Genomic DNA, 72089 nt, shown 5'->3' with positions numbered 1-72089 from the left:
GGTATGCGGATCTTGTCCGGATGGCTACTTGCCAACCGTGGACTCTTACGTTAAGACCAGACCTTCTTTCGCAAGGTCCTCTTTTCCATCAGGATCTCAAATCCTTAAATTTGAAGGTATGGAGATTGAACGCTTGATTCTCAGTTGTAGAGGTTTCTCTGACTCCATAATTAATACTATGTTACAGGCTCGTAAATCTGTATCTAGGAAGATATATTATCAAGTCTGGAAGACTTATATTTCTTGGTGTTCTTCTCATCATTTTTCTTGGCATTCTTTTAGAATTCCTAGAATTTTACAGTTTCTTCAGGATGGTTTGGATAAAGGTTTGTCTGCAAGTTCCTTGAAGGGACAAATCTCTGCTCTTTCTGTTCTTTTTCACAGAAAGATTGCTAGTCTTCCTGATATTCATTGTTTTGTACAGGCTTTGGTTTGTATAAAACCTGTTATTCAGTCAATTTCTCCTCCTTGGAGTTTGAATTTGGTTCTGGGGGCTCCTTTGTTTGAACCTATGCATTCGCTGGATATTAAATTACTTTCTTGGAAAGTTTTGTTTCTTTTGGCCATCTCTTCTGCTAGAAGAGTTTCTGAATTATCTGCTCTTTCTTGTGAGTCTCCTTTTCTGATTTTTCATCAGGATAAGGCGGTGTTGCGAACTTCATTTAAATTTTTACCTAAGGTTGTGAATTCTAACAACATTAGTAGAGAAATTGTGGTTCCTTCATTGTGTCCTAATCCTAAGAATTCTAAGGAAAGATCGTTGCATTCTTTGGATGTAGTTAGAGCTTTGAAATATTATGTTGAAGCTACTAAAGATTTCCGAAAGACTTCTAGTCTATTTGTTATCTTTTCTGGTTCTAGGAAAGGTCAGAAGGCTTCTGCCATTTCTTTGGCATCTTGGTTAAAGTCTTTGATTCATCATGCTTATGTTGAGTGGGGTAGAACTCCGCCTCAAAGGATTACAGCTCATTCGACTAGGTCAGTCTCTACTTCCTGGGCATTTAAGAATGAAGCTTCGGTTGATCAGATTTGCAAAGCAGCAACTTGGTCTTCTTTGCATACTTTTACTAAATTCTACCATTTTGATGTGTTTTTTTCTTCTGAAGCAGTTTTTGGTAGAAAAGTACTTCAGGCAGCTGTTTCAGTTTGATTCTTCTGTTTATAATTTCAGTTTTTTTCATTAAAAGATTTAAACTTTGTTTTGGGTGTGGATTATTTTTCAGCGGAATTGGCTGTCTTTATTTTATCCCTCCCTCTCTAGTGACTCTTGCGTGGAAGATCCACATCTTGGGTATTCATTATCCCATACGTCACTAGCTCATGGACTCTTGCTAATTACATGAAAGAAAACATAATTTATGTAAGAACTTACCTGATAAATTCATTTCTTTCATATTAGCAAGAGTCCATGAGGCCCACCCTTTTTGTGGTGGTTATGATTTTTTGTATTTAGCACAATTATTCCAATTCCTTATTTTTTATGCTTTCGCACTTTTTTCTTATCACCCCACTTCTTGGCTATTCATTAAACTGATTTGTGGGTGTGGTGAGGGGTGTATTTGTAGGCATTTTGAGGTTTGGGAAACTTTGCCCCTCCTGGTAGGAATGTATATCCCATACGTCACTAGCTCATGGACTCTTGCTAATATGAAAGAAATGAATTTATCAGGTAAGTTTTTACATAAATTATGTTTTTGCTGGGTATTATATTAAATGTCCTTGTGGATTGGGGTATGTGGGTGAGACCACCCGTACAGTACGGGAAAGGATGACCCAACACAAGAGCAGTATTAGAACAGAAAAATTAGATGCCACAGTGGTCAATCATTTCTTATCTGTAGGTCACAATTTGACTCAATTAAGGTTCCAGATATTAGAACAAGTAGGACACCTGAGGTGGGGTGGCAATAGAGCCAAGAGACTTAAAATTAGGGAGGCCTATTGGATCAATAGATTAGATACCATGTACCCAAAAGGTATGAATAGAGAACTAGATTGGTCTCTATGTCTCTAGAGTACATGATATTTATATATTATCTTAATTTTTTAACATGTTTAATATGTTTGAAATGTATTTTTGCATTTTCGATTTATTAGGAGTAATATGTGTTTAACCTGACTTTTTATATTCTGTTAGAGTAATTTTTTATATGACCACTAGAGGGTGCTGACATTCAGTATGTCATAGGTGTTTAGAGGAATGGGTGTGGTTTACAGGTGTATTTAAGCTGCATGATCTCCAGGTGTAACTATGCATGATTAAGGACTAAGTCCGAAATGTTGCTGTTTGTTGGTCTGGCTGTTCACACTGTGCATACTGCACGAATAAATCTGTTGGAAACTACTGGTTGGTGCTGCTTCTTCCTTGTGACTTTATATTGTGTGGAGTACAGTGCAGTATTCCTGAAGCTTGCACACCTTGTTACTTTCAGGTGCTGGGTATTTGGTTTGTTATGAGCTAAGGATAGCACAGGGTGCGTAGGTTCAGAGGTACAAAGAGGATATCAGAGGCCACGGGGGCTCCAGGAGCGTTACTAGACTGGGCACATTGCAATCTTTGCAGAAGGGTGGTATTTAGTTAAACAACCACACAGGAGGGAGGTATGATGTGTTCAATAGGAGCTTCAGAGGAGTCACTTGAGTGAGGGAACTGAAGGGAAAGGGTATCCACCTTCTTGTTCTTGATCCCAGGAAGATAAGAGACCACAAAGTTAAAACGGGAAAAGAACAAGGCCCACCTGGCCTGTTGAGGATTGAGTCAATGAGCAGTCTCTAGGTAAGTCAGATTCTTGTGGTCGGTGAGAATCTTAATGGCCCTCTAACCAATGACGCCATTCAGTCAAAGTCATCTTAATGGCTAAGAGTTCACAATTACCCACATCGTAACTCCTCTCAGCAGGAGTAAAGTGTTTAGAGAAAAATGCTACAGGGTGTGACTTAGAAGTCAAAGGATCCCTTTGGGTAAGAACTGCTCCAGACCCTATCTCAGAGGCATCAACCTCTAAAGTAAACTGTAGGTCAGGATCAGGATGGCGGAGCACATGAGCAGAACACAAATACTTTTTTAGACAAGATAAGGTATTTATGGCTTCAGGAGGCTAATGTTTACAGTCTTTGTTCAATTTTGTCAATTCAGTGAGAGGAGCGTCTGTTTGTGAAAAGTTCTTTATAAACTTGCGGTAATTGTAGAACCCCAAGAATCTCTGTCATTTCTTTAAAGAAGTAGGTTGAGGACATTTTAGAACTGCGGTGAGTTTAGCAGGATCCATGGCAAAACCCTCCTTCAAGATGACATAACCAAGGAATTGGCTCTGAACTTGATCAAACTCACATTTGTCTTGCTTGGCTACCAAAGAATTGTCTCTGAGACGTAGAACTTGTCTCACGTGTTTATGATGCTCCTATAAAGTAGAAGAGAAAACTAGGATGTCATCCAGATAGATGGTGACAGTGTGGTTGAGGAGGTCATGGAAGACATCGTTGACAAATGCCTGGAAGACTGCAAGGGCATTACACAGCCCAAAGGGCAATACAAGGTATTCGTAAATGCCAAGATCTTGTGTTGAAGGCGGTCTTCCATTCGTGGCCTGGAAAGATATGAATCAGATTGTATGCCCAACGTAAGTCCAATTTGGTGAAAAAGAGAGCATCCTGGAGCGTCCAATTTGGTGAAAAAGAGAGCATCCTGGAGCGAGTCATATAGTTCAGTGATCAATGGAATGGGATAGTGATTCTTGATTGTTTTACAATTAAACACATACGGCTAGATTACGAGTTGTGCCTTAGGGTAAAAAAGCAGCGTTAAGAGGTCCTAACGCTGATTTTATGCCCACTGCTATTACAAGTCTTGCAGGTTTAGGGGCACCGCACACTTCGTAAAGTCTTTTTTTCTATGGGACTTCCATAGCGCCGGTATTACGAGTCTGTCCTGGGATGCCAAAAAGTGAGCGGTAAACCCTACCCTATCAAGAGTCCTAACGCATTTAAAAGTCAGTAGTTATGAGTTTTATGGTAAAACGCTGTAACATAAAACTCATAACTAAAGTGCTAAAAAGTAAACTAACACCCATAAACTACCTATTAACCCCTAAACCAAGGCCCTCCCGCATCGCAAACACTATAATAAAAATTTTAACCCCTAATCTGTTGCTCCGGACACCGCCGCCTCCTACATTATATTTATTAACCCCTAATCTGCCGCCCCCAATGTCGCCGCCACTATAATAAACATATTAACCCCTAAACCGTCGCACTCCCGCCTCGCAAACATTAGTTAAATATTATTAACCCCTAATCTGCCGGCCCTAACATCTCCGCCACCTACCTACATTTATTAACCTCTAATCTGCCGCCCCCAATGTCTCCGCCACTATATTAAAGTTACTAACCCCTAAATCTAAGTCTAACCCTAAACCTAACACCCAATAACTAAAATTTAAATAAATCTAAATAAATATTCCTATCATTATCTAAATTATTCCTATTTAACACTAAATACTTACCTATAAAATAAACCTTAAGCTAGCTACAATATAAATAATAGTTACATTGTAGCTATCTTAGGATTTATTTTTATTTCACAGGCAAGTTTGTATTTATTTTAACTAGGTAGAATAGTTATTAAATATTTATTAACTATTTAATAACTACCTAGTTAAAATAAAGACAAATTTACCTGTAAAATAAAACCTAACCTAAGTTACACTAACACCTAACACTACAATATAATTAAATAAATTAACTAAATTAAATACAATTACCTAAATTAAATTAGCTAAATTACAAAAAAAAAAAACACAAAATTACAGAAAATAATAAACAAATTACAGGTTGAACTTCAATCAGCCAATAGTATTTTTTCTACCTTAATTCCGATTGACTGATAGAATTCTATCAGCCAATCGGAATCTAAGGGACGCCATCTTGGATGACGTCACTTAAAGGTACCTTCGTTCTGTTTTAGTTGTCGGATGAAGAGGATGCTCCGCGACGGATGTCTTGAAGATGGACCTGCTCCGCGCCGGATGGATTAAGATAGAAGATGCCATCTCTGGATGAAGACTTCTGCCCGTCTGGAGGACCACTCTTGGATGAAGACTTCTCCCGGGAAGTCGATCTTCAGGGGGTTAGTGTTAGGTTTTTTTAAGGGTGTATTGGATGGGTTTTATTTTTAGGTTAGGGTTTGGGCGGCAAAAGAGCTAACTGCCCTTTTAATTGCAATGCCCATCCAAATGCCCTTTTCAGGGCAATGGGGAGCTTAGGTTTTTTAGATAGTATATTATTTGGGGGTTGTTTGTGTGGCTGGTGGGTTTTACTGTTGGGGGGGTTGTTTGTATTTTTTTTTACAGGTATAAGAGCTGATTACTTTGGGGCAATGCCCCGCAAAAGGCCCTTTTAAGGGCTATTGGTAGTTTAGTTTAGGCTAGGGTTTTTTATTTGGGGGGGGGGCTTTTTTATTTTAATAGGGCTATTAGATTAGGTGTAATTAGTTTAAATATCTATAATTTGTTTATTATTTTCTGTAATTTAGTGTTTTGTTTTTTTTGTACTTTAGCTAATTTAATTTAGGTAATTGTATTTAATTTAGTTAATTTTTTTATTTATATTGTAGTGTTAGGTGTTAGTGTAACTTAGGTTAGGTTTTATTTTACAGGTAAATGTGTCTTTATTTTAACTAAGCAGTTATTAAATAGTTAATAACTATTCTACCTAGTTAAAATAAATACACACTTGCCTGTAAAATAAAAATAAATCCTAAGATAGATACAATATAACTATAAGTTATATTGTAGCTAGCTTAGGGTTTATTTTATAGGTAAGTATTTAGTTTTAAAGAGGAATAATTTAGTTAATGATATGAATATTTATTTAGATTTATTTAAATTATATTTAAGTTAGTGGGTGTTTAGGGGTTTAGGGTTAGACTTAGGTTTAGGGGTTAATAACTTTAATATAGTGGCGGCGACGTTGGGAGCGGCAGATTAGGGGTTAATAAATGTAGGTAGGTTGCGGCGATGTTAGGGCCGGCAGATTAGGGGTTAATACTATTTAACTAATGCTTGCGAGGCAGGAGTGTGGCTGTTTAGGGGTTAATAACTTTAATATAGTGGCAGCGACATTGGGGGTGGCAGATTAGGGGTTAAAAAGAGTAGGTAAGTTGCAGCGACATTGGGGGTGGCAGATTAGGGGTTAAAAAGAGTAGGTAGGTTGCAGCGACATTGCGGGTGGCAGATTAGGGGTTAATAAATATAATGTAGGTGTCGGCGTGGTTGGGGGCAGCAGAATAGGGGTTCATAAGTATAATGTAGGTGGCGGCGGTGTCCGGAGCTGTAGATAAGGGGTTAATAATATAATGTAGTTGTCTGCAATGTCGGGGGCAGCAGATTAGGGGTTAATAAGTATAAGGTTAGGGGTGTTTAGACTTGGGGTTCATGTTAGGGTGTTAAGTGTAGATATAAAATGTATTTCCCCATAGGAATCAATGGGGCTGCGTTACTGAGTTTTACGCTGCTTTTTGGCAGGTGTTAGACTTTTTCTCAGCCGGCTCTCCCCGTTGATTCCTATGGGGAAATCGTACATGAGCACGTACGACCAGCTCACCGCTGACTTAAGCAGCGCTGGTATTGGAGTGCGGTAATAAGCAAAAATACCAGCGCTGTAGGTAAGTGAGCGGTGAGACAAAACTGCTTGTTAGCACCGCATAGCCTCTAACGCAAAACTCGTAATCTAGGTGTTATTTTGCACATTTCAACTTAGTGTCATTATATTATCAGCCCCTGCACTCTCACAATAATATCAGCATTGTTCCCTTAAACCTTTAACCCTTGGGAGTGAATGATCTGCAGCCTATTCCGGGATCACTATAACTACACAGACAGATCCTGGGAGAAACTCGGGTCACTGGAGGACCCCTGAGGGCTGACACTATGGAGACACCATCTATAAACACTGAGCTGTATAAATACCTCATTGTGGATGAGGTGGAAACAAATGAGTTCGGATATTTCCTTTTATTTTAGAAGTGCATCATTTTAAGACATACTACACCAGGAGTGCCTCTTGTGCGCTTATCTACCCTTACATTTATATATATATACATACATTTAAACACATAAAAACATATACAGAAGTGCATTGGAGTTAGGTCGTTTAAAACGTGAAAAAAACATTTATGGATTATTCATATTTAATAAAGTGTTATACTGTAAATATGTCTCATTCCAATGTTCTGCACATAGCAGAATATGTTCTAAGTATTTGTACATAGATATTCCTATATATATATATATATATATATATATATATATATATATATATATATATATATATAGCGTGACGTTTCAGGACACACTCCCCTTCTTCAGAGTGTGTCCTCGAAACATCACGCTTTTTCAAATAAAGTACACTTGAAAAGACCAGAGAGTGCCTTCTTCTACTTGATAATCTAACCGTTGGCACCCTGGCAGTTGCCATAAAGGTGAGAGTGCTCTTTTCTGAACTGTATATACTGTATATATATATATATATATATATATATATATATATATATAACTGAACACAAAACTGGCACTCTCTAGTCTTTCCAAAAAATCTTTTACTGTGAAAGTAGTGACGTTTCGGGGACAAAGAATCCCCTTTCTCAGACCTAGATACTTTGTCCCCGAAACGTCATTACTTTCACAGTAAAAAATTTTTTTTTAAGACCAGAGAGTGCCAGTTTTGTGTTCAGATATATTTAATTACACTAGCACCCGACAGTTGATATACTGAGTGAGATTGCTCTCCCTTGTTACTAACTCTATATATTTATATTTATATATATTTATATTTATATATATATATATATATATATATATATATATATATATATATATATATATATATATATATATATACAGGTATACCCCGCTCATACAGCGGGTTAGGGACCGGAGCCCCGCTGTAATGTGAAAACCGCCTTAAAGTGAAACAAGGCAGTTTTAGCTTTCTTTTCACTTGCCAGTGTGTTTAAAAACTTGAAAACCTGTTTGAACTAACATATATTAGGGGTGCAATAGTGCTAGGTTTAGTTTAACACTAGCACAGCACAGTATTCAATAAATACTGTACCTGTAAAATATTGACTATTATTGTAGTAAAATTTGCCAGACTATAGCACTGAGACACAGATTGCACTGTAATGCTGTAAACAGAGTGAACTAATCATAACAAAATGGTGCCAGTCACTTTTCTCGCAATCTCACAATGATTACAGCACTGTTTCAAAACCCTTGGAGGTTGAACTTCAGCTCCACAAAGCGCTGTATTAGTGAAACACTGTAAAGTGAAGCGCTGTAAAGTGAGGTATACCTGTATATACGTTGATTGGAGTAGCTGTGCTAGTCCAGAGATTTAGATATCAAAATAACAAGAGTATTGCATTGAGCAATTCTACTTTTTTATTGGACTAACTATACATTTATAAGATGACAATGTTTTGGAAGAACATATATTGTACCAAGATACAATCAGATATATGTAGAAATATGTATTTATGAATAAATAGAACATATACTTCTTTGTTCAGAACATTGGAAATTGAAATATTCATAATTTAATGTCGGGTTAGCACCCATGAGAATATACGATCAGGTTTGCACATGAGTTGGGTGTAAGTTTTTTTTTTCCACTTTCAGCGTTTTGCGCTTGTTGGTTTAGCACGACAAAGAACAGTTTACTTTAAACTCATAATACAAGTGAAACCCGACGGGCGCAAAAAACATATATCTAGCTAAATTAACGTTCCACTTGTAATCTGGTCCAAAATATTTAATTGTTCAAAGTGAGAAAATGTTCAATATAATATCATGATGCATTTTTGCCTGCTTTTCCTGTAAAAATTGGAGTGCTTTCTGAAATATACTACACAATGATTGGTTGATATGTTCAGGATTATTTATAATATATATGTCTCTAATTGCCAACAGCATAGATAAGTTAAAAATAATCAAGAAAAACAAACACACACACATACACACACACATACATACACATACACACATACACACACACACACACACACATACACATAAACACATATATACATACATGAACACATGCATAAATACACATACATGCGCACACATACATACACACATACATAAACACATACATACACACATACACACACATAATTACATACATACATACACACATACACACGCACACATACACAAATTCATACATACATATACACACATACATGCACACAGACACATGCACATACATGCATACACTTATACACACATACATACACACACACACAAATGCATACATACATACAAATATACACATACATACATACATACACACACATATAGACACACACACATATATATATATATATATATATATATATATATATATATATATATATATATACACACATATATACATACACACACATACACACACAAATATTGTCAGGTTTTTTTTCCCTGCTTTGCTTGCCATGTGCTGCTGGCAGCCATTTTACTAATCTCTCTTGCTAACTCTGGTGCATACTGTGTGATGCTGCTCATTTCCTGCACTTCCTTTTATGACCAGACTGGTGTACATCATCAGTATGAGACAGGATGCAGTCTCAGAATTGTGATGTCATCACTTATTATTTAAAGGGCCTCTGTTCAGTATGCTTTGCCCTTGCGTTATCTCAGACCTGTTTGTGAGAGCTCCTGTGTATTACCGGGCTGTCTGACGTCCCTCCAGGTTCCTGATCCTTGGCTTGTTCCTGACTCTGCTGTTCTCCTTGTTCCTGATTCCGGCTCGTCTGACTTACTTGCTTTGGCTCATGACTCGGCTCGTCTAACTATTCGCTTTGGCTCCTGACTCGGCTCGTCTAACTACCAGCTCTGGTTTTGATTCCTGGCTTGTTTTTTAACTTGTGGACTTTTTTTTATTTTTGGCTATTAATAAAGGTGTGATTATTTTTGCACTTCTCGTCTCAGTCTGATTCCTGGCACCCTGACATTACGCAAGGGCCATGAATCCTGATGGTGCTAATAATCCACCTTTACCTGCCATAATTTCCAGGATGGATGAACAGGATCACCGCTTGGATCAATTTGCACTAGCCCTGCAAACCCTGCTGATTCGCACTGCACATTTGGACCAAAGTGTCCGCAAGTTATGGCTGCTCCTGTTTCTGCTGCTGCAACTAGTCCTACCAGGAGCATGTCCAGTTCTGCAACTCTACCTCAGCGATATGGAGGCGATCCTAATCAGTGCAGAGGGTTTTTGAACCAGGTGGGCATTTACTTTGAGATGTTACCTCAGGCGTTTCCCTCTGACAGAGCTAAGGTGGGATTTCTCATCTTGTTACTCTCTGACACAGCTCTTACCTGGGCTAATCCCTTGTGGGAGAATAATAAACCTGTGATTTAAAATTACCCTGAATTTGTGGCCTCCTTTCAAAGGGAATTTGATGTTCCGGCACGTTCCTCCTCTGCTGCTAAACGACTCATGTCAATTCAGCAAGGTACAAGATCTGTTGCTCAGTATGCCATTGAGTTCCGTATGCTTGGAGGTTGGAACAATGAAGCCCTTGTTGCCGCCTTCTTTCATGGGCTCTCTGATGTGATTAAAGACGAAGTTGCTGCCAGAGATTTACCAGAAGTTCTCGAGGCATTGGTGTCTTTTTTGATCCTAACTGACATCAGACTAAGTTAGAGGCCCTCTTTCAAGGAGCGCTTGCGGAAGCCTCCTGTTCCATTGTCTCTTTACATGTTCATTCTCACCCATGCCTCCCTCTCCTCCCATGCCTCCTGGTCCCGAGTCACCAGGTACTGCTGAGCCGATGCAGTTGGGATTCACGCGTCTCTCCACGGAGAGGGCCTTTAGGAGGAGGGAGGGGCTCTGCCTCTATTGTGGGTTACAGGGCCACCTTTTGAAGTCTTGTCCTACACGGCCAGGAAATGCTCACACCTAAGGTCCCATCGGGGGCAGACCTTGGGTGGTTTATCCTCGTCCCCGGAACTGCTAAAGGAGAAACCTTTGGTCACGATTGTCCTTTCCTGGGTGGACTCTTCCATAGTCACCAAGGCTCTTGTTGACTCCGGTGCTGCGGGCTATTTCATTGACAGTGCTTTTGTATCAAAGCACTCAATTCCTGTTTTGCCTCGGTCCATTCCGCTTGCTATTGAGGCCATTGATGACAAGCCCATTCAGCCTGCACTCGTTACTCACGAAATTGCTCCATTATCCATGGCTGTTGGGCTCTCTATTTTGAAACCCTCCAGTTCCAGGTGATAAACTCTCCGCATTATCCAGTTGTTCTGGGTTATCCCTGGCTCCAAAAGGACAATCCCAGTCTCGACTGGTGCAGGTCCGAAATTTTGTCGTGGTCTCCGCAATGTATTTCCACTTGTCTTCGGAAACAAGTTAAAGTCTTGTGCACTTCTTCGGTACCTCAATTGCCAAAGGAGTACCGAGAGTTCCTAGACGTTTTTGACAAGGTGCGTGCCGGTATGTGTCCTCCTCACCGGTCTTACGATTGTTCCATAGACCTGCAATCCGGAGCCATTCCTCCTTGGGGCCGGGTTTACCCTCTGTCTGTTGCAGAGAATTCGGCTATGGAGGAGTATACTGCCGATGCTCTGTCGTGGGAGATCATCTGCAAATTCTGCTCTCCTGCAGGGGCATGCTTCTTCTTTGTGAAGAAAAATGGTTGCGAGTTAAGACCATGCATCGATTATAGGGGTCTTAATTGTCTTACCATTAAGAATGCTTAACCTATTCCGCTTATTACGGAACTCTTTGAACACCTCAAGGGTGCTACGGTCTTTACTAAACTTGATTTGAGAGGAGTGTACAATCTCGTTAGGATCAAGGAGGGCCACGAATGGAAAACAGCATTTAACACCAGAAGCGGGCATTATAAGTATCTTGTAATGCCCTTTGGCCTATGTAATGCTTCTGCTGTTTTCCAGGAATTTATTAATGATGTCCTACGAGATATGTTGCAACAGTGTGTTGTGGTGTACTTAGACGACATCCTCATACACTCACCCACACTTGAGGCTCATCGTTCTGATGTTACATGGGTTCTTCAGAGACTATGTGAGAACGGCCTCGAGAAATGTTCCATCAGTCTCAAGTAACCTTCCTAGGTTATGTTATCTCCATTGCAGGGTTCTCCATGGATCCTGACAAGTTATCTGCAGTGGCCTCGCCCAGTTGGTCTTCGGTCTATTCAACGTTTTTTGGGGTTCACCAATTACTATAGAAAGTTTATTAAAAACTTTTCTTTCTTGGTCAAACCTATCACTGACATGACCCGTATAAAGAATGATCCACTCCATTGGTCACCTACTGCCATTAAGTCCTTTGATAGTCTTAACACTGCCTTTGCTGCCACTCCAGTTCTGGCTCATACTAACCCTATCCTGCCTTTCATTCTTGAGGTCGATGCTTCTTAGACTGGAGTAGGTGCCTCTTGTCTCAACATCCTACACCTGACGGTATCTTGCATTCATGTGGTTTCTTCTCTACGAAATTGTCTCCAGCAGAGTGCAATTATGAAATTGGCGACAGGGAATTACTGGCCATAATTTTGGCACTCAAGGAATGGAGGCATCTTCTTGAGAGTACTTGCGTGCCAGTGCTCATTCTTACTGACAACAAGAATTTAACTTATCTTTCTGAAGCAAAACGTTTGTCTCCCCAACAGGCCATATGGGCGCTATTTTTGTCTCGGTTTAATTATGTGGTCTCCTACCTACCTGGAAGTAAGAAAGTTAGGGCTGATGCCCTTTCTGAACAATTTTCACCTCTGTCCAAGGAGGAGTCTGTACCCACTCCAGTTATACCTCCTGACCATATTTTGGCTGCCATACATGTTAATTTGACTTCTCTGTTGGGGAGGAGATCCTAGCTGCACAAACCAATGCAACTCCTGAGAAACCTAGTGGTAAGTGTTTTGTTCCTGAGAATCTTTGAACTAAACTTTTGCACACTTAGGCAAGAACCAAATGATTTGGTTAGTCACTCAACAATTTTGGTGGCCAGGTTTTCATTCTGATGTTGCTGCGTATGTTGCCTCCTGCTCAGTTTGTGCACAGAATAAGACTCCTTGACGTCTTCCTGTGGGTCTTCTTCAACCTATTGCTAATGGTGAGCGTCCTTGGACACATCTTTCCATGGACTTCATTGTCGAGCTCCCTGTTTCCAATGGCAATACTGTTATCCTTATGTCACATTGCATTCCCTTGAAGAAGTTGCCTACCGCTCAGGAGTTTTCTTCAATTTTTGCCCGGGAAGTCTTCAGTTTACATGGGTTACCCAAGGAGATAGTGTCGGACCGGGGTAGCCAGTTTGTCTCCAGATTTTGCCGTTCCTTTTGTGCTCAAATGGGGATCCAGCTTTCCTTCTCCTCGGCATGTCATCCTCAATCCAATGGGGCTTCTGAACGGTCTAATCAAGCTCTGGAATAGTGCCTCCATTGCTATGTCTCAGATCACCACAATAATTGGTCTGAACTGTTACCTTGGGCAGAGTTTCCTCCAAATTATCCCTGTTCATGGTGAATTATGGGTTTCAAGCATCCTTGTTATTATTATTTGGACTTCCAACACTATTTGCACTCTTTAAACAGTCTTGTTATACACCTGGATTGGACAGGTTTACTATATGCACAGTTGCAGAAAACTTTGGTGTTTTTTTCAGAAATTAAAGCAGCAGGTTTTACCATACCATTTAATTTTTACACATATGAATTCACCTGATAAGCCTCTAATATAATCAATACCTGAACTAACAGAAGAAACCAAATTCTTTTCCCTAAAAGCTTTGCAAACGACATTGCAATATAAGAAAGCTAGGGATATTGTTCAATTTTCTCATATACATATATATATACATACACACACATAAATATATACATACAGACACATACATATTTATATATATATATATATATATATATATACATACACATTCATATTTATATATACATACACACACACACACATACATATTTATATATACATATTCACACACATACATATATACATACACACACATACATATATACATTTACTACATAGCCCGGATACAGGAACCTGAAAAAGACCTCTAGATGGCTTTTATGTGCTGCACAGGAACATTCTGTACACAAGCACAAAAACATTTTTTTTTTATCAGCCAATCGGAATGTAAGGGAAGCCATCTTAGATGATGTACCTTAAAGGGAAACTTCATTCTTCGTTTACCATCGGAAGAGGAGTATGCTCCGCACCGGATGTCTTGAAGATGGACCTGTTCCGCTCCGGATAGATGAAGATAGAAGATGCCGGATGGATGAAGATAGAAGATGCAGTCTGGATGAAGACTTCTGCCGCTTGGATGAAGACTTCTTCTGGCTTCGAGGAGGACTTCTACCTGCTTGGTTGAGGATGGATGTCCGGTCTTCGAAAACTGTAAGTGGATCGTCGGGGGTTAGTGTAAGGTTTTTTTAAGGGTTTATTGGGTGGGTTTTATTTTTAGATTAGGGTTTGGGCAGTAAAAGAGCTAAATGCCCTTTTAAGGGCAATACCCATCCAAATGCCCTTTTCAGGGCAATGGGGAACTTAGGTTTATTTAGGTTTTTATTTGGGGGTTTGGTTGTGTGGGTGGTGGGCTTTACTATGGGGGGGGGGGTTGTTTGTTTTTTACAGGTAAAAGAGCTGATTTCTCTGGGCAATGCCCCGCAAAAGGCCCTTTTAAGGGCCATTGGCAGTTTAGTTTAGGCTAGGGTTTTTTTATTTTGGGGGGGCTTTTTTATTTTGATAGGGCTATTAGATTAGGGTTAATTAGTTTTTATTTTTGATCATTTCTTTTTTTATTTTGTGTAATTTAGTGTTTATTTTTTTGTAATGTAGATAATTGTATTTTATTAATTTTAATTTATTTCATTTTATTGTAATGTTAGGCATTAGTATAACTCAGATTAGGTTTTATTTTACAGCTAAGTTTGTATTTATTTTAACTAGGTAGCTAGTAAATAGTTAATAACTAGTCTACCTAGTTAAAATAAATACAAACTTAGCTGTGAAATAAAAATAAAACCTAAGATAGCTACAATGTAACTATTAGTTAGATTGTAGCTAGCTTAGGTTTTATTTTACAGGTAAGTTTGTATTTAGTTTTAAATAGGAATATTTAGTTATTAATAATAAGTTTTATTTAGAATTATTTTAATTATGTTAAAGTTAGGGGGTGTTAGGGTTAGGGTTAGACTTAGGGTTAGGGTTACATTAGGGGTTATTATATTGATTCAGTGTTAGTGATGTGGGAAGCCAGAGGTTTAGGGGTTAATAACTTTAGTATAGTGGCGGCAGTGACATTGGGGGTGGCAGATTAGGGGTTAATAAGTGTAGGTAGGTGGCGGAGACATTGGAGGCGGCAGATTAGGGGTTAATAAGTGTAGGTAGGTGGCGGCGACATTGGGGTGACAGATTAGGGGTTAATAAGTGTAGGTAGGTGGCGGCGACATTGGGGCGATAGCTTAGGGGTTAATAAGTGTAGGTAGGTGGTGGGGACGTTGGGGCGGCAGATAAGGGGTTAATAAATTTATGTAGGTGGCGGCGACGACATTGGGGGCGGCAGATTAGGGGTGTTTAGACTCAAGGTTTAAGTCAGGGGCCACTATTTATCAAGCTGTCAACCGCAAATGCGCTGGAATTCCACAGCGTATTTGTGGTGAGCCTTATTTGCCTTAGTTATCAAACCCTGCAGACCAGCAAAAGTAGAATTTAGTGACGTAACATACGATCCACCGGACTCAGTCCGTCACAAATCGATGCTTACGTCATTACAGATGTTCCGAACGCAAGTTTGGCACAATCTGACTACTTTTGGAAGTTATCAAATTCCTACCAGGTACGCTCGGAACTTTTCCGGTCCAGCGTACCTGGTTTTTAATCCGCCGCCCTGGAGGCAGAGGATACTATAGAAATCAATGTGAGTCTGACAGCAGCGAAAGCCCGGAGTCTAAACACCCCTAATTTGCCCCCCCTACACCGCCGCTCCTACATTATACTTATTAACCCCTAATCTGCCCCCCCATACCGCTGCAACTCTAATAAATGTATTAACCCCTAAACCACCGCTCCCGGAGCCCACCGCAACTCTAATAAAGTGTTTAAACCCTAATCTGCCGCCCCCTACACCGCAGCCACCTACATTAAATTTATTAACCCCTAAATCTAAGTCTAAACCTAACACCCCCTAACAAAAATATAATTTAAATAAATGTAAATAAATATTCCTAGCATTGAATAAATTATTCATATTTAAAACTAAATACTTACCTCTAAAATAAACCCTAAGATAGTTACAATATAACTAATAGTTACATTGTAGCTAGTGTAGGGTTTATTTTTATTTTACAGGCAACTTTGTATTTATTTTAACTATGTACAATAGTTATTAAATAGCTATTAACTATTTAATAATTACCTAGTTAAAATACATACAAATATACCTGTAAAATAAATCCTAACCTAAGTTACAATTACACCTAACACTACACTATAATTAAATAAATTCCCTAAACTAAAAACAATTAAATACAATTAAAAACAATTATCTAAAGTACAAAAAACAAACACTAAATTACAGAAAATAATAAAATAATTACAATGTTTTTAAACTAATTACACCTAATCTAATCCCCCTAATAAAAAAAGCCCCCCAAAATAATAAAAAATAATAAAAAGCCCTACACTATACTAAATTACGAATAGCCTGTGTACGCACGCATACATACATATATATATATATATATATACATACAGTATATACATACACTTGCACACACCTACATATACTGTGAATATGTATGTATGTGTGTATATATATACACATACACTCACACACACATATACTGTGTGTATATATATTATATATATACACATACACACATATACACACTTTGACATTTCCAGATCTTTAAAAGAGACCTGCAAGCCCAATAGAAACTTTTGTTTTTATTATTATTCTAATCGGTTATTTGTAGAGCGAAGACAGATTCCGCAGCGCTATATTTTTGCTACAAATCGTTAAATCATTTTGTATCTAAATTCTGCTATTTATTAGCTATTTATTTAACAAGACAATCTGAATTCTCATTACATTAGTGACTCAGTTTGGACATCTGCAGTTGTCACATTCCCAGCCATTCTGCAATTAGTGACAATTTCTGGTAATCTATTGCTGGCTAAAGATAAGTGCTTGTTAATCTCACCTAGTATGTTTTTACTGTGTATCTCAGTGTTACAAGTGTAACCCATCAGTATTCATTTCAGCAGGAGTTCTGGCTCCCCAGGATGACAGCCGTGGGGGGCTTTGATGTCTGAAGGAAAAGCTTCTCAGCAGACAAACATAACAAGCTATAGCAGCCATCAATCAGCTTTTGTCTGGGATCTTAGCTCGGATGCTGCCGCTTCAGCAGGTTGGCCTTACTTACTGCTATACAAAGCTGATTTGTCTTTCTGTTAAATGATATCTGCTAGCATGAACCAATCTCCCAGGCCGCGTATCAATCAGCCCAATCCTGATTAAATATCTCTTGACAGATTTGCTGTTTGGACTCTATTGAAGTGACATTTTATAGGTACCTTTCAGCAAAAGATTAGTGTGACAGCCAGAGCTGATGGGCAAAAGCATTAAAAGACAAAAAGAACAAACTAAAAGTGCTGACGTATGAGCAGAGCTGCTATTTGAAGCCTTTTTTAAGATCTTAAGATAAATTGTTTATGTTTATTAATCTCACTCATCTTAAAGGTCATCCAGGAGAATACACACATGGGTCAACTTTACTCACTCAACCAAGTTAGGTGCTTTGAGGTTGGCTTTGGCTATCTCTTGTTTGGAGGAGAATTCCCTGATACTGAAGGACTGAATTGGTTGCGGCTGATTTAGATAAGTTCTGGTAATATATATTATACAATTCACTGAAGGCCTCATGATCAAAATCTTACCGCCATAAAGACAAATCACACAAAATATTGTCATTGTTTAAAACTTACATTGTAATGTTTGTGTGTTTCCTTCATATACAGAACCTACTTAGGGCTAGAATACGAGTAGCGTTCTGACAGTTGCGCGCACGCAATGATGTGTTTATCGCGGCTCTTTGCACGCGTTGGAAGTAGTGCAGTATTACAAGTTGAAAGTAAATGCTTTAGCTCGAGCGCAATTTAATTTAATTTGCATCGGAATAGCGCAACTTCAGAGCTCTGTGTGCACAAAGCACATCAAAAACTAAACTAAAGCTACACTCATAATAAGGTGACAGCACAGGATATGATGAGACTGATGTTTTTATCATTCTTAAAGACTTTAAATGTGAGTCTTCGTTTTATCCTGAGCAGAAAATGCTCTACTGTAAGTGAGGTCTTTCATTATCACAAGCAGGACAATTTTACTAAAGCAGATTTTACAGTGATCAAAGAATTAGAGGAATTGGTTTTATGCAACTCTGATAAGGGCGGAAATGTTGTGGTCCTTAACCGCAGGGACTATGTGAGTGAATCTTATAGACAGCGTCTTGATGGGGAGATGTATGAAAGATTGCAGTCATATTCCACTTGAAAGTATAAAAGAATTTTGCAGAATTTAGTTAAATGGGCTCTTAAATGTCATTACTGCTGCTAATGCAGATTATCTGGTTTGTGAACATCCAGTGACTGTGATCTTTCATTACCTCCCCAAAATACTCAAAAGTCTTGTCAATCCCCCTGGACATCCCATCATTGCAGGTATTGGATCACTAAATGAGCCATTGGCCTCTAGTTATCAACGTGTCTACTTACCTGCCTTCGCCGGCCCAATACGCCCGCCTAAGCTCGCCTACCATCGCCGCCGTGGACCTGAATACGCTCGCCAAAGTTATCAAAAAAGCTGTCAAAAAGCCACTCACCAAGTACAGGGCGATGAGCAGCAGACTGTGATAGTTATCACTCATCCGATCTTGCTGCTCTTCGGCTTTTTCCCAACTTTATAGATACCCCTGTCACTAAGTACTCATACTAAACTACACTGTTCTACCCCCCCTAAATAAAGTTATTAACCCCTAAACTGCCGCTCCTAGACCCCGCCGCAACTATAATAAATGTATTAACCCCTAAACCGCCGCTCCCTGAGCCCACCGCCACTCTAATAAACTAATTAACCCCTATCCTGCCCCCCTATACCGCCGCAACCTATAATAAAATTATTAACCCCTAAACCTAAGTCTAACCCTAACACCCCACTAACTTAAATATTAATTAAATAAATCTAAATAAATATCACTTTTATTAAATTAGTTATTCCTATTAAAAACTAAATACTTACCTATAAATTAAACCCTAATATAGCTACAATATTACTAATAATTATACTGTAGCTATTTTAGGATTTATTTTTATTTTACAGGGAAATTTGAATTTATTTTAACTAGGCACAATAGCTATTAAATAGTTATTAACTATTTAATAGCTGCCTAGATAAAATAAAGACAAATTTACCTGTAAAATAAAAACTAACCTAAGTTACAATTACACCTAACACTACACTATCATTAACTAAATTATTCCTATTTAAAAATAAATACTTACCTGTAAAATAAACCCTAAGATAACTACAATGTAATTAATAATTACATTGTAGCTATTTTAGGATTTATATTTATTTTACAGGTAACTTTGTATTTATTTTAACTAGGTAGAATAGTTATTAAATAGTTATTAACTACCTAGCTAAAAGAAAATCAAAATTACCTGTAAAATAAATCCTAACCTAAGTTACAATTAAACCTAACACTACACTATCATTAAATAAATTAAATTAATTATCTACAAATACCTACAATTAAATAAACTAACTAAAGTACAAAAAATAAAAAAGAGAGAGAGAGATAGAGAGAGAGATTTTAATTTAGTTAGTTTATTTAATTGTATTTATTTGTAGGTATTGTATTTAATTAATGTATTGATAGTGTAGTGTTAGGTTTAATTGTAACTTAGGTTAGGATTTATTTTACAGGTAATTTTGTAATTATTTTAACTAGGTAGCTATTAAATAGTTATTAACTATTTAATAGCTATTGTACCTGGTTAAAATAATTACAAAGTTGCCTGTAAAATAAATATTAATCCTAAAATAGCTACAATATAATTATAATTTATATTGTAGCTATATTAGGGTTTATTTTACAGGTTAGTATTTAGCTTTAAATAGGAATAATTTATTTAATAAGAGTTAATTTATTTTGTTAAATTTAAATTATATTTAACTTAGGGGGGGTGTTAGGGTTAGAATTAGCTTTAGGGGTTACAACATTTATTAGAGTAGCGGTGAGGTCTGGTCGGCAGATTAGGGGTTAATACTTGAAGTTAGGTGTCGCCGATGTTAGGGAGGGCAGATTAGGGGTTAATACTATTTATTATAGGGTTATTGAGGCGGGAGTGAGGTGGATTAGGGGTTAATACATTTATTATTGTGGCGGTGAGGTCCGGTCGGCAGATTAGGGGTTAATAATTGTAGGTAGGTGGAGGCGACGTTGGGGGCGGCAGATTAGGGGTTAATAAATATAATATAGTGGTCGGCGGTGTTAGGGGCAGCAGATTAGGGGTACATAGGGATAACGTAGCTGGCGGTCGGCAGATTAGGGGTTAAAAAAATTTAATAGAGTGGCAGCGATATGGGGGGACCTCGGTTTAGGGGTACATAGGTAGTTTATGGGTGTTAGTGTACTTTAGAGCACAGTAGTTAAGAGCTTTATAAACCGGCGTTAGCCCAGAAAGCTCTTAACTACTGACTTTTTTCTGCGGCTGGAGTTTTGTTGTTAGATTTCTAATGCTCACTTCAGCCAAGACTCTAAATACCGGTGTTAGAAAGATCCCATTGAAAAGATAGGATACGCAAATGGCGTAGGGGGATCTGCGGTATTGAAAAGTCTCGGCTGCAAAGTGAGCGTTAGACCCTTTCCTGACTGACTCTAAATACCAGCGGTAGCCCAAAACCAGCGTTAGGAGCCTCTAACGCTGGTTTTGACGGCTAACGCCAGACTCTAAATCTAACCGTGAGTTTGTATTTTGCGTGTCGGTCTTTAGGTTTACGTGCGTTGGGGTTGCGCACATCAAGTTAACGCTTTGTAACAGTTTGTACCTTTTTCTCCTTATAATGCCTTAGAGAGTGGTTATTCTGAAATATAAATTCCAGGCACCTGTCCTTAATATTATATAAGTAAAAATAGTCTCATATCTTATGAAAGATTATGGGGCATATTTATCAAAGCTTCAACTGAAAATACGCTTGAGTTCCGTGTCGTATTTGTCGCGAGATTGATCCGCAGTAATTATAAAAGCGTCAAGATCGTCAAATGTTGAAATTTGTTATGTAATAAACGCTTCCGCAATCTCAATCCGACGCAGATCGATGCTTGCGTCATTACAGATGTTTCAAAGTCACATTTGACTCTATTTGATCATATTCCCAATTTATCAAACATTTAACTAGGTACGCCGCGTACCTAGTTTTCAATCCGCCACCCTTGAGGCCGCGTATGTCATAGAAATCAATGGTCTGAAAACACAGAAAGCTTATGTCCGATGCTGCAAGAGAATTAAGTATATTACATAATAAAAGTAAATTAGAAACTTTATTAAATTTGTATACCCTTTCTAAATCAAACAATATTACACATTTGGTGCACTAGTAGATATAGGGATAAAAATGAAAAATACATTACTACAATATGGATTATGTTAAAAATGTGTCTCTCATTACAAGGGCACAATATTATTTCTCCAAATGTGTTGAAAAGTTTTGCCCCGAACTTGTTGCACTAATAGATATAGAGCTAAAAGTGAAATACACAACATAATATAGCTAACTTCATTTTTATTTTTTTTGTGAAAAATCTATGTGCACCACGTTTAAGCCATGTAATACAAGTCCCACTCTCCACTTTTCGCACCAATTATGACTCAAACTCCTAAACAACCCACACCCTAGTAAATGTTTCTATCAAATGATTTATGACATCAGCCAATCTGATTTAAATATACATCTTAAACTATCACTAACAAATCAAATTGCTCGATACTTGTGTCATTGATCACTCATCAGAACTTGCAAGTGCCATTTATTACATTGTGTATTATACTTTGAAAGTATGTATATGTGAAATTAGTATTAAAGATAAACATTGATGCTGACATTATGACACACAGTGTAATATTTTAGACAATCGGCTAGATTACGAGTTTTGCGGTATGAGTGAAAAAGCAGCGTTAAGGCTCATAACGCTTCTTTTTTACTGCCGTTGGTATTACGAGTCTTGCAGATTTAGGGGCACCACACACTTTTTTGGCCATACCGCAAATTAACTTACGCAATTTGCATAAAGTCTTTTTTCAATGGGACTTCCATAGTGCCGGTATTACAAGCTTTTTCTGGGAGGCCAAAAAGTGAGCGGTACAGCCTATCCCGCAAGATTCGTAACACAATCTAAAGTCAGTAGTTATAAGTTTTACGCTACAGAGCTGTAACATAAAACTCATAACTAAAGTGCTAAAAAGTACACCTATGAACCCTTAAACCGAGGTCCTCCCGCATCGCAAACACTAAAATAAAATTATTATCCCCTAATCTGCTGCTGTGGACATCGCCGCCACTATAAAAAACATATTAACCCCTAAACCGCCGCACTCCAACCTCGCAAACACTAGTTAAATATTATTAACCCCTAAACTGCAGCCCCTAACATCGCCACCACCTACCTACATTTATTAACCCCTAATCTGCCGCCCCCAACGTCGCCACCACATATTAAATTTATTAACCCCTAAAACTAAGTCTAACCCTAACCCTAACACCCCCTAAGTTTAATATAATTAAAATAAATCTAAATAAAAATTCCTATCATTACCTAAATAATTCATATTTAAAACTAAATACTTACCTATAAAATAAACCCTAAACTAGCTACAATATAACTAATAGTTACATTGTAGCTATCTTAGGGTTTATTTTTATTTTACAGGCAAGTTTGTATTTATTTTAACTAGGTAGAATAGTTACTAAATAGTTATTAACTATTTACTAACTACGTAGTTAAAATAAATACAAATTTACCTGTAAAATAAAACCTAACCTGTCTTACACTAACACCTAACATTACACTACAATTAAATACATTAAATTTATTACATACAATTACCTAAATTACAAAAAAAAAAACTAAATTACACAATATAAAAAAAAAAGATTATCAGATATTTAAACTAATTACACCTAATCTAATAGCCTTATCAAAATAAAAAAGCCACCCAAAATAAATAAAAACCCTAGCCTAAACTAAACTACCAATAGCCCTTAAAAGGGCCTTTTGCGGGGCATTGCCCCAAATAAATCAGCTCTTTTACCTGTAGAAATAATTACAAACAACCCCCCAACAGTAAAATCCACCACCCACACAACCAACCCCCCAAATAAAATCCTAACTAAAAAAACCTAAGCTCCCCATTGCCCTGAAAGGGACATTTAGCTCTTTTTCAGCCCAAAAGCTGTAATCTAAAATTAAAACCCACCCAAAAAACCCTTAAAAAAACCTAACACTAACCCCCGAAGATCCACTTACAGTTTTGAAGACCGGACATCCATCCTCAACGCAGCCGGGAGAAGTCTTCATCCAAGCAGGCAAGAAGTCCTCAATGAAGCCGGGAGAAGTCTTCATCCAAGCCGGCAAAAGTGGTCCTCCAGACGGGCAGAAGTCTTCATCCAGACGGCATCTTCTATCTTCATCCATCGAGCGAGCGGCTCCATCTTCAAGACATCCGACACGGAGCATCCTCTTCTTCTGACGACTAACGACGAATGAAGGTTCCTTTAAATGACATCATCCAAGATGGTGTCCCTTTAATTCCGATTGGCTGATAGAATTCTATCAGCCAATCGGAATTATAGGTGAAAAAAATCTATTGGCTGATGCAATCAGCCAATAGGATTGAGCTCACATTCTATTGGCTGATTTAAACAGCAAATAGAATGCAAGCTTAATCCTATTGGCTGATAAAATAAATACAAACTTGCCTGTAAAATAAAAATAAACCCTAAGCTAGCTACAATGTAACTATTAGTTATATTGTAGCTATCTTAGGTTTTATTTTATAGGTAAGTATTTAGTTTTAAATAGGAATTATTTAGTTAATGATAGGAATTTTTATTTAGATTTATTTTAATTATATTTAAGTTAGGGGTGCGGTAGATTAGGGGTTAATAAATGTAGGTAGGTGGTGGTGATGTTAGGGGCAGCAGATTAGGGGTTAATAATATTTATCTAGTCTTTGCGATGCGGGAGAATGGTGTTTTTGGGGTAAATATGTTTATTATGGTGGGGGTTAATAAAGAGTTAATAACATTATGTAGGTGTTGCCAATGTCGGGGCAGCAGATTAGGGGTTAATAAATATAATGTAGTTGTCGGCGATTTTGGGGGCAGCAGATTAGGGGTTCATAAGTATAATGTAGGTATCGGCGATGTCGGGAGCGGCAGATTAGGGGTTAATAAATATAATGTAGGTGTCGGCGATGTCGGGGGCAGCATATTAGGGGTTAATAAGTGTAAGATTAGGGGTGTTTAGACTCGTGGTTCATGTTAGGGTGTTAGGTGTAAACATAAATTTAGTTTCCCCATAGGAATCAATGGGGCTGTGTTACAGAGCTTTACACTGCTTTTTTGCAGGTGTTAGGCTTTCAGCAGTGCTGGTATTGGAGTGCGGTATGGAGCGGATAATTTTGCTCTACGCTCACTTCTTGCCTAATAACGCCGGGTTGTAATACCAGCGCTGTAGGAAAGTGAGCGGTGACAATAACGTTAAAGTTAACATCGTACCCCTCACCGCAAAACTCGTAAACTAGCCGAATGATTTTAAAATTTGAAATTTGATTGATGTTTGATTCAAAATAATCTTAAAATGAAAGCTCAAAGGGATAGCCCACCTAACATTAAACTGTCATGATTCAGATACAGCAGGAATTAAAATCAAAGTATGTGCAAAGATATATGTACAAATTCTAGCATTAATAATTATTTCTAAAAAAAAAAACATGAGATAAAAGCATATCATGACTTCTAGAAATACAAAAATATAAAAATGTATGTGAAAGTATCATATAACAGATTTTTTTGTATAACACATAAATATAAAAATAAGTTTCTATGAGATATAGTTTGTTGAGGTATAAATCTATCTATTTTTTGGACATTAAAAGATGAAAAATAAAAGATTAGCTATAGAGAAATGTGCTTGTTCATGGACAGTAATGAAATGGTATAAATAAAGTAGGGAAAACCCTGAATAACCGTGTCATCGATGACTGTTAGTTAACAACAGTCTGATGCTCATCGCTAAATACGTGACGCACGTGTTTTTGATGGGTTTTTTTTATAACTAAGGGAATCGTATGTGGATCTGCATTAGCGATGTCTGGCAAGCGTATTGACGCCGGTGAATGCACTGAGATTGACGCTTTGATAAATATGCCCCTATAAGTACAATTTATAAATAAAAGATATATAAAAAATATGTATTTTATTGTTACAAATAGGCATTATTATATTACAAAATAAAAATATTTTATTGCTAAATAATTGCAATGAACATTTATAAAAATATGAATCCAATATTGCAGAGTTACAATAGTTTATTCATGCTTTCATATAAATAAATATTATACCATACCAGATAGCCTTAACGCATTTTTGTTTAGATCATCTTTTCTTCCCCCTTATAAGTTCAGGGAAGGGGTATTTATACACTTTTAAACAATCCTTTGACATTACATCATACGTAATTAGCAAAAAACCCAATCATATAACCTTGCGCTAAAACACAAGTACAATATTGGTGTCATAAGTCATCAACAATTTTATAACCTTGGGTGAAATTACAAGAAGTTAATTTCATAATAGCATATACTTTTACTTGATTTCTTATTTATTTTATTTGAAACTATGATATTTATTAATGCATATCATAATACAACATTGCACTGAAATAAATGTATTCATTAAGAAATTCAGTAATCATTTCTCTTTCATTTGGATTAACTACCTTTATTGTTAAACTCCCTAATAGTAAAACTATATAACATTATAAACATGAATAAATGATGTGCCTATAACAGCTTTTCGGGCTAGCGCGCATCTCTTTAGTCTTTTTATGGTTCACTCGCGCGTCGGACGGTTTATGCATGTCGAGTTAGTGCACATTTATCCATGGCTATGAGCACATCGGGTTTTTAGTGAGCTAAATTCATTTTTAGCTGATGAGCATTATCTGCCCCCAGATGTTATGCTAATGTCTCCTGCTTTGTTTTGTAATTCAGCTTAGCGTACATTGTACCTATGAGTTTATTTTAAAAGCTACTTTGGAGGGGGTAAGTGGTTTCCATTCCTAAATAGATTTTTTAAGGGGCTTATAGCGTTTATTGCATCGCTTTGCCATCTGCTATAATGGAGCAGTCCGATTTTAGAAAATGAGTCTCCTGAACACCTTTCTATCATTATCAGTTGTGCTATAAAGCTGAAGAGCCTTCTCTAGTTCATTTATGTGGCTCATGCACTGTTTGTTCATTACAGGAGAATACTGTGAAAAACTTTATCAAGGCTGCAGTTTCTGAGGTGCAAGCTGTTCTCCCTCCTTCAAACAAGCGTAAAATGTCAGTTCAGATTTTACCTTCTACTATGTGCCTTGAGACCAGATATATTGTTATGTCTCCAGAGGGTGAAGTTTTCTGGTGATGATGAATATTTCCCTGATGTTGAACCTTATATTTCCTCTTTTTTTTGTTTAAAGCTGAACATATTTGTTTTCTTTTAAAGGAGGTCTTAATTACTTTAGGGTTTAAAGATCCTAAAATGTCTGAAGATAAGCCTTGTAATCATTTAAATTCGGTTTTAAGACTGTTGAAATTTTTCCTGTGTCTGATGCTGTCTCTGACATGATTTCTAGGGAATGGCTTAAGCCTGGCAATTCTTTTACTCCTTCTGCAAAGTTTAAAAAGTTATATCCTTTACCTGCTACTAATACAGATTTGTGGGAATCAGTTCCCAAAGTTGATGGGGAAATTTCCACTCTGGCTAAATGTACAACTATTCCTTTGGAAGACAGTTCTTCTTTTAAAGACCCTTTAGATAGAGAGTTAGAGGCTTTTCGTAGAAGGGCCTTTTAACATGCAGGCTATATTCTCAGGCCAGCTATTTATATTGCTGATGTAGCTGTTGCTTCTATTTTCTGGTTATCTAGTCTTTCAGAATAGTTTCCTGATTACTCTGCTAGTGCAAATCTTTTGAATTTACATAAGAGTGCCATTTCTTTTATTTGTGTTGCTGTATTTGATATTATAAAGATTAATTTTAAAAGCATGTGTTTGGCAGTCCTTGCCAGAAGAGTCTTATGGCTTAAATCCTAATTATTATTATCAATTATTTGTATAGCGCCACCAAATTCCGTAGCTGGGGCGCAATTACATATGTGTGTCTCCCGCAAAAGTCGTCATCGACAGTTTTTAGTCGGGTATTGCTATCACGCCTGCTAATTTTACTCCCATAAACTAACATAGAAACATCACAAGTCGGTATCACATATTCAGCGCAAGGACTTACACTTGGGAAAATTGAGAAATTTTACTCCATTTTCACCTCGCCACACATAGGCAGATGCAGCAAGCCTTGCACTGAAAATGTGAGCATGTAACTCCCTGGAAGTATCTATCTATCTGTCAGCCGCCATCCCCCACCACAATACATAATAAACGATATTAACCCCTAATCCGCCAACTCCCACATCCCAATATAGCTAATAAACTTTTCAACCCCTTATCTGCCATCCCCTACATCGCAAAGTATCTAATTAACATATTAACCCCTAATCCACCAACCCCCCCACAACACAGTAAACCTAATTACTATTAACCCCTAATTCACCACCCCCCATATCGCAATAAACCTAAATAAGCTATTAACTCCTAAACCACCATACCCCCACAGCGCAAATAACTAATTTAATTACTTAGCCCCCTAACCTAACACCCCCTAATTAACCCCAATTACATTAAATACAAAATACTAAATTTAAAAAAAAAAAACTAACATTACTTAAAAAACAAAAACCTAAGATTAAATTAAATTAATCTAAAATTACAAAAAATAAAAAAGTCTAACATTAAAGAAAAAAATAAACCAATTTATCAAAAATAAAAAAATTAAACCTAATCCCTATGAAAATAAAAAAGCCCCCTCCTATTCTAAACTAAATTATCAATAGACCTTAAAAGGGCCTTTTGAAGGGCATTGCTCTGTTAAACAGCTCTTTTACCTCTAAATAAAAAACTATGTCCCCCGCTAACAGTAAAAGCCCCCACCTACAAACCCCCCAAAATAAAAAAACTAATACTAAAAAAACCTAAACTAACCATTCAGCTCTTTTATGCCCTAAAAAGGGTAATTAGCTCTTTTACAGCCCAAAAAACACTAATCTAAAAACAAAAGCCACCCCAAAAAATAAAAAAAGCCTAAGTCTAAGCCCCAAATAGGTACTCACCGTTATTGAGGTCTGGCAGCAAAGGTCTTCTTCCAGGCGGTGAAGTCTTCTTGGAGGCGGCGACATCTACATCTAGTGCGGGGACCTCTTCTAGCTACATCCAGGACCAAGGCAACGCAGAGCGGAGGTGACTGCAGAACAAGACCATTTTTAAACAGTTACCTTGCATTCAATCCTCAGTGTGCAGCGGTGATTGAACGAAGAGGATCTCCACACTGGATGGCTCTGTGGTTGCCAGTCTTGTTCCGCGGTCACCTCTGCTCTTCTAAGGGCATACGAGAGCTGAATGCCTTTTTAAGGGCTATGCCCATACAAATGCCCCTTTAGGGCAATGGGTAGTTTAGGTTTTTTTAGTGTTAGTTTTTTTAAATTTGGGGGGTTTGGTGGGTGGGGGATTTTACTGTTAGGGAGGGACTTAGTATTTTTTACATGTAAAAGAGCTGTTTAACTTATGGCAATGCATTACAAGAGGCCCTTTTAAGGGCTATTGGTAGTTTAGTTTAGATTAGGGAGTGTTTTTATTTTGGGGGACTTTTTATTTTCATAGGGATTAGGTTTAATTTTTATTTTTTTTATAATTTGGTTTATTTTTTTCTGTAATGTTAGACATTTTATTTTTTGTAATTTTAGATTGATTTGAATCAGCCAATAGGAATGAGAGCAGCTCTAATTCCTATTGGCTGATTTAAATTTTTCAGCCAATAGGAATGCAATGATACCCCAGTATAAAAGGGGTACTTTGCATTTGAATCTTCAGTGTGCGGCAGACGATCGCATGAAGAGGACCTCCACATCGGTTCAATGGACCTCCACCCTTGGACCTTCACCTGGACCTCCGCCGCCGCACATCGACCACTCTGCCTCCGCAGGTAAGTTTGTATTTAGTTTTAAATAGGTATTTATTTAGTTAATAATCGTAACTTTAATTTAGGTCTATTTTAAATATGTTAAAGTTAGGGGGTGTTAGGTTTAGGGTTAGTGGTAGGGTTACAGTTATTGTTAGGTTTAGGGATAGGTTTAGGGTTAGGTTTAGGGGTTAATATAGTTTAATTTAGGTTGTTGCAATGTGGGGGCCGATGGTTTAGGGACTAATAGGTTTAGGTAGTGTTGGCGATGTGTGGGAGGCTGCGGTTTAGAGGTTAATAGGTTTTGATAGTGTCAGCGATGTCGGGGAACGGCGGTTTAGGGGTTAATACTTTATTTAGGTATATAGTTAGTGTTGGCGATGTTTAGGAATAGCGGTTTAGGGGTTAATAGGTTTAGGTAGTGTTGGCGATGTGGGGGGTGCGGTTTAGGGGTTAATAGATTTAGGTAGTGTTGGCGATGTGGGGGGACAGTGGTTTAACGGTTAATAGCTTTATTTAGAGGCGGCGGCTGTTTTACATAATTTTGTTTTGCCATTCGCTGGCACATTATTTACGTTAAATTAAATTGTTTTTTTGGATCTTTTCATTTTTTCAGATCCATTCTTTATTCATATGCATTATTCTATAACTTCACAATAGAATAATGCATATGAAATAAGAATGAATCCGAAAAAATGGAACAGATCCGAAACCAATTTAACATAACGTAACTAATTTGCTGAAACAATTTTTTTTTAAACTTAACTAAACTAATTTGCCGAAACAAAATTATTTTTTAACTAATTGAAAACAAAACAAAAATAGCTAAATTTTTTAGCGGCGAACAAGTCTAATATATTTTACTTAATGTAATTGGGGTTAATATAGGTGTTGTTAAGTTAGGGGGCTTAGTAATTGAATTAGTTATTTGCATTGTGGGGGGTTGGCAGTTTAGGAGTTAATAGCTTAATTAGGTTTATTGGGATGTGGGAGGTTGGCAGTTTAGGGGTTAATAGTGTAATGAGTTTTAATGCGTTGTGGAGGGATGGCAGATTAGGAATTAATAGATTTATTAGTTTGCGATGTTGGAGTTGGTGGAATTAAGGGTTAATACTTTTCGTCTAGATTACGAGTTTTGCGATATAAATGAAAAAGCAGCGTTAAGGCTTTTTTTCACTACCGCTGGTATTACGAGTCTTGCAGGTTTAGGTGTACCACACACTTTTTTGGCCGTAACGCAGCGTAACTACCGCAGCTTTTAAGAAGTCCTTTTTCTATGGGACTTCCACAGCACCGGTATTACGAGTCTGCCTGGGAGGCCAAAAAGTGAGTGGTACAGCCTATACCGTCAAGATTCATACCGTAAACTGAAAGTCAGTAGTTATGGGTTTTTACACTACAAAGCCGTAACATAAAACTCATAACTAAAGTGTTACAAAGTACACTAACACCCATAAACAACCTATTAATCCCTAAACCGAGGCCCTCCCGCATCAAAAACACTAAAATAAAATTATTAACCCCTAATCTGCCGCTCCGGACATCGCCGCCACTATAATACATATTAACGCCTAAACCGCTACAGTCCCGCATCGCAAACACTAGTTAAATATTATTAACCCCTAATCTGCTGTCCCTAACATCGCTGAACCTACATTACTGTTATTAACCCCTAATCTCCTGCCCTCAAAATCGCCGCCACTATACTAAAGTTATTAACCCCTAAACCTAACCCTAAGTCTAACCCTAACACCCCTAACTTCAATGTAATTAAAATAAATCTAAATAAAACCTTCTATTAATTACTAAATAATTCCTATTTAAAACTAAATACTTACCAGTAAAATAAACCCTAAGCTAGCTACAATATAACTAATAGTTACATTGTAGCTATCTTAGGTTTTAATTTTATTTCACAGCTAAGTTTTTATTTATTTTAACTAGGTAGACTAGTTATTAAATAGTTATTAACTATCTACTAGCTACCTAGTTAAAATAAATACAAACTTTGCTGTGAAATAAAAATAAAACCTAAGATAGATACAATGTAACTATTAGTTATATTGTAGCTAGCTTAGGGTTTATTTTACTGGTAAGTATTTACTTTTAAATAGGAATTATTTAGTTATTAAAAGAAGGGTTTATTTAGATTTATTTTAATTACATTAAAGTTAGTGGGTGTAACACCATTGCAGCCTCCCACATGACTTTGTCGGCATTATTAAGTTAAAAGGTGCACAGAACCTGGGGTTGAACCAGCCACAATCAAGCCGTATAGAAAATCCTCACACTCACCCCAAGAAAAAGGAAATACACCATAAGAGCCAACAACATAACATCTAAAAATCACCATTAACACAGAGGTCAACCTACCACTGAGTCTGAAACAATACCTTACCTATTCCTACATTACTGACTTTAAAAACAAGCTCACTTGTTCAGTAACAACAGAGATTCATTTTTCTTTTCTCTCAAGAGATGGCTACAAAAAAAAAGCCCTAAGCCAGATAAGCACAATTAACCTCCTAATTCAGTGCCTTCAGTTTCTACCTTCTTTCAAATAACTGACTCAGTTTCTACCTTCTTTCAAATAACTGATACTGTTACCACAGACCCCACTCTGCTCATTACAACTGTGGGTATGGATTTGCAAACTGAGGACTCTGTCACTCAACAGGATTCGCTGCGTACCATACAATCTCAAATAGCTGGTTTACCCTCCAAATTAGACCTTGAATCCCTTAAATCTTTTATTAAAGAGGAATTGAGAGATCTAAAGAAAGACATTAATGAAATGGGGCCCAGAATAGATTATCTAGAAGAAGGCCAAGATACCTTGAACAACTTAGTGAGCTCAAATAACAAATATCAATTCAAGATTCAATGCTACAAACTCTACTAGACAAAATAGAGGATTTAGACAACAGGGTAAGGATCTTAGAATTCGAGGAATCCCTGAAGATATACTTCAAGACCAATTTAAATCTTATGTGAAATAACGTTTTCAACATATCTCTCCTTGCACCCCTCATCTCAAAAATTAAGATATAGGGGTATATTTATTAATGTGCGAGCAGACAAGATACAATGTAGCGTATCAAGTCCGCCACACATCGATAAATGCCGACAGCATACGCTATCAGGGGATGTCAATCAACCCGATCATATTCAATTGGGTTGATTTCTGTCCGCGGCCTCAGAGCAGGCGGACAAGTTATGGAGTAGCACTCTTTAGACCGCTGCTTCATAACTTCTGTTTCCGGCGAGCCTTTAGGTTTGCCAGAAACAAGGGGCATCGGCCTCATAGAGATCATACATAGAGCTCTGAGGCCACTTCCAAGACCACCTGCACCTCCAAGGGATGTTATCTTGCGTTTCCTGAAATATACCTCCAAAGAAGGAATCTGGCAAGCAGCCAGAACAAGACAATCTATTTCATTTAAAGGAAACAATATACAGATCTACCAAAATCTTAGCCCACAAACCATACAGCCCAGAAAAGATATCCGATTTATCACCAATGCTCTAAGAGAAAACAATATTAGATATAGGTGGGGTTTTCCTTTCAGCCTAATTAACCATAATGGCTCTCAATTCATATATAAAATTTTTTAGTGACTTGGACAATTTTGGCTAAATATCCGAATATGAAGAATTTCCCAACTAGACTTTGATATGTAATATTGCGTAATTTCATTAAGTTGACCAATGGCCACGGACATTCATCCTTGTATGTGCTCTTAGACCTAGCGACGAGAGTACTGTATATAATAATGCTTTGGTCATTCTTTAATAAGGTCTGTTGATTACTTTCTTTCTTAATTAAAATTATTTTGCTCAAGAGTCTTATCTAGATAGAAGAGTGATATATTACTAAAGCACTCTTAATTTAATCATACACCTTGGCAATACTACTGCCCAACCATGGTGTATAGTGAGAAAAATACACAAACATTACCTACCTTTTATTTATCTAACCATCTAACACATAGCTCCAATCACTATACAATTCTCCACCTACCCCACTATGTTTTCTGACCCACTTAACGTTAAAATCACCTCACCCAATGTCAAAGGTCTCAATATTCCCCAAAAGAGGTTCATAGTGATTAGGGACTACACAAAACGTAAAGGTAACATAATCATACTCCAGGAAACTCATTTAAAAAGAGGCCGTGAACCCCTTCAATTCTTCAAGAGAAGCTTTCTTTGCCTCTAACTCAGTTAAACGTAACAGTGTAGGCATCCTCTTTAATAAAACATTACCATTCAAACCAACATCAATTAGTAGAAGTAAGGAGGGGAGGTACATTATCGTCACTGGGATAACTAACTTTTATGCACCAAAGAGCAATCCATCCCAATTTTTTTTTAACAATTTAGTAACTACCTTTTGGAAATAACTAAGGGAAGCTTGATATTAGGAGGATATTTCAACATTGCCCTAAACTCTAACGTGGGCTGTTCCACAGGAACATCATCTGTTCCTAATAAGAAATTAAATCTAATTAAATCAAGTATAACAAATTTAGCAGTACGCGACCCCTGGCAAATTCATTACCCATCTACAAAATATAACACCTTTTTTTATATCCCCACCAAATATACACTAGAATTGATTAAATAGTAATAGACGTTACTAGCTTGGCTTTAGTACAACACACAAATATACTCCCAATTACATGGTCAGATCATGCCAATTCAATAAAGTCTAGAAGCTGGACAGAACATTGCTAAAAGACCCTTTGATTTACGCACAACTCACAAAGTCATTAGAGGAAAACTTCAGACTAAACAACACTCCAGACATTGATATTCAAAACATATGGAACGCACAGAAGTGCGTAATAAGAGGAGAATTAATAGCTATGAAAGCAGACAAAATCAAGCAACAACAAACTTATCTGAAGTCTTTACTAGAAGACCTCAATAAACTTCAAGACATTCACAAACAATTCCCGCAAAACTGATCACTACAAGATAGTCTAGAACACAAAAGACAGCAACTAAATTTATATCTAGGCATAGAAACTAAACGCAGGACACTATTTCTTCAGAAAAGATTTTATGAAGGGACTGACAAACAGGGGAAAATGTTTGCTAGGCAACTTAAAAAGAGAACAAATAAGCGTTGCATAATGCACATAACTGATGACTGATGGGTTTTAACGCTAAAAAAAAAATATGGTCATTTAAGCATTAAAACAGCACTGCAGCCATTACAAGTCTTGTAGCCTGTACCACAACGTCAGTCCTGCACTCAAAAAAATGGCGTTTTTTCATGGGACTTCCATAGCGTAGCCATTACGAGTTTTGCAGTGAGGCTAGAAAGCTTGTATTCCAGCCTATAACGACAAGATTCGTACCGTACCATATTGTAGATTATGGGCTGGGCATTTCATAAAAGAACTGAATACCCTTTTAAGGGCAGGACAAAGAGCTGAATGCCCATGCAAATGCCTTTTCAGGGCAATGGGTACATTATGTTTTACTTTATTTTTATTTTGTGGGTTTGGGGAGTGGGGGTTGTATACTGTTGGGGGGGGGGTTCTTTGTAGGAAAAGAGCTGTTATCTTTAGGGCAATGCCCTATAAAAGGCCCTTTTAAGGGCCCACAAAAAGCACTTTAAGGGCCCTTGTTAGTTTATTATAGAATAGTTTTTTATTTTATTTTGGGGTGTTTTTTTAATTTTTTTAAAGGGTATTAGAATAGGAATAATTTTAATTTTTTTGGATAATTTCATTTGTTATTTTTTGCAATGGTAAGTTTTTTATTTTTTGTAATTTTAGCTTTTTTAATTCTTTTAATTTTAGATTTTAGTGTAAGGTAGCGTAGGTTTTATTTCACAGGTAAGTTTGTATTTATTTTAACTAGGTAGTTAGTAAATATTTAGTAACTATTTACTAACTAGTCTACCTAGTTAAAATAAATACAAACTTACCTGTGAAATAAAAATAAAACCTAAGATAGCTACAATATAACTATTAGTTATATTGTAGCTAGCTTAGTTTTTAATTCACAGGTATGTATTTAGTTTTAAATAGGAATAATTTAGTTAATAATTGTAACTTTAATTTAGCTTTATTTTAATTATGTTAAAGTTAGGGGTGTTTTATGGAGCTTTTTCATTCCACAATCGCAGGTGTTAGATTTTTTTCTAACCCGCTCTCCCCATTGATGTCTATGGGGAAAGCGTGCACGAGCACGTCAAAACAGCACTTGTATTTTGTGCAGTATGGAGCTCAATGCAACCATAATGCATGCACAAGCCGGCTGTTTCAAAACTTGTAATGGCTGCACTATATAAAGTGAAATAGCGCAACATTTGTTGCGTTCTTTACATTTCCTATAGTGGGCATAACTCGTAATCTACCTGATAGTGAATTATTTTAAAACTTACAATAATAATTTATACAAGTCAAAATCACCAATGCCCCAACGTGGCTAATATACAGAATTATTTATCCAATTTACACTTGCCCACACTTACCACCGAGCAACAAAATAATTTAGAAGTGCCCTTTTCCCTAGAAGAACTTGAAATTGCCATTACCTCACTCCCCTCTGGGAAATAGCCAGGCCCACACAGGTTAGGGAACACATATTACACTAAATTTAAGGACTTCCTAGTTCCCCACCTATTGGCCTATTTCCACAACATTGACAAAGACATACCCTTTCCTGACCAGACCCTACATGCCCATATAGTAATAATTTCTAAATCTAATAAACCCACTACCCAAATAGCAAACTGCCATCCAATTTCGCTATTAAACTCAGATATTAAACTTTATGCAAAGATTATAGCAAATAGAATGAACCAAATCCTACCGCTTCTTATACACCAAGACCAGGTTGGCTTTGTTCCTAATAGGGAAGCAAAGGACAACACAGTTCAAAATTTATACCTATTCAGGTATGCCAGAGAGAGGGGTATTGCCTCAATCTGGCTCTCTACCAACCCTGAAAAGGCCTTCGACCGGGTGAATTGTAATGCTGCATAGAATTTTTGCGCTATATAAAAACCCCAGTGCTCGAATCTCCTTGAATGGTATTCTCTCAGATTCATTCTAAATCACAAAAAGAACCAAACAAGGCTGCCCCCTATCCCCAATATTATTTACATGTATTATAGAAACTCTTGCCACAAAAATCAGGAATAACTCTGACATACCTGGTATAACACTTAATGGAGAAGAATACAAATTGTCTATTTTTGTGGACGATATTCTCTTCACCCTAACAGACCCATATAAAACAATTCCCCACTACCCACTTATTACAAGAACTAAACCTTTTCCATAACTTATCCAATTTTTTAATTAACCAAAATAAGTCAGAATCTATGTGAATCTCCCTCTCACCACAATTAGAGGAACAAATTAAAAAATGCTGCCCATTCAGATGGTGAAAGGGCTCATTGAAGTACCTGGACATTTTTCTAGCTCATAACCATGAATAAGTATACAAATTTAACTATATTCCAATTAAAACAGCATTAATATGAGACCTTTCTTTATGGACCTCTAAGAAACTATCATGGTTAGGCAGAATAAATACTATTAAAATGAATGTATTTCCCAAACTCCTATATATTCTACAAACCCTACCCGTCCCTATACCTTCCAACTACGTACCACAAATACAACACATATTTAGTTATTTCATTTGGAACAGAAAACCTCCCAGAATAAACAAACATATTATGTCACTCCCTATACATTTGGGTGGATTAGAGGTTCCAAATGTAGAATCTTATCGACAGTCTATATTTCTACATCAAATCCTTGACTGGAGACTACATTCTTAACAAAAACACTGGTTAGCTCTGGAAAGAAACCTGAACCCAGAAATAAACTTAAGATCTAAATGTTGGCATCCAAATCCCCAGATTCGATGTAATAAATTCCAAAGGATGGGTACAGATAGAAAATATCCTGGCAGACGTAGAAAACTTGGGCAGTTGTTGCTGGGATCTCTCAGTCATTAAACACACAGACATATCTCAACTCTCAATTACTAATGAGACCTGGAAAGACTGGCAACACATACTAAAAACATATAAAAGAATATCCACACAACATTCCCCACTCACAAAATTATTACTAAACCAAGAATTCCCACCAGGCCTTGAAGATTACATACATACTTAACATACGTTCGCCTCCCAAATTCCCATCTTTACAATTATAGGCAAGTTAAAAACAAAACAAAAACTAAACGATCTGGAAATGCCAATTTTCTTCATGGTTTAGATACCATCAAACCAGACACTTTATTTATTCACATAGATGCAAATCGAATTTCACACGGCCCCCAACACAATTTGAAAAGGCCTGTATATATGGCAGGAAATCCCAGAAGTCAATTTCCACTTTGTACAAAATAGTTTTAGACAACAGGTTTCCTAATCTTCCAACATACACAAAAAGCTGGCATAGGAAATTGGGTGTAAATACACTGCCTAAGGAATGGTACAGCAGGTTTCGAAATCTATCAAAATAAGCCCACTCCTCGAGAGCTAAAGAAACAAATATTAAAATATTTATGAGGTGCTACTTAACGCCCGCAAAAATCAACTATATATTTAAAAAATGCTCCAACATTTGCTGGAGGTGCGGGGGTCAAATAGGCAATATGAGCCATATCTGGTGGGAATGTGATCCAATTAATGTGTTTTGGAGGAACATTTTTGTGGAAATTAACATAGCCTTACACACACAAATAACTCCCAGCCCAGAGGTAATTTTCCTATCTAAAACACCACAAATTCCATGTACAGGGAGTGCAGAATTATTAGGCAAGTTGTATTTTTGAGGATTAATTTTATTATTGAACAACAACCATGTTCTCAATGAACCCAAAAAACTCATTAATATCAAAGCTGAATAGTTTTGGAAGTAGTTTTTAGTTTGTTTTTAGTTATAGCTATTTTAGGGGGATATCTGTGTGTGCAGGTGACTATTACTGTGCATAATTATTAGGCAACTTAACAAAAAACAAATATATGCCCATTTCAATTATTTATTTTTACCAGTGAAACCAATATAACATCTCAACATTCACAAATATACATTTCTGACATTCAAAAACAAAACAAAAACAAATCAGTGACCAATATAGCCACCTTTCTTTGCAAGGACACTCAAAAGCCTGCCATCCATGGATTCTGTCAGTGTTTTGATCTGTTCACCATCAACATTGCGTGCAGCAGCAACCACAGCCTCCCAGACACTGTTCAGAGAGGTGTACTGTTTTCCCTCCTTGTAAATCTCACATTTGATGATGGACCACAGGTTCTCAATGGGGTTCAGATCAGGTGAACAAGGAGGCCATGTCATTAGATTTTCTTCTTTTATACCCTTTCTTGCCAGCCACGCTGTGGAGTACTTGGACGCGTGTGATGGAGCATTGTCCTGCATGAAAATCATGTTTTTCTTGAAGGATGCAGACTTCTTCCTGTACCACTGCTTGAAGAAGGTGTCTTCCAGAAACTGGCAGTAGGACTGGGAGTTGAGCTTGACTCCATCCTCAACCCGAAAAGGCCCCACAAGCTCATCTTTGATGATACCAGCCCAAACCAGTACTCCACCTCCACCTTGCTGGCCTCTGAGTCGGACTGGAGCTCTCTGCCCTTTACCAATCCAGCCATGGGCCCATCCATCTGGCCCATCAAGACTCACTCTCATTTCATCAGTCCATAAAACCTTAGAAAAATCAGTCTTGAGATATTTCTTGGCCCAGTCTTGACGTTTCAGCTTGTGTGTCTTGTTCAGTGGTGGTCGTCTTTCAGCCTTTCTTACCTTGGCCATGTCTCTGAGTATTGCACACCTTGTGCTTTTGGGCACTCCAGTGATGTTGCAGCTCTGAAATATGGCCAAACTGGTGGCAAGTGGCATCTTGGCAGCTGCACGCTTGACTTTTCTCAGTTCATGGGCAGTTATTTTGCGCCTTGGTTTTTCTACGCGCTTCTTGCGACCCTGTTGACTATTTTGAATGAAACGCTTGATTGTTCGATGATCACGCTTCAGAAGCTTTGCAATTTTAAGAGTGCTGCATCCCTCTGCAAGATATCTCACTATTTTTTACTTTTCTGAGCCTGTCAAGTCCTTCTTTTGACCCATTTTGCCAAAGGAAAGGAAGTTGCCTAATAATTATGCACACCTGATATAGGGTGTTGATGTCATTAGACCACACCCCTTCTCATTACAGAGATGCACATCACCTAATATGCTTAATTGGTAGTAGGCTTTCGAGCCTATACAGCTTGGAGTAAGACAACATGCATAAAGAGGATGATGTGGTCAAAATACTCATTTGCCTAATAATTCTGCACTCCCTGTAGGATTAGGAGGCAGCTGTTCCTAATAATGATTAATCTGGCTAAACAAATGATTCCTAGGCATTGGAAGACATCCAACATTCCCAATATTAACGAGTGGAAGGGCCAGGTGCACTCTTACCTTATCCTTGAAAGATTTTACTTCCTTTGGGGGGTAGGATAGATTTATATGAAGACATGTTATTCCTCTGGGATTCATATAAATATAGCATCAAGGAATAAGTATTAATCAACATAGATTTTAAAACAGTACTCGGTCCACATATAAATGCATAATCTGGAATGGTAGAATATTTCTGAGGAAGATAGTAGGAGCTGAAATGGTGACTCTGAGTGATCACGGTCCTTGTTTCTTGTTCATAAGTTACTCAACAGAGTGATCTCAATATTATATTTGTATGTATTTGGTATGTGAATGCACTCTTGACTTACACTGGAAAACTCCAGTTGTTAAAAATATGGCTTTATTAGTGAAATTTTTCTCATGAGGTCTGGGAATAGAAACTTGGGTTATAACTATAATTTGAGCATTATGTACTCAATCGAGAGATATTTAGCCTAACATATTAGCACATATGTATTGATTTATATCTCCAGGACTGACTTTATAAGATCTATTACTTTAGCCGCTATTTATCATACTGTTGTGATCGCAAACAGAGACAAACGGAATGTATGTACTCAAGCTGATCTTGTATTGTTTTGTGTTTATGATTTTGTTTATGTTTATAAAATTGAAAATAAAAATATTATATATATATTAAAAAAAAAAAGAATAGTGTGGATGTTTAGTGACAGGGCACCAAAAAAGCTGTAAAAAAGCTGAAGAGCAGCAAGATCGATGACTGTTAGTTAACAACAGTCCGCTGCTCATCACCCCGTACTTGGTGCGCGGCTTTTTGACAGCTTTTTTGATAACTTTGGATAACGTATTCAGGTCCGCTGCATCGATGTTAGGCGATCTTAGGCGAGCGTATTGGTGCTGGCGAATGCAGGTAAGTTGACGCTTTAATAAACAGATGCCATTGCAGCAATGTTTCTCTATGTGAAAAGAACATTTTAGGTTAAATAGCAGCCTCAGAGCAAGCTGCCTTTGTTCCTTACCTGATAGATCGCTTCTCTTTATTGGTATATGTCATCTGACAGTCTGGTTTCTCTAATGTAACTATTTTATACATCAAAATAGATAACAAAGCTGTACTCTAGATTAAATAATGCTTTTGTCTTAATTTAATTAAAGTTGTCAACTCCAAGACGGAAAAAGTGTTTATAGATATTTGGTGCTATGTTTATGGTATCTCAGTAATAACAAAATGAAATATTCATCAGTCTGCAGCCCTGAAGATGTCAGACAAGGGGAACTGTACAGTGTAGACAAAGTTACCAAGATTCAGTGCTAACTTTTAATTGTTAGAAACTTGACGGCTCAGCATGTTCTTATCGCTAATTGTTCATTTACCCTTGTAGTTTGTCTCCTGTGGCCTTGTGCTCAAGAATTTATTTTAATCTTATTTGCGCACCAGTGTTTTATTAACGTATATCTGAACTTATAATCATCTCCTTCTTACTCTTAGACAAATAAAACTATGTTCTTTAACCTCAGTCATATCCCTTGTACCCCTAACAGGACAGATTACAGGAAACAAGACTAACGATGGAGGTCATTGGCTTTGCAGAAGTGGCAGAAATTCAACTTGCAAACCTATATTATCAGCAAAGTTCTCACTATTTGCTTCAAAGATACAAGATCATTTGGCCAAGTACTCAAGTCACACACAATTACTTGTAAAATAGTCCATAACTCCTGAATTGTGTCCTTGTTTGATAATGCAGGGACATTATATTTTATATCATAAGTTTATAAATGTGCAGAGGAAAATGCAAAAGAAAAGACTGAGCCGAAGGTTTCTAAGCTAAAATTTCCTTTTAAGTTCACCCTCAGAAAAAGTTAAAGCTACCATTCTCTTCATGAGACTAAAGCACAGGCTAACGATAACCGGAACAGAATTGTGTTACATTTACATGAATAAGAAATAATAACATTGTAATAAGACACTATTTATCCTCTTCTGTGTGACAATTGTCTGCATGTTATTATTTGCTAATAAGCACTTTTTAAGGAAGATATTTTCGTTCACCTAGATTTAGAGTTCTGCGTTAGCCCCTTATGCCAATTGCGTATCCTATCTTTTCAATGGGATCTGCCTAACGCTGGTATTTGGAGTCTTGGGAGAAGTGAGCGGTAGAGCCTCTTCCGACAAGACTAAAACCGCAAAAAAAGTCAGTAGTTAAGAGCTTTATGGGCTAACGCGTGAATATAAAGCTCTTAACTACTGTGCTATAAAGTACACTAACACCCATAAACTACCTATGTACCCCTAAACCGAGGCCCCCCCCCCACATCGCCGCCACTATAAAAAAAAATTTAACCCCTAATCTGACGACCGGACACCGCCGCAACCTACATTATAGCTATGAACCCCTAATCTGCTGCCCCTAACATCGCCGACCCCTATATTATATTTATTAACCCCTAATCTGCCCCCCCCCAACGTCGCCGCTACCTTAACTACACTTATTAAGCCCTAATCTGCCGACCGGACCTCGCCGACACTAAAATAAATGTATTAACCCCTAAACCGCCGCACTCCCGCCTCGCAAACACTAGAATAAATAGTATTAAGCCCTAATCTGCCCTCCCTAACATCGCCTCCACCGACCTACAATTATTAACCCCTAATCTCCCGCCCGCACCGTTGCCGCTACTATAATAAAGTTATTAACCCCTAAACCTAACTCTAACCCTAACACCCCCCTAAAATAAATATAATTAATATTAAACGAAATAATATTGTTAAAATTAACTAAATTATTCCTATTTAAAACTAAATACTTACCTATAAAATAAACCCTAATATAGCTACAATATAATTAATAATTACATTGTAGCTCTTTTAGGATTTATATTTATTTTACAGGCAACTTTGTATTTATTTTAACTAGGTACAATAGCTATTAAATAGTTATTAACTATTTAATAGCTACCTAGTTAAAATAAATACAAAATTACCTGTAAAATAAATCCTAACCTAAGTTACAATTAAACCTAAAACTACACTATCATTAAATTAATTAAATAAATTACCTACAATTACCTAAAATAAAATACAATAAAATAAACTATTCTATAATACTAAAACAAACAAACACTAAATTACAAAAAATAAAAAAGAATTACAAGCAGTTTAAACTAATTACACCTAATCTAAGCCCCCTAATAAAATAAAAAAGCCCCCCAAAATAAAAATTCCCTACCATATTCTAAAATACAAAAGTAATCAGCTCTTTTACCAGCCCTTAAAAGGGCTTTTTGTGGGGCCTTGCCCCAAAGTAATTAGCTCTTTTGCCTGAAAATAAAATACAATACCCCCCCAACATTACAACCCACCACCCACATACCCCTACTCTAACCCACCCAAACCCCCCTTAAAAAAACCTATCGCTAACCCCCTGAAGATCATCCTACCTTGAGTCGTCTTCACTCAGCCGAGCCGAATTCTTCATCCAAGGTGCGCAGAGGAGGTCCATTATCCAGTAGAAGTCTTCATCCAAGCGGGGCAAGAAGAGGTCCTTCATCCGGTAGAAGTGTTCATCCAGGCGGCGTCTTCAATCTTCATCCATCCGGAGCGTAGCAGAGCCATCTTCAAAGGAGCCGACGCGGAGCCATCCTCTTCTACCGACGGACTAACGACGAATGAAGGTTCCTTTAAGGGACGTCATCCAAAATGGCGTCCCTTCAATTCCGATTGGCTGATAGAATTCTATCAGCCAATCGGAATTAAGGTAGAAAAAATCTGATTGGCTGATGCAATCAGCCAATCAGATTGAAGTTCAATCCGATAGGCTGATCAAATCAGCCAATCGTATTGAACTCGCATTCTATTGGCTGTTCCGATTAGCCAATCGGAATTGAAGGGACACTATCTTGGATGATGTCCCTTAAAGGAACCTTCATTCATCGTTAGTCCGTCGATAGAAGAGGATGGCTCCGCGTCGGCTCCTTTGAAGATAGCTCTGCTCCGCTCCGGATGGATGAAGATTGAAGACGCCGCCTGGATGAACACTTCTACCGGATGAAGGACCTCTTCTTGCCCCGCTTGGATGAAGACTTCTACCGGATGATGGACCTCCTCTGCGCACCTTGGATGAAGAATTCGGCTCGGCTGAGTGAAAACGACTCAAGGTAGGATGATCTTCAGGGGGTTAGCGATAGTTTTTTTTAAGGGGGGTTTGGGTGGGTTAGAGTAGGGGTATGTGGGTGGTGGGTTGTAATGTCGGGGGGGGTATTGTATTTTATTTTCAGGCAAAAGAGCTGATTAATTTGGGGCAAGGCCCTGCAAAAAGCCCTTTTAAGGGCTGGTAAAATAGCTAATTACTTTTGTATTTTAGAATATGGTAGGGAATTTTTTATTTTGGGGGGATTTTATATTTTTTTAGGGGGCTTAGATTAGGTGTAATTAGTTTAAACTGCTTGTAATTCTTTTTTATTTTTTGTAATTTAGTGTTTTTTTGTATTATAGAATAGTTTATTTTATTGTATTTTATTTTAGGTAATTGTAGGTAATTTATTTAATTATTTTAATGATAATGTAGTGTTAGGTTTAATTGTAACTTAGGTTAGGATTTATTTTACAGGTAATTTTGTATTTATTTCAACTAGGTAGCTATTAAATAGTGAATAACTATTTAATAGCTATTGTACCTAGTTAAAATAAATACAAAGTTGCCTGTAAAATAAATATAAATCCTAAAAGAGCTACAATGTAATTATTAATTATATTGTAGCTATATTAGGGTTTATTTTATAGGTAAGTATTTAGTTTTAAATAGGAATAATTTAGTTAATTTTAGCAATATTATTTAGTTTAATATAAATTATATTTATGTTAGGGGGGTGTTAGGTTTAGGGTTAGAGTTAGGTTTAGGGGTTAATAACTTTATTATAGTAGCAGCGACGGTGCTGGCGGGAGATTAGGGGTTAATAATTGTAGGTAGGTGGCGGCGATGCTAGGGAGGGCAGATTAGGGGTTAATAAAATTTATTCTAGTGTTTGTGAGGCGGGAGTGCGGCGGTTTAGGGGTTAATACATTTATTTTAGTGTCGGCAAGGTCCGGTCGGCAGATTAGGGCTTAATAAGTGTAGGTAAGGTAGCGGCGACGTTGGGGGGGGGCAGATTAGGGGTTAATAAATATAATATAGGGGTCGGCGGTGTTAGGGGCAGTAGATTAGGGGTTCATAGCTATAATGTAGGTTGCGGCGGTGTCCGGAGTGGCAGATTAGAAGTTAATAGTATAATGCAGGTGTCAGCGATAGCGGGGGCGGCATATTAGGGGTTAATAAGTGTAAGGTTAGGGGTGTTTAGACTCGGGGCACATGTTAGGGTGTTAGGTGCAGACTTAGAGAGTGTTTCCCCATAGGAAACAATGGGGCTGCGTTAGGAGCTGAACGCTGCTTTTTTGCAGGTGTTAAGTTTTTTTCAGCCAAAACTGCCCCATTGTTTCCTATGGGGATATCATGCACGAGCACGTTTTTCCAGCTTACCGCTACCGTAAGCAATGCTGGTATTGAGGGTTGAAGTGGCGCTAAATTAGGCTCAACGCACCCTTTTTTGAGCCTAACGCAGCCCCTCAGACAACTCTAAATACCAGCATTGTTGGAAGGGTGCGTTGGGAAAAAACGCAGCGTTAGCTTCGCGGCTTTTTACCGACAAAACTCTAAATCTAGGCGATTGTTTCTAGGAAGAACTTTTACATTGTAAGTAAACTGTTCTATTTTTCTGATTCTAATCCATGTTCTCAGTACAAAACAATACATTTACAGGGCATTTTTACTCATTACGTTCATCAGCTAAAAAGACTTGATAGACATCAGACAACACTTTTCCAATCATTAAGGAGTACACATAAAGGTTTAGACGTTTTGGAAGATTGGGTAGAATAGGCTGGATCAAATAAGTAATCAAAGTCACCAGATACAAACTCTAAATTATAATTAAATTCCTAATAATAAGCGCTTTTACACTAATTAAAAGTAGCAAAACCCACAATGCCCCTGTTCAAATCCCTTAAAGAGACATACACACATATCTCTGTTGGTTTGTGGACAACATGTTAACAACACAGTACAAATAGTTTTGTGGGGTTTTATTTTTCCATGAAATTCAAGCTTGTGATCACTGGGAAAACAGACTGTAACAACTGGCCATGTTTCTGGAGAGTTTCTCTGCTGACAATAAGGGCAGGCTCCATGGTGGAAATACACTGAGAAACCACAGCTATACACAGATGGCGAATAATGGCTATGTAAAGTGTTCCATCAGTCAGTCCAGCACCAAAATTCCTCTCTGAACAAGGAACACAGCAATCCCAAACAATTGTTTCAGCCTTCTTAGGGCCTCCTCAGTGAGGTGTAGCCATATTCCTCTAAGCACACTGAGCAAGGAGTCCACGTCTAGGAGAATTGCCTAGTATTTCAGTGCTGGACTGACCTTACTTGGCGGGATCAGACTGATATGCTTCAGGAAAGTTTTCCACTGTGAAAAGCACAACTGGGTTAAAAGAGGCTTCTCCTAGGTGGTAAATCGCCCTAGAACAAGCTACTGAGCTGTTGTTCATTCCTGGTAGATCGCTTATCTCTTTGTACATATTTGAATTATGACCCTGGGGAGGTCTCACTAAGGGTGATGGGGAAAACTAAACATGGACTCCTTGCCCAGTGTGCTTAAAGGAATTTGGTTGCACCTCACTGACGAGTCCCATAGGAGGCCGAAATGATCTTCTGGGGTTGTCATGTTCCTTGTTCAGAGGAGAATTGCGTGGTATTTTGGGACTGGACTGACCTTATTTGGCGGGATCAGACTGATATACTTCAGGAAAGTTTTCTTCTGTGAAAAGCACAACTGGCCTGTTCCTATGTTATATCTCACCAAATAAAAATCTACTAAGCTGCTGTTCTTTCCTGGTTGAACTCTTCTTTCTTTGTACGCACTTGTATTATGACCCTGGGGAGGTCTCTCTAAGGGTGATGGGGTAAACTAAAAGTGGACTCCTTGCCCAATGTACTTAGAGGAATATGGCTGCACCTCACTGATGACGCCCAATAAAGGCCGAAACGATCGTCTGGGGTTTATGTGTTCCTTGTTCAGAGGAGAATTGCCTGGTATTTCAGGGCTGGACTGTCCTTTTCTTAGGAGAAATCAGACTGATATACTTCAGAAAAGTTTTCCTCTGTGAAAAGCACAACTGGGCTATAAATGGCAGCGCCTAGGTTGTTACTCACCTTATAACAAGCTACTGAGCTGTTGTTCGTTCCTTGTAGAGAACCTCTCTATTTGTAAGCAAGATATGATTCCCTTATTAACTGTTTCACTGCTGGGCCACTCACAAAATCTGACATTAGAGGGAACACTGGCTATGTACATATGCTTCCCATAACTGGCTTAGTGACCATGTTTAGCTCATAACCAGTACTGCATTGCCCATTTGCAGTTGACTTTAATAGTGTATTCACAATATGCATAAATATAAAATGATAAATGATAAATATAAAATGTTCTAATGCATTAGAGCCACAAACACATTTATTTCTAGGCTTAGTAGGCACTTGTGCGATACTTCCAATAATGCTCCTGCACTAAACATACATAATATCAAAATGCAGCTTGATCAGATGATACGATAAAGCTAAACGTTTAGTCACCCACTTAAAAACATGGTGATTTGAAAGAATCAGGAACTGGTAAAAGCAAGTATCACTGCAAGGGAGGGCGAGGCCCCAAAGCATAGCACGCATATGTCTAGGGGAGCCCAGCTGTTTTGTGGCAGTCATTACTGTCAGTGGCCAACTGGAGGCAGGAAAAATGTAGTTTGCAGAAGCAGTTCCTAAGACCTGTAACAAAGAATTTGTAAGTGGAGGACTTAAAAAATCGCAGTAGACGAAACAACCTGCGCATTGTGGGGGTGCCTGAAACCGTCAGAGACAAAGACCTGCTGTACTTCACAGCCTCCACCCTCCCTAAACCTCTTGAATGCCTCTAGATTATTTGCCATTGAAAGATCATATCACATAGGCCCTGGCAGGCATTCTCAAAGGAGAGGCCTCGCAAAGTTATTTTCAAATGTTTAAACTACCAGGACAATCTGGCTACATTAAGAGCATACAGAGCGACAAAAGAGATCAAATACGAAGATCATCGTCTTTTATTGTTTCAGGACTTGTTTTATTTATGTGCTATGCTGTGGATAATGTTGCTATCCTCACCTCAAAATGGTGTCTTTTTTCTTTTGCTTCTTCCAGGCTGGTACCGGGATGCTTGCAGTTTCACCCTCCACAGACCGCCTTTACTGGAAGGACATCCTCTCGCATCACCCAACAGTGAGTTTCCTCAAATCCGCCAATAGGATTTAAGCAGCTCTCATCCTATTGGCTGATTTCAATTTTTCAGCCAATAGTAGTGCAACGGCACCCCAATATAAGAGGGGTACCTTGCATTCAAGCTTCAGTGTGCGGCGGTTGATTGCATGAAGAGGACGTCCGCTCTGGATGTCGCGCCGGTCCTGGACAGCTCTACTCCGTGGCACCACAGCTCTGCGCCACTGGGATGAAGACTTCTCACCGCCTGGATAAAGATGGATGTCCGGACTTCAGGAAATCTGAGTAGATTTCCTGGGGTTAGTGTTAGGATATTTTTATCTTTTATTTTTTTTTTTTTTAGATTAGGGCTTTTTTGTTTTAATGGGCAGTAAAAGAGCTGAATGACCTTTTAAGGGCAATGCCCATACAAATGCCTCTTTAGGGGCAATGGGTAGCTTAGATTTTTTTTAAACTTAGGTTTTTTTATTTTAGGGGGTTGGTTGTGTGTGGGGGGTTAATGTTAGGGGGGACTTTGTAATTTTTTAATGTTAAAGAGCTGTTTAACTTAGGGCAATGCCCTACAAAAGGCACTTTTAATGGTTATTGATAGTTTATTGTTAGCTCAGGGGGTGTTTTTATTTTGGGGGGCTTTTTTTGTTTTTCTAGGGCTATTAGATTGGGTGTAATTTTTATTATTTTGGATAATTTAGTTTATTATTTTTTGTAATCTTAGTGTTTTTTATTTTTCATAATTTTAGTTTTTTTTGGTAATGTTAGAATTTTTTTTTATTTTTTTCGTAGTGTTAGGTTATTTTAATCTTGTAATTTAGTTTTTTTATTTGTAGTTTATTTTAATTTATTAAAATAGTTATGTTAGGTTTATTTATAGTTTAATCTTATTTTTTTTATTTCACAGGTAAGTTTTTATTTATTTTAAGATAGTTATATTGTAAATTAAATTTAAAGTTAGGGGGTGTTAGGTTTAGGGGTTAATAGTATAATTTAGTGATTAGCAATGTGGGGGGTAGTGGTTTAGGGGTTAATAGGTTTATTATAGTAGCAGCAATGTGGGGGGCCGGTGGTTTATTGGTTAATAGCTTTATATAGTGTCTGCGATGTCAGGGGCGGAGGTTTAGTGGTTAATAGGTTTATTTAGGTGTTAGCGATATGGGTGAGGGCGGCGTTTTAGGGGTTAATATGTTAATTTAGTGTCAGTGATGTCGGGGGGGGGGGGCAGTGTATTAGGAGTATTTAGACTAGGGGTTTATGAGAAATTTATAATAAACTTTCTTTTCCCAATAGACATCAATTGGGATTGCATTACGGCGATCGCCATTCCACAATTGCAGGTGTTAATTTTTCTCTCCATTGATGTGTATGGGGGAAAGCATGCACGAGCACATAAAGTCAGGCCTTGAGTTTTGTGCTGTATAGAGCTTAACACACCATACCGCACAACAATAGAAGGTTTTTCAGTAATTTGTAATGGCAGCGCTATAGGGAATGTGATACCACTAATTTTTTTGCATTATTTATACACACGGTTTAATGCATAACTAGTAATCTTGCCGATTGGTAGCTAAGATGGTTACATATAACGCTCCTATAATTATGGGGGGAGAGACTTTAAAGGGATACTAACCCCACATTTTTTCTTTCATAATTCAGATAGAGCATGCAACTTTAAGCAACTTTCTAACTTACTCCTATTATCAATTTTTCTTTGTTCTCATGTTATCTTGATTTGAAAAAGCAGTAATAAAAGGTTAGGAGCCGGCCCATTTTTTAGTTCAGCACCTTGGTAGAGCTGCTGATTGGTTTGCTACATTTAGCTACAAATCAGCAAGTGCTACCCAGGTACTGAACAAAAAATGGTCCGGCTCTAAAGCTTACAGTACTGCTTTTTCAAATCAAGATAGCATGAGAACAAAGAAAAATTGATAATAGGAGTAAATTAGAAAGGTGCTTAAAATCTCATGCTCTATCTGAATCATGAAAGAAAAAAATTGGGTTTAGTATCCCTTTAACATGGCTCAGGCCCTACCCCTGGATAGGTTAAAAAATCCTTCGATATCGAGAACCTCAAAAAATAACACAGCCAGATATAAAAGGGAAGTGACCCTAATTAAAATCTTTGAAAAAACTTTGGATCTTGTAGATGTATGGAGGGTGCAAAACCCGGATGGGAGGGATACACTTGTATTTCTAAAACGCATAACACAATGTCTAGAATTGATTATTTTTTAACCCCCTCTATGTTAATATCCCAGATTCATCTCACAAAGATAGGACAAATAACAATCTCAGACCATGCCCCAAATAGTCTTATGCTTCAACCGTTACCCCTGAAAGCTCCAAAGAAAAGATGGAGATTCCCATCCTACTTATACAGCAACATAAATTTCCACCAGCACCTCAAAGCCTCCTGGATACAGTATGCACCAGACAATGACAACACAAAGACAACCCAGACTTGTTCTTGCACACCTCAAAGGCAGTTGTGAGAGGACACATACGTCTTTTACAGCACACTATAATAAAAGCATTAAAAGGATAGACAACAAATTCCTCTGAAAACTTACAGAAGCATAAAATAAATATCTCTCTGACCCTACAACAACATCCAAATAAAATTACTATGACCTTAAACAAACCAGAGACACCTTTCTAGCTCACAAGACAACACATTTAACATACCTAGACAGGGTCGCTATTACAGACATGGCAACAAATCTGGCAAACTATTAGCAAAATTAGTCAAACTATATAGTCCTAAATCCTATATAATGGCCATCAATTCCCAATCCCACTTAACATCAGATACAAAAGAAATTATGTCAGAATTCGTGAAATACAGTGTATCTCTATACACTATGTCTATACACTATCTTTATACACTATCTCTATACAATATCTCTATACTCTATCTCTATACACTATCTCTATACACTATCTCTATACACTATCTCTATACTCTATCTCTATACACTATGTCTATACACTATCTCTATACACTATCTCTATACTCTATCTCTATACACTATCTCTATACACTATCTCTATACTCTATCTCTATACACTATCTCTATACACTATCTCTATACACTATCTCTATACACTATCTCTATACTCTATCTCTATACACTATCTCTATACACTATCTCTATACACTATGTCTATACACTATCTCTATACACTATCTCTATACACTATCTCTATACACTATCTCTATACACTATCTCTATACACTATCTCTATACTCTATCTCTATACACTATCTCTATACACTATCTCTATACACTATCTCTATACACTATCTCTATACACTATGTCTATACACTATCTCTATACACTATCTCTATACACTATCTCTATACTCTATCTCTATACACTATCTCTATACACTATCTCTATACACTATCTTTATACACTATCTCTATACACTATCTCTATACACTATGTCTATACACTATCTCTATACACTATCTCTATACACTATCTCTATACACTATCTCTATACACTATGTCTATACACTATCTCTATACACTATCTCTATACACTATCTCTATACACTATCTCTATACACTATCTCTATACACTATCTCTATACACTATGTCTATACACTATCTCTATACACTATCTCTATACACTATGTCTATACACTATGTCTATACACTATCTCTATACACTATCTCTATACACTATGTCTATACACTATCTCTATACACTATGTCTATACACTATCTCTATACACTATCTCTATACACTATGTCTATACACTATCTCTATACACTATGTCTATACACTATCTCTATACACTATCTCTATACACTATCTCTATACACTATCTCTATACACTATCTCTATACACTATCTCTATACACTATCTCTATATTCTATCTCTTTACACTATCGCTATACACTATCTCTATACACTATCTCTATACACTATCTCTATACACTATCTCTATACACTATCTCTATACACTATCTCTATACACTATCTCTATACACTATCTCTATACACTATCTCTATACACTATCTCTATACACTATCTCTATACACTATCTCTATACACTATCTCTATACACTATCTCTATACACTATGTCTATACACTATCTCTATACACTATCTCTATACACTATCTCTATACACTATCTCTATACACTATCTCTATACACTATCTCTATACACTATCTCTATACACTATCTCTATACACTATCTCTATACACTATCTCTATACACTATCTCTATACACTATCTCTATACACTATCTCTATACACTATCTCTATACACTATCTCTATACACTATCTCTATACACTATCTCTATACACTATGTCTATACACTATCTCTATACACTATCTCTATACACTATCTCTATACACTATCTCTATACACTATCTCTATACACTATCTCTATACACTATGCTCTATACACTATCTCTATACACTATCTCTATACACTATCTCTATACACTATCTCTATACACTATCTCTATACACTATCTCTATACACTATGTCTATACACTATCTCTATACACTATCTCTATACACTATCTCTATACACTATCTCTATACACTATCTCTATACACTATCTCTATACACTATCTCTATACACTATCTCTATACACTATCTCTATACACTATCTCTATACACTATCTCTATACACTATCTCTATACACTATCTCTATACACTATCTCTATACACTATCTCTATACACTATCTCTATACACTATCTCTATACACTATCTCTATACACTATCTCTATACACTATCTCTATACACTATCTCTATACACTATCTCTATACACTATCTTTATACACTATCTCTATACACTATCTCTATACACTATCTCTATACACTATCTCTATACACTATCTCTATACACTATCTCTATACACTATCTCTATACACTATCTCTATACACTATCTCTATACACTATCTCTATACACTATCTCTATACACTATCTCTATACACTATCTCTATACACTATCTCTATACACTATCTCTATACACTATCTCTATACACTATCTCTATACACTATCTCTATACACTATCTCTATACACTATCTCTATACACTATCTCTATACACTATCTCTATACACTATCTCTATACACTATCTCTATACTCTATCTCTATACACTATCTCTATACACTATCTCTATACACTATCTCTATACACTATCTCTATACACTATCTCTATACACTATCTCTATACACTATCTCTATACACTATCTCTATACACTATCTCTATACACTATCTCTATACACTATCTCTATACACTATCTCTATACACTATCTCTATACACTATCTCTATACACTATCTCTATACACTATCTCTATACACTATCTCTATACACTATCTCTATACACTATCTCTATACACTATCTCTATACACTATCTCTATACACTATCTCTATACACTATCTCTATACACTATCTCTATACACTATCTCTATACACTATCTCTATACACTATCTCTATACACTAGCTCTATACACTATCGTCTATACACTATCTCTATACACTATCTCTATACACTATCTCTATACACTATCTCTATACACTATCTCTATACACTATCTCTATACACTATCTCTATACACTATCTCTATACACTATCTCTATACACTATCTCTATACACTATCTCTATACACTATCTCTATACACTATCTCTATACACTATCTCTATACACTATCTCTATACACTATCTCTATACACTATCTCTATACACTATCTCTATACACTATCTCTATACACTATCTCTATACACTATCTCTATACACTATCTCTATACACTATCTCTATACACTATCTCTATACACTATCTCTATACACTATGTCTATACACTATGTCTATACACTATGTCTATACACTATCTCTATACACTATCTCTATACACTATCTCTATACACTATCTCTATGCACTATCTCTATGCACTATCTCTATGCACTATCTCTATGCACTATCTCTATACACTATCTCTATACACTATCTCTATACACTATGTCTATACACTATCTCTATACACTATCTCTATACACTATCTCTATACACTATCTCTATACACTATCTCTATATACTATCTCTATACACTATGTCTATACACTATGTCTATACACTATCTCTATACACTATCTCTATACACTATCTCTATACACTATCTCTATACTCTATCTCTATACACTATCTATATACACTATCTCTATACACTATCTCTATACACTATCTCTATACACTATCTCTATACACTATCTCTATACACTATCTCTATACACTATCTCTATACTCTATCTCTATACACTATATCTATACACTATCTCTATACACTATCTCTATACACTATCTCTATACACTATCTCTATACACTATCTCTATACACTATCTCAATAAACTATCTCTATACACTATCTCTATACACTATCTCTATACACTATCTCTATACACTATCTACACACAAACCAAACTGGATTTTTTAAAGGCCGATCATTGGTAGGAAATATTAGAAAAACACTATCGCATAACATTACTGGTGTAACAGTCACTCACAAAATCCTTCTAAACTACAGGATGCATGCCTTTTGGCATTAAATACGGAAACGGCATTTACCAGGATAGAGTGGGATTATCTACATACGTCATTAGAGCAGTTTAGTAGACATGTGTGATTCATTTCGGATTGATTTGGAAATTCAGAAAAATCAGTAAATTCTGAGAATCGGATCGATTCGAATTTCCGAATTAAAATACTGCCGAATCTACCGAATTAATCCGAATTAGCTGCCGAATCTACTGAATAAATCTGAATTAGCTTGGTAAATTCGGTATTCCCCCATAGGAAACAATGGGGCAGTTTCGGCTGAAAAAAAACTAACACCTGCAAAAAAGCAGCGTTCAGCTCTTAACGCAGCCCCATTGTTTCCTATGGGGAAACACTAAGGCCCCTAGTTATCAAGCCGATAACCTCAAATACGCTGGAATTCCACAGCGTATTTGTGGCGAGGCTGATTCACCTTAGTTATCAAGCCCTTTACACCGGCAAAAGTAGAATTTTGTGATGTAAGCTTCGATCCGCCGGACTCAGTCTGACACAGATCAATTCTTACGTCACTCCAGATGTTCCGCACACAAGTTCGGCACAATCTGACTACTTTTGCTAGTTATCAAAAAAGTTATCAAAAAACTAGCAGGTACGCTCAGCACTTTTCCGGCCAAGCGTACTTGGTTTTCAAACCGCCGCCCTAGGAATCAATGGGAGTCTGACATAGCGAAAGTTCATGTTCGCTGCTGCCCGACATCCCATTGATTCCTATGGGAGATGTCTGCACCTAACACCCTAACATGTACCCCGAGTCTAAATACCCCCCTAATTTGTCCCCCCCTACACCGCCGCAACTAAATAAATGTATTACCCCCTAAACCGCCGCTCCTGGAGCCCACCGTAAGCTACATTATACATATTAACCCCTAATCTGTCCCCCCGCCCTACAACGCTGCAACTAAATAAAGTTAGTAACCCCTAATCCGCCGCTCCCAGACACCGCCGCAACTATAATAAATGTATTAACCCCTAAACCGCCGCTCCCGGACCCCGCCGCCCGGAACCCACTATAATAAATTTATTAACCTCTATCCTGCCCCCCCTACACCGCTGCAACTATAATAAAATTAATAACCCCTAAACCTAAGTCTAACCCTAACACCCCCCTAGCTTAAATATTAATTAAATACATCTAAATAAATTTAACTCTTATTAAATTAATTATTCCTATTTAAAACTATCTTAGGATTTATTTTTATTTTACGGGCAAATTTCAATTTATTTTAACTAGGTACAATAGCTATTAAATAGTTATTAACTATTTAATAGCTACCTAGTTAAAATAAAGAGAAATTAACCTGTAAAATAAAAACTAACCTAAGTTACAATTACACCTAACACTACACTATACTTAAATAAATTATTCCTTTTTAAAACTAAATACTTACCTGTAAAATAAACCCTAAGATATCTACAATGTAATTAATAATTACATTGTAGCTATTTTAGGATTTATATTTATTTTACAGGTAAGTTTGTATTTATTTTAGCTAGTTAGAATAGTTATTAAATAGTTATTAACTATTTAATAACTACCTAGCTAAAAGAAATACAAAATTACCTGTAAAATAAATCCTAACCTACGTTACAATTAAACCTAACACTACACTATTATTAAATTAATTAAATAAATTACCTACAAATAACTTCAATTAAATACAATTAAATAAACTAACTAAAGTACAAAAAATAAAAAAGCTAAGTTACAAAAAATAAAAAAAATAAGTTACAAACATTTAAAAAATATTACAACAATTTTAAGCTACTTACACCTAATCTAAGACCCCTAATAAAATAACAAAGCCCCCCAAAATAAAAAAATGCCCTACCCTATTCTACATTAAAAAGTTACCAGCTCTATTACCTTACCAGCCCTTAAAAGAGCCTTTTGCGGGGCAAGCCCCAAAGAAAACAGCTATTTTGCCTGTAAAATAAAAATACAACCCCCCCAACATTAAAAACCACCACCCACATACCCCTAATCTAACCCAAACCCCCCTTAAATAAACCTAAGACTACCCCCCCTGAAGATCATCCTACCTTTAGCCGTCTTCAGCCAGCCGACCACCGATGGAACCAAAGAGGATATCCGGAGCGGCAGAAGTCATCATCCAAGGGGCGCTGAAGAAGTCTTCCATCCGATTGAAGTCATCATCCATGCGGCGTCTTCAATCTTCATCCATCCGGAGCGGAGCGGAGCCATCTTCAGACGAGCGTATGCGGAGCCATCTTCTTCCACCGACGACTGAACGACGAATGACGGTTCCTTTAAGTGACGTCATCCAAGATGGCGTCCCTCAAATTCTGATTGGCTGATAGGATTCTATAAGCCAATCGGAATTAAGGTACGAAAAATCTGATTGGCTGATCCAATCAGCCAATCAGATTGAGCTCGCATTCTATTGGCTGATCGGAACAGCCAATAGAATGTGAGCTCAATCTGATTGGCTGATTGGATCAGCCAATCAATTGAACTTGAATCTGATTGGCTGATTGGATCAGCCAATCAGATTTTTCCTACCTTAGCCAATCGGAATTCAAGGGACGCCATCTTGGATGACTTCACTTAAAGGAATATTTATTCGGCGAGTAGGCTATGTGGATGAAGATGGCTCCCCGTTGACTGCTTTGAAGATGGCTCCGCTCCGGATGGATGAAGATTGAAGACGCCGCCTGGATGAAGACTTCTATCGGATGGAAGACCTCTTCAGCGCCCCTTGGATGAAGACTTCGGCTGCTGCGGATGTACTCTTCTGTTCCATCGGTGGTCTGCTGGCTGAAGACGGCTAAAGGTAGGATGATCTTCAGGGGGGTAGTGTTAGGTTTTTTTAAGGGGGAATTGGGTGGGTTAGAGTAGGGGTATGTGGGTGGTGGGTTTTAATGTTGGGGGGTTGTATTTTATTTTTACATGCAAAAGAGTTGTTTACTTTGGGGCATGCCCCGCAAAAGGCCCTTTTAAGGGCTGGTAAGGTAATAGAGCTGTTAACTTTTTAAATTTAAAATAGGGTAGGGCATTTTTTATTTTGGGGGGCTTTGTTATTTTATTAGGGGGCTTAGATTAGGTGTAATTAGCTTAAAAATCTTGTAATATTTTTTTATTTTTTGTAACTTAGTTTTTTTTATTTTTTGTACTTTAGTTAGTTTATTTAATTGTATTTAATTGTAGCTACTTGTAGTTAATTAATTTAATTTATTTAATGATAGTGTACTGTTAGGTTTAATTGTAACTTAGGTTAGGATTTATTTTACAGGTAATTTTGTATTTCTTTTATCTAGGTAGTTATTAAATAGTTATTAACTATTTAATAAATATTGTACCTAGTTAAAATAAATACAAAGTTACCTGTAAAATAAATATAAATCCTAAGATAGCTACAATGTAATTATTAATTACATTGTAGCTATCTTAGGGTTTATTTTACAGGTAAGTATTTAGTTTTAAATAGGAATAATTTATTTAATGATAGTGTAGTGTTAGGTGTAATTGAAACTTAGGTTAATTTTTCTTTTACAGGTAAATTTGTCTTTATTTTATCTAGGTAGCTATTAAATAGTTAATAACTATTTAATAGCTATTGTGCCTAGTTAAAATAAATTTAAATTTGCCTGTAAAATAAAAATCCTAAAATAGCTACAATATAATTATTAGTAATATTGTAGCTATATTAGGGTTTATTTTATAGGTAAGTATTTAGTTTTAATAGGAATAATTAATTTAGATGTATTTAATTAATATTTAAGATAGGGGGTTGTTAGGGTTAGGGTTAGACTTAGGTTTAGGGGTTAATAATTTTATTATAGGTTGCGGCGGTATGGGGGGGGCAGGATAGGGGTTAATAAATTTATTATAGGTGGCGACGGTGTAGGGGGGGCAGATTAGGGGTTAATAAGTTTAATATAGGTTGCGGCGGGGTCCGGGAGCGGCATTTTATGGGTTAAATAATTTATTTTGTCGGCAGGATAGGGGTTAATAAATTTATTATAGGTGGCAGCGGTATAGGGGGGCAGGATAGGGTTTAACAGGTATTATGTAGGTGGTGGGAGCGGCGGTTTAGGGGTTAATCAGTTCATTAGAGTGGCTGTGGGCTCCGGGAGCGGCAGTTTAGGGGTTAATACATTTATTATAGTTGTGACGGAGTCTAGGAGCGGCGGTTTAGGGGTTAATAACTTTATTTAGTTGCGGGGGGCTCCGGGGGCACCGGTATAGGGGGTAGAACAGTGTAGTTTAGTGTGGGGGCTTAGTGACAGCTTATAAATAAAGCTGGGAAAAAGCCGAAGAGCAGCGAGATCGGATGAGTGATAACTATCACAGTCCGCTCATCGCCCCGTACTTGGTGCGCAGCTTTTTGACAGCTTTTTTGATAACTTTGGCGAGCTTATTCAGGTCAGCGGTGGCGATGTGAGGCGAGCTTAGGCGAGTGTATTGGGGCCGGCGATGGCAGGTAAGTAGACACGTTGATAACTAGAGGCCAAGGTGTATTGTAAGGTGTAATAGAAAACGTGTGACAGTATCTGCCCTAAAAAGGACTTTATACACAGAGACATATTACGCATTTTATCTTGCTTTAGAGAATTGGGTACTAACTCTGAGAATAGCTGTTTTTTAAACATACGGTTATGATTGCTATTTTATAAGTTTACAATATACATTGTTTTACTATTGTGTAAGTGACCGGTCACTATATATAACAGCCAGATAATATCTGCAACAGCTAGATATCATCTGCTATATTATTTTGAACGTCTTTTAAATAAATTATCATTTTATATATAAAATATATAACTTGTTTATCTACTATTTTGATTGCTTGATTCCTCTTGCTATCACTAGCGCTGATCCTATTATTCTATTTGCAAATTGTCTTTTCTGTATACAACCTTTAGGGAGAGTTGTATTTTAGGAACAGCTGGAGGTATTTGCAGGGTAGCGCTGTTTGATATATTTTTTCTACACACATCAAGGACTTACCGTCTGGTAAGAGTCCAGGCCCATATGGCTTTAGCGCAACTTACTACAAAACTTTTATAGAATCTCTAGCACCTAATTTACTTAGGCCTAGATTTAGAGTTCTGCGGCCAAAGGGGTGCGTTAGCTACGCGTGCTTTTTTTCCCCCGCACCTTTTAAATACCGCTGGTATTTAGAGTTCACAGAATGGCTGCGTTAGGCTCCAAAAAAGGGAGCGTAGAGCATATTTACCGCCACTGCAACTCTAAATTCCAGCGGTGCTTACGGACGCGGCCAGCTTCAAAAATGTGCTCGTGCACGATTCCCCAATAGGAAACAATAGGGCTGTTTGAGCTGAAAAAAAAACTAACACCTGCAAAAAAGCAGCGTTCAGCTCCTAACGCAGCCCCATTGTTTTCTATTGGGAAACACTTCCTACGTCTGCACCTAACACTCTAACATGTACCCCGAGTCTAAACACCCCTAACCTTACACTGATTAACCCCTATTCTGCCGCCCCCCCCGCTATCGCTGACACCTGCATATTTTTTTAACCCCTAATCTGCCGCTCCGTACACCACCGCTACCTACATTATACCTACGTATGTACCCCTAATCTGCTGCCCCTAATACCGCCGACCCCTATATTATATGTATTAACCCCTAATCTGCCACCCCTGCTATCGCTGACCCCTGCATATTATTATTAACCCCTAATCTGCCGCTCCGTACACCGCCGCCACCTACATTATACCTATGTACCCCTAATCTGCTGCCCCTAATACCGCCGACCCCTATATTATATTTATTAACCCCTAATCTGCCCCCCACAACGTCGCCTCCACCTACCTACAATAATTAACCCCTAATCTGCCGACAGAACCGCACCGCTACTATAATAAATGTATTAACCCCTAATCCGCCTCACTCCCGCCTCAATAACCCTATAATAAATAGTATTAACCCCTAATCTGCCCTCCCTAACATCGCCGACACCTAACTTCAAACATTAACTCCTAATCTGCCGACCGGAGCTCACCGCTATTCTAATAAATTTTTTAACCCCTAAAGCTAAGTCTAACCCTAACACCCCCCTAAGTTAAATATAATTTTTATCTAACAAAATAAATTAACTCTTATTAAATAAATTAATCCTATTTAAAACTAAATACTTACCTGTTAAATAAACCCTAATATAGCTACAATATACATTATAATCATATTGTAGCTATTTTAGGATTAATATTTATTTTACAGGCAACTTTGTATTTATTTTAACCAGGTACAATAGCTATTAATTAGTTAATAACTATTTAATAGTTACCTAGTTAAAGTAATTACAAAATTACCTGTAAAATAAATCCTAACCTATGTTACAATTAAACCTAACACTACACTATCAATAAATTAAATAAATAAAATACCTACAATTATCTACAATTAAACCTAACACTACACTATCAATAAATTAATTAAATACAATACCTACAAATAACTACAATTAAATAAACTAACTAAAGTACAAAAAATAAAAACGAACTAAGTTACAAAAAATAAAAAAATATTTACAAACATTAGAAAAATATTACAACAATTTTAAACTAATTACACCTACTCTAAGCCCCCTAATAAAATAACAAAGACCCCCAAAATAAAAAAATGCGCTACCCTATTCTAAATTAAAAAAGTTCAAAGCTCTTTTACCTTACCAGCCCTGAAAAGGGCCATTTGCGGGGCATGCCCCAAATAATTCAGCTCTTTTGCCTGTAAAAAAAAACATACAATACCCCCCCCAACATTACAACCCACCACCCACATACCCCTAATCTAACCCAAACCCCCCTTAAATAAACCTAACACTAAGCCCCTGAAGATCTTCCTACCTTATCTTCACCATGCCAGGTTCACTGATCGCTCCAGGCTCCGAAATCTTCATCCAAGCCCAAGCGGGGGCTGGCGATCCATAATCCGGCTGAAATCTTCTATCAAGCAACAGCTGAAGAGGTCCAGAAGAGGCTCCAAAGTCTTCATCCTATCCGGGAAGAAGAGGAGATCCGGACCGGCAACCATCTTGATCCAAGCGGCATCTTCTATCTTCATCCGATGACAAGCCCAAGCGGGGGGCTGGCGATCCATAATCAGCCAATCAGATTGAGCTTGCATTCTATTGGCTGTTCCGATCAGCCAATAGAATGCAAGCTCAATCTGATTCGATCAGCCAATCGGATTGAACTTGATTCTGATTGGCTGATTCCATCAGCCAATCAGAATTTTCCTACCTTAATTCCGATTGGCTGATAGAATCCTATCAGCCAATCGGAATTCGAGGGACGCCATCTTGGATGACGTCCCTTAAAGGAACCTTCATTCTTCAGTTGGACGTCGGAAGAAGAAGATTGATCCACGCTGGAGGTCTTCAAGCTGGAGCCGTTCGTCATCGGATGAAGATAGAAGATGCCGCTTGGATCAAGATGGTTGCCGGTCCGGATCTCCTCTTCTTCCCGGATAGGATGAAGACTTTGGAGCCTCTTCTGGACCTCTTCAGCTGCCGCTTGATAGAAGATTTCAGCCGGATTATGGATCGCCAGCCCCCGCTTGGGCTTGGATGAAGATTTCGGAGTCTGGAGCGATCGGTGAACCTGGCATGGTGAAGATAAGTAAAAAGAGAGAAGCGCTCAACCTGGAAACGAACAACAGCATAATAGCTTGTTCTATGGCTAGTTACCACCCAAGAAGCAGCCTCTTTTTGCTCAACATGTGCCTTTCACAGAGGAAAACTTTCCTGAAGCATATCAGTCTGATCCTGACTTCACAGTACAGTCCAGCCCCGAAATACCAGGCAATCCTTCTCTAAACGAGAGAAACAGCAAAACCCCAGACGTACGTTTAGGCCAATTGTGGGCCTCGTCAGTGAGGTGCAGCCATATCCCTCTAGGCACACTGAGCAACGGGTCCACGTCTGGATTCCCGCATCACACTTAGGGAGACCTCCCAAAATGTCATAATTTGCATAAATAAAAAATAAAAAAAAAAAACAGACGTGGACTCCTTGCCCAATGTGCTTAGAGGGATATGGCTGCACCTCACTGACGAGGCCCAAAGGAGGCCGAAACGATCATCTGAGGTTGTCATGTTCCTTGTTCAGAGGAGAATTGCCTGGTATTTCGGGGTTGGACTGACCATATCGACGGGATCAGACTGATTTACTACAGGAAAGTTTTCCTCTGTGAAAAGCACAATTGGGCAGAAAGAAGCTACTACCAGGTGGCAACCGGGCCATAGAACAAGCTATTGATGCTGCTGTTCGTTCCTGGCAGACTGCTTCTCATTCTGTTTTGCATATGTAAATATGACCCTGGTGATAGTCTCCTTATGGGTGATGGGGGAAACCAGACGTGGACTCCTTGCCCAATGTGCTTAGAGGGATATGGCTGCACCTCACTGACGAGGCCCAAAGGAGGCCGAAACGATTGTCTGGGGTTGTCATGTTCCTTGTTCAGAGGAAAATTGCCTGGTATTTCGGGGCTGGACTGACCATGTCGGCGGGATCAGACTGATATAATACAGGAAAGTTTTCCTCTGTGAAAAGCACAATTGGGCAGAAAGAAGCTACTACCAGGTGGCAACCGGGCCATAGAACAAGCAATTGATGCTGCTGTTCATTCCTGGCAGACTGCTTCTAATTCTGCTTTGCATATGTAAATATGACCCTGGGTATAGTCTCCTTATGGGTGATGGGGGAAACCAGACGTGGACTCCTTGCCTAATATGCTTAGAGGGATATGGCTGCACCTCACTGACGAGGCCCAAAGGAGACCGAAACGATCGTCTGGGGTTGTCATGTTCCTTGTTCAGAGGAGAATTGCCTGGTATTTCGGGGCTGGACTGACCATGTCGGCGGGATCAGACTGATATACAACAGGAAAGTTTTCCTCTGTGAAAAGCACAATTGGGCAGAAAGAAGCTACTACCAGGTGGCAACCGGGCCATAGAATAAGCTATTGGTGCTGCTGTTCGTTCCTGGCAGACTGCTTCTCATTCTGTTTTGCATATGTAAATATGACCCTGGGGATAGTCTCCTTATGGGTGATGGGGGAAACCAGACGTGGACTCCTTGCCCAATGTGCTTAGAGGGATATGGCTGCACCTCACTGACGAGGCCCAAAGGAGGCCGAAACGATCTTCTGGGGTTGTCATGTTCCTTGTTCAGAGGAGAATTGCCTGGTATTTCGGGGCTGGACTGACCATGTCGGCGGGATCAGACTGATATACTACAGGAAAGTTTTCCGCTGTGAAAAGCACAATTGGGCAGAAAGAAGCTACTACCAGGTGGCAACCGGGCCATAGAACAAGCTATTGATGCTGCTGTTCGTTCCTGGCAGACTGCTTCTCATTCTGTTTTGCATATGTAAATATGACCCTGGGGATAGTCTCCTTATGGGTGATGGGGGAAACCAGACTTGGACTCCTTGCCCAATGTGCTTAGAGGGATATGGCTGCACCTCACTGACGAGGCCCAAAGGAGGCCGAAACGATCTTCTGGGGTTGTCATGTTCCTTGTTCAGAGGAGAATTGCCTGGTATTTCGGGGCTGGACTGACCATGTCGGCGGGATCAGACTGATATACTACAGGAAAGTTTTCTTCTGTGAAAAGCACAATTGGGCAGAAAGAAGCTACTACCAGGTGGCAACCGGGCCATAGAACAAGCTATTGGTGCTGCTGTTCATTCCTGGCAGACTGCTTCTCATTCTGTTTTGCATATGTAAATATGACCCTGGGGATAGTCTCCTTATGGGTGATGGGGGAAACCAGACGTGGACTCCTTGCCCAATGTGCTTAGTGGGATATGGCTGCACCTCACTGACGAGGCCCAAAGGAGGCCGAAACGATCTTCTGGGGTTGTCATGTTCCTTGTTCAGAGGAGAATTGCCTGGTATTTCGGGGCTGGACTGACCATGTCGGGGGGATCAGACTGATATACTACAGGAAAGTTTTCCTCTGTGAAAAGCACAATTGGGCAGAAAGAAGCTACTACCAGGTGGCAACCGGGCCATAGAACAAGCTATTGGTGCTGCTGTTCGTTCCTGGCAGACTGCTTCTCATTCTGTTTTGCATATGTAAATATGACCCTGGGGATAGTCTCCTTATGGGTGATGGGGGAAACCAGACGTGGACTCCTTGCCCAATGTGCTTAGAGGGATATGGCTGCACCTCACTGACGAGGCCCAAAGGAGGCCGAAACGATCGTCTGGGGTTGTCATGTTCCTTGTTCAGAGGAGAATTGCCTGGTATTTTGGGGCTGGACTGACCATGTCGGCGGGATCAGACTGATAAACTACAGGAAAGTTTTCCTCTGTGAAAAGCACAATTGGGCAGAAAGAAGCTACTACCAGGTGGCAACCGGGCCATAGAACAAGCTATTGATGCTGCTGTTCGTTCCTGGCAGACTGCTTCTCATTCTGTTTTGCATGGTGAAGATCTTCAGGGGCTTAGTGTTAGGTTTATTTAAGGGGGGTTTGGGTATGTTTTTTTTTTACAGGCAAAAGAGCTGAATAATTTGGGGCATGCCCCGCAAATGGCCCTTTTCAGGGCTGGTAAGGTAAAAGAGCTTTGAACTTTTTTAATTTAGAATAGGGTAGGGCATTTTTTTTATTTTGGGGGTCTTTGTTATTTTATTAGGGGGCTTAGAGTAGGTGTAATTAGTTTAAAATTGTAATATTTTTCTAATGTTTGTAAATATTTTTTTATTTTTTGTACTTTAGTTAGTTTATTTAATGTAGTTATTTGTAGGTATTGTATTTAATTAATTTATTGATAGTGTAGTGTTAGGTTTAATTGTAGATAATTGTAGGTATTTTATTTAATTAATTTATTGATAGTGTAGTGTTAGGTTTAATTTTAACTTAGGTTAGGATTTATTTTACAGGTAATTTTGTAATTATTTTAACTAGGTAACTATTAAATAGTAATTAACTATTTAATAGCTATTGTACCTGGTTAAAATAAATACAAAGTTGCCTGTAAAATAAATATTAATCCTAAAATAGCTACAATATGATTATAATTTATATTGTAGCTATATTAGGGTTTATTTTACAGGTAAGTATTTAGTTTTTAATAGGATTAATTTATTTAATAAGAGTTAATTTATTTCGTTAGATAAAAATTATATTTAACTTAGGGGGGTGTTAGGGTTAGGGTTAAACTTAGCTTTAGGGGTTAAAAAATTTATTAGAATAGCGGTGAGCTCTGGTCGGCAGATTAGGGGTTAATGTTTGAAGTTAGGTGTCGGCGATGTTAGGGAGGGCAGATTAGGGGTTAATACTATTTATTATAGGGTTATTGAGGCGGGAGTGAGGCGGATTAGGGGTTAATACATTTATTATAGTAGCGGTGCGGTTCGGTCGGCAGATTAGGGGTTAATTATTGTAGGTAGGTGGAGGCGACATTGTGGGGGGCAGATTAGGGTTAATAAATATAATATAGGGGTCGGCGGTGTTAGGGGCAACAGATTAGGGGTAAATAGGTATAATGTAGGTGTCAGCGGTGTACGGAGCGGCAGATTAGGGGTTAATAATAATATGCAGGGGTCAGCGATAGCAGGGGTGGCAGATTAGGGGTTAATACATATAATATAGGGGTCGGCGGTGTTAGGGGCAGCAGATTAGGGGTACATAGGGATAATGTAGGTGGCGGCGGTGTACGGAGCGGCAGATTAGGGGTTAAAAAATTTAATAGAGTGGCGGCGATGTGGGGGGACCTCGGTTTAGGGGTACATAGGTAGTTTATGGGTGTTAGTGTACTTTAGAGCACAGTAGTTAAGAGCTTTATAAACCGGCGTTAGCCCAGAAAGCTCTTAACTACTGACTTTTTTCTGCGGCTGGAGTTTTGTCGTTAGATTTCTAACGCTCACTTCAGCCAAGACTCTAAATACCTGCGTTATAAAGATCCCATTGAAAAGATAGGATACGCAAATGGCGTAGGGGGATCTGCGGTATGGAAAAGTCGCGGCTGCAAAGTGAGCGTTAGACCCTTTCCTGACTGACTCCAAATACCAGAGGCTCCTAACGCTGGTTTTTACCGCCCTCTAACACTGGTTTTCACGGCTACCGCCCAACTCTAAATCTAGCCGATAGACTATTTAACTCACTAAGCAAAAATTCACCTTATTTAGAAGAAATGTTAGAAGCTAGAATTGTAGTATTACCTAAACCCGGTAAAGAACCTAATAACACAAAAAATTTCAGACCAATCTCGTTACTAAATAATGATATAATTTTTTTTAACAAAATTATCTCCAATAGAATAAAGATTCTCCCCTATATCATCAATACTGATCAGGTGGGATGTGTCCCGGGCAGAGAAGCACGGGACAACACTATTAAAACATTACATTTAATTAAATATGCAAAACTAAATAAGATTCCTTTAATAACAGCATCAATGGACGCCGAAAAAGCGTTTGACTGGCTTGACTGGTCATTCCTACAGTTAACGCTTAAAAGGTTTGGATTTGGAGAAAAAAATATTCAGCAGAAATTCCATCTTTATACGTGTCTATCGGCTAAGGTGAGAGTGAATGGTATGATCTCGGACCCATTCAAAATAACTAACGGTACTAGACAGGGCTGTCCCCTATCGCCCATACTTTTTGTAATATCTATGGAAATCTTAGCTGCTAGAATCCATTCCAATAGTAAAATTAAAGGGCTGAATATTGGGAATAAAGAGTACAAAATATCGCTCTATGCAGACGATGTACTACTAACTCTGACCGATCCAGTTAATTCTATTAGTGCCCTTAAGGAGGCCTTCCAAGAGTTTGGGAAATACTCAAACTTTTTGATAAATGATAACAAATCAGAGGCAATATTTATCTCAACACCCCCACAGGTCATTCAGGCTTGTAAGCAACAAAACCCATTCTCTTGGAAAGAATCCTCGCTTAAATACTTAGGTGTCTATCTAACGCCAGATAATTCAGGCCTTTCTAAAGAAAATTATGTTAAACTAGCAGAAAACATTCAGCATGATTTTTCTCAATGGAACAAAAAAACACTATCCTGGTTTGTCCATATACATACAATAAAAATGAACATCCTCCCCCGAATTCTATATATTCTCCAGACAGTCCCTATTGCTCTCCCTAAAAGTTACTGTATTGACCTCCAGAAGATGATCAATGTCTTTATCTGGAAAGGGAGAAAGCCCAGAATTAATATATCTACACTATATAAGTAAAAAAAATGGAGGGCTGGGGGTACCAAATATTAAAAATTATTATAGGGCAATAGTATTACAAAGAGTAATTGATTGGCACGCAAACAAAGACAATAAAGCATGGATAACGTTAGAAAATTATCTAATTAACCACCAATTAACCAGCAAGTTGTGCAGGATACCGACAGAGAGTAGACCCCCGGGGATAGTAAACCTTTCTATGATTCAGCATACAATTACACAATGGGATAAGATAGTAGCTATATATCCCAATATATCATCTTCCCCATCCCCACTACTTCCAATAAACATTAATGCAGAATTTCAGGGAGGTATATTTCCTAAATTCTATAAAAAAACAAGCACAAGATACGATCCTGTTACTAAATTTCCTTGAACAAGGTAAATTAAGACCAAAAAAAAATCTTACAAACATAGCAGGGGGGTCTTACTCAAATTGGTTAAAATACCTTCAACTAAAAAAAATTATATCTAACCACGCATCTAGAATCAATCTAGTAAGAGAGTTAACCACTTTTGAAAAAATATGCCATAGAGGAACTCCATTAAAAGGTGCAATCTCTCTCAATTATAAATTTCTAACGGACACGGCTAAACCTACAAATCATATTTATATACATAAATGGGAGAAAGAGACAGGCATTTATCTTGAAAATACACAATGGAATACAATTTTCTTAAAAACAGCTGAGACTTCAGTGTCCTCAAATATTCAAGAACTCAATTACAAAATATTAACCAGGTGGTACCTTACACCAGCGAGATTACATAGCATTTACCCAAATGCATCAAAATATTGCTGGAGACGGTGTGGAATGATTGGAACAATGAAACATATATAGTGGGATTGTCCATCAATCCAAAGACTATGGTTAGGCACCTCTTCCTGTATTCAGTTTATCCTAAATAAAAGGGAATTCCACTTGGATATATATAGTGCTCTCACAAATAAACCTATTAAGGGTATCTGTAAAATTAAAGCTAAGCTAATAATATATATTAAATGGCACTAAATCTATCATAGCACGGAAATGGAAGAAAGCGGATATATTAAATGAGGAAATGTTAATACCTAGAGTAAATGAGCTATTAGAATTAGAAGAGTTATCGTACTTAAAGTCTAAAAGAGAAGATAGTGCCAAGAGAACATGAGGGATGGTTGTGCCCGGGGGAGGGGTGGGAGAGGAGGGTTTCCCCCCCTTTTTTTTTTCTTTCTTTCTTTCTTTCTTTCTTTCTTTCTTTCTCTTCGTTTTTTAAAAATATTAATAAAGCAAATCGCTGCAAGCTCACTCCCAATATTTTTTACTTAATAAAGCATATATTATATATTCGAGCGCGATAGCAGCTACAAAAAAAAAGCAGCATTGGGACCTCTCAACGCTGCTTTTTAAGGCTAACGCAAGACTGGTAATCTAGCAGTTAGTTTGTTAAAAGAATTATTGGAAATAATATGCAATATTTGAATAAAGCAAATCAATAAGCATACATCATTACAATGATTTAATGATTATCAGGTTAAAACTAATGAAAACAATCACTAAATTATTTTATTTGCAGTAGCTTGCATGCATAATAGAGAAACAGAAAATTTTGTTATTTAAATTCTTAGCATAGCTGTCAAGAATCAGGTAAACTAATATCAGGTAAACTAATAATCCTGGCAAACCATAAGAAAATGATATTATTACCAGATTCCTGATTGACCCAGTGTTATTGTCGACAGATAAGACCAGGTTAACAGGAATTACCAAACAAAAATATTTGTGACTATAAAGGGCAAAGAATTGATTGACTCACCTGATTCAATAATAAAACTTTGAATATAAATGTAAAGAGCATAAATCATATTAACAAAGCTGTTTCATATAGGTTTGTTTCATACTTATATACATTGTGGGATCCTTCACTGGGGTTCAGTGTAAAAAGACCCTCTTAGGTTACCCCTGGACCCTCTCTTGCCATTATCCTGACTTGTCTATCTTGTCAGCTTAGCCTCCCATCTCCTCTGTATAGGGTGTGGTCATCATGCATGCTCAGTGTGGCCCCTTCTGCCGTCTGCTTGTGTCCCCCTCCCCCTTTTTTTGAGTGAGTGTGTATTTTATGGAAAAAGCTTAACTCTACCCCAACTGATAAGGTTAGGTTCACATAAATAATTGGCTAACACTAATTACAGATTAATTAACATATTTGTTAATAAGCTAAGATTTAGCAGTTAGAATATTTTTCCCTCGGAAGATGGTACTCGTCACTAAGCTATAACAGACAAATATGTATTTTGTAAATATATTCTGAAAAACAAGTCAGTATCTCAATTTGACTGTTAACCAAGGTTGAACCCCACTAATGTTTATAGAAAAAGAGACTTACTGGAACCATGTATAAAAACATGGGGATATTTGTGGATATTTATACTAATAATATGATGATAGGAATCATGCAGCTATGTTGGGGACCTTGAATATCATAGTAACTTAACATGGATTATTTTGATAAAGTACAAAAACTGCACTTAAACTTCACTTAAAGTACAAAAAACTAAGCAATTATATACTGACAAGCAGCACTAGCTAATAGCTACATATTAATACTGAAAAATAATATATATGTGTATGTGTACCTGAATATATAAGTAAATACACATGATCAATTGTACCCCTATATTATATAGCACAGACATATGTAATTAATATGCAATATCAAAATGGTGAATTATACTAAACAATTGTCCTGACATAATCCCCCTCTCGAGATGACCTGTCACGAGTAAGTGAGACAATATCCTGTTATCAGGTACACAATGATTTAGTACCTGAATGGGGTAAAATTCAACTTATAAAATATTTTAAAATTTATTGGTGTGGAAAATATCAAAAGTCAGTCAAGCAATGCCCACTTGTGTATACAATCTGTGTCCCTTTAAGTGGTTGCAATGCGGCATCTCCAAGAAACAAAATAAAGTGAAAAGTTTGCAGTTTCTTTTTCAAGGCATCCACATAAACCACATAAAGTTGTTGTATAGTGTGTGCTTACTGTCAGAATTAAACCACCAGATTGTTTCAGAACAACTTTATTTCTGTGTATGTATGTGGCCCAAGAGAATGTGTGCAGCAACTGTACAACAAGTTATTGTGCTGGTTTTTGGTTGATTAAACATTGCATAGATAAGGTATTTAATAGACATCATGGATCCCTGAGGAACACTTGGCACAGATTAAGGATGGCCCAGAACATGGTGATCCCTTTAATGGTCATCTCTCTTTGGATCAAGCATCTGTCAGTTTAAGCTTGACACCTATAAAAAAAAATTAGCACATTAACTTTATTTCTATAAAGTAATGTCACATCACATCTCTACTTTCTATGAGATGTGAGACCTGAAAAAAAGTATATTACATTTTGTCATTACATCAACTTTACACTTATTTTGTCACTTTTTAAACAACTAATGAAACTTTCAAAAATACATCTACATTAGTGATGTTGCAAATAGTTCGCTGACGAATAGTTCCCGGCGAACATAGCTTGTTCGTGTTCGCCGCGGCGGGCGAACATATGCAATATTTGGTCCGCCCTCTAGTAGTCATCATTGAGTAAACTTTGACCCTGTACCTCACAGTCAGCAGACACATTCCAGCCAATCAGCAGCAGACCCTCCCTCCCAGACCCTCCCACCTCCTGGACAGCATCCATTCATTCGGAAGCTGCATTATTAGTGAGAGGAGGGACAGTGTAGCTGCTACTGATTTAATAGGGAAATTGATAGCTTGGCTAGTGTATTCAGTGTCCACTACAGTCCTGAAGGACTCATTTGATCTCTGCTGTAAGGACAGCACCCCAAAAAGCCCTTTTTAGGGCTAGAACATCAGTCTGCTTTTTTTTTTCCTGTGTAATCTAATTGCAGTTGCCTGCCTGCCTGCCAGCGTGTGTGTCAGGCTCACAGCGTATACTGTGCCCACTTGCACAGTGCCACCACTCATATCTGGTGTAACAGTAGTGTACATTTAAAAAAAAAACAACACTTTTTTGACTGTGAATAGCAGACAGCTGCCAGTACCCAAGATGGC

The sequence above is a fragment of the Bombina bombina genome, chromosome 1, assembly GCF_027579735.1.
Source record: "Bombina bombina isolate aBomBom1 chromosome 1, aBomBom1.pri, whole genome shotgun sequence".
NCBI lineage: Eukaryota > Metazoa > Chordata > Amphibia > Anura > Bombinatoridae > Bombina > Bombina bombina.
Note: the sequence above shows the minus strand (reverse complement) of the source record.